The 72,089-nt window shown below is 36.5% G+C and overlaps 6 protein-coding genes and 1 long non-coding RNA gene across 9 annotated transcripts in view; 4 read left to right on the top strand and 3 right to left on the bottom strand.

Annotated features, from left to right (window-relative positions):
* The window catches only part of LOC133289774 (tRNA nucleotidyltransferase cca2-like), a 10,810-nt gene extending 2,048 nt beyond the window's left edge, over nt 1-8,762 (top strand). Inside the window, exons 5-15 of one of the 2 annotated variants that reach the window (XR_009748530.1) lie at nt 213-262; nt 345-443; nt 569-678; nt 847-974; nt 2,921-2,987; nt 3,139-3,222; nt 6,333-6,395; nt 6,481-6,625; nt 7,225-7,301; nt 7,999-8,093; nt 8,184-8,225. Coding sequence is in view for 1 of the 2 variants with exons in the window: in XM_061487771.1 (XP_061343755.1) it covers nt 213-262; nt 345-443; nt 569-678; nt 847-974; nt 2,921-2,987; nt 3,139-3,222; nt 6,333-6,395; nt 6,481-6,625; nt 7,143-7,301; nt 7,999-8,093; nt 8,184-8,288 (1,105 nt within the window). In the remaining variant the exon portion in view is untranslated. Of the gene's footprint in view, nt 1-212; nt 263-344; nt 444-568; nt 679-846; nt 975-2,920; nt 2,988-3,138; nt 3,223-6,332; nt 6,396-6,480; nt 6,626-7,142; nt 7,302-7,998; nt 8,094-8,183 lie in introns of both variants that reach the window. The other variant, XM_061487771.1, reaches the window with a different exon arrangement.
* Nucleotides 8,763-19,230: 10,468 nt separating this feature from the next.
* Nucleotides 19,231-20,154, bottom strand: LOC133289777 (uncharacterized). Its single transcript, XM_061487775.1, has one exon. The coding sequence runs from the start codon at nt 20,152-20,154 to the stop codon at nt 19,231-19,233; it is 924 nt and encodes a 307-aa protein (XP_061343759.1).
* A 781-nt stretch (nt 20,155-20,935) lies between these two features.
* Nucleotides 20,936-21,907, bottom strand: LOC133289776 (uncharacterized). The gene has a single exon (XM_061487774.1). It carries the CDS (start codon nt 21,905-21,907, stop codon nt 20,936-20,938), a length of 972 nt encoding a protein of 323 aa, XP_061343758.1.
* Nucleotides 21,908-29,010: 7,103 nt separating this feature from the next.
* On the top strand, nt 29,011-32,379 carry LOC133289782 (alpha-(1,4)-fucosyltransferase-like). Of its 2 annotated transcripts, none has more exons than XM_061487780.1 (3): nt 29,011-29,251; nt 31,452-31,625; nt 31,710-32,379. In XM_061487780.1, exons 1-3 carry the CDS (start codon nt 29,126-29,128, stop codon nt 32,274-32,276), a joined length of 867 nt encoding a protein of 288 aa, XP_061343764.1. In that variant the 5' UTR covers nt 29,011-29,125; the 3' UTR covers nt 32,277-32,379. The 2 variants fall into 2 exon arrangements, with proteins under 2 accessions (XP_061343764.1, XP_061343765.1); XM_061487781.1 differs by lacking the exon at nt 29,011-29,251 and adding an exon at nt 29,429-29,485.
* A 15,389-nt stretch (nt 32,380-47,768) lies between these two features.
* Nucleotides 47,769-50,328, top strand: LOC133289775 (uncharacterized). Its single transcript, XM_061487773.1, has 5 exons — nt 47,769-47,825; nt 48,184-48,496; nt 49,083-49,258; nt 49,420-49,714; nt 50,066-50,328. Exons 1-5 carry the CDS (start codon nt 47,784-47,786, stop codon nt 50,326-50,328), a joined length of 1,089 nt encoding a protein of 362 aa, XP_061343757.1. The 5' UTR covers nt 47,769-47,783.
* An 8,087-nt stretch (nt 50,329-58,415) lies between these two features.
* Nucleotides 58,416-72,089, bottom strand: part of LOC133289779 (uncharacterized) — a 14,128-nt gene continuing 454 nt past the window's right edge. Inside the window, exons 2-8 of the mRNA XM_061487779.1 lie at nt 64,463-64,606; nt 62,412-62,596; nt 61,449-61,568; nt 60,549-60,620; nt 59,861-59,944; nt 59,421-59,649; nt 58,416-58,533 (exon numbers count right to left, since the gene is read on the bottom strand). Coding sequence (XP_061343763.1) covers nt 59,926-59,944; nt 60,549-60,620; nt 61,449-61,568; nt 62,412-62,596; nt 64,463-64,606 — 540 coding nt within the window. The 3' untranslated portion in view covers nt 58,416-58,533; nt 59,421-59,649; nt 59,861-59,925. The remainder of the gene's footprint in view (nt 58,534-59,420; nt 59,650-59,860; nt 59,945-60,548; nt 60,621-61,448; nt 61,569-62,411; nt 62,597-64,462; nt 64,607-72,089) is intronic.
* Nucleotides 61,028-61,919, top strand: LOC133289780 (uncharacterized). The gene is made up of 3 exons (XR_009748531.1): nt 61,028-61,107; nt 61,495-61,670; nt 61,797-61,919. It is a non-coding gene; the product is annotated as an uncharacterized LOC133289780 (long non-coding RNA).

The raw sequence follows: 72,089 nt of genomic DNA, 5'->3' as shown, positions 1-72,089 counted from the left end.
TAAGACAAATAAAGAAGAAAAAGGCAAGGAGAAATATAAAAAGAAATTTGCTTAACATTTCAAGTGTTTATCTGCATGGAATGATACAATTAAGAAATATGCTGGCCAATTTCCTTTGTATTTATATGTTTGTTTGAGTGTTATCTAATATTCACCTCCTTTTGAACACATTTAGAAGATATTTTCATAAAAAATTTAGTTGTGCATGGCAGCTTATTCTACAACATCAACACTGACTTAGTTGAAGATTTCACTAAGAGAGGTTAGAATGTATATTATTTCCTAAACTAGTATTTTAAGAGCTACTTGTTTTTCCATCTAATAATCCCTTTGGGACTTTGCAGGGATCTCAGACCTTATGTCTGGAAAGATAGTGACTCCTTTACCTCCAAAGGCCACATTTCTTGATGATCCATTACGAGTTCTTCGAGCCATTCGATTTGGTATATTTTATTTTCATGCTTTATTTGTTTTTTATATATCCTGTGAACCTTTTGTCATAGGCTTTTATGTGAAGTTCAAGCTTATTTTCCCGCTTTATTGAAGAGACATATTTTATTATTTTCAGGTGCAAGATTTGGATTTACTCTAGATGAAGATCTGAAAGGAGCTGCTGCATGTGATGATGTGAAAGATGCTCTAGCTGCTAAAATTAGCAGAGAGCGCATTGGAGCAGAGGTATGTTCCAACTCTTCCATTCCTTCAGTAGAGATAGCTTAGAATATATATATATATTCAATTTTGGAATGCTAGTGGAACTTCTTATTATGAGGAAATTGCCAAATTTTTTTGTCTGTACTGAAAATCTAGCCATTTATGCTCTTACTTTTATGTCTCTGTTTGTAGATTGATCTTATGATATCTGGAAATCAACCCGTCAAAGCAATGACTTATATTTGTGAGCTGACAATATTTTGGATCGTGTTCAGTCTTCCTCCTGTGTTTGAACCTGACATTTCAGATGGATGTGAAAGGTATAGTTCATAAATAAATTCATAAAATGTTTATTGATGAGTTGAAAGGTGCAGAATGATTGCAAATCTATTTATGAATGAAAATGACATCACCTCTTCTGTGGAGTAAGAGTTAGCTGGATATTATTGCCTCTTTGCCAGAAAACATAAGTTAGGTAGTTGAGTGATAACAATAATAGATATTTGTGATGAACTAAATTTGAAACAGTATACCTGTTGAGATGTGTATAAGTGTATTTACATACGATGAAGATTTATCATTATTTTCTCTCCTTTTTTTCTTCTCACATTTTCTAGTGACTGAAGCCTTTCATACAATATTGATATTTTATTTAGCCCATGTATAGGAACTTGACTGAAAAAGATGAAAAGCATAAAGTTGATATGAGATGGCTTTAACCGGATTAATACTTCACTTTCAGAAGTCTCGACAACCTGATTTGATAACCAGTGATTGGTCATTAATTTAGTTTGTAACAGTCATGTTTTAACACGAATATACAATAGCAGATGTAGCTAGTTCGGAAAACCACATAAAATTCTTGACTACCATCTAGTCTCTAGAATAAAATCAACTTCGGTAAAGTTATATAGACATGGCTGGACAGATATAAAAATGAAGTGCTGAAGACCCACAAAACCTGTGAAATAAGATTCGGCCTGACTTATATAAGATTGTACAGAGCCTTCAATGATGGCAGAAGTTTAGGAGAAGGAAATAGATACCTAATCTAGATTGTGGAAGTCATCTGGTATGACCCCGGAAGAATAAAGGGAATTGGGTCAGAACTAGTTAGATGGTTGGATATATTTAGTTGGTTGTTAGTATCTATTGAGGGGATAGGTGGTTAGGCACAGGGGTTGAGGCTTAAATAGCAGGACCAAGGTAGGAGGGAAGCATTACGGAATTTAGATTGGAAAATTGGGTGAAGGCTTTGGTATAATTCAATAAACACTACCAAAGTGTTCTTCTCCCTTTTCTTTCTCTGTTTTTCTCGTCTCAACCTCTGAAAACTTAGAACCCATTTCTGGGTTCTTGATGGCAGCAAGGGTGTCTTTAAGTTTAGGATGGTAGCATCGTGGCCTGAAAAGTTAAGGTATATTGATTTGCACAGACCAAAGATTTTTTCCTGTCATTCTTTGCTTGACCACTTCTTATTTAATCTTGACTAGCGAGGGTAGGATGACGGCGATTATGCAGTCTTACCCTTAAATAATTTTTACTTTCTTTTTCTCTTATTTATTTTTATTTTCACTTTATTTTATTCTTTTTAATTGTTTATTGCTATTTTTTTAATTTATTTTGTTATATATATATTTATATATTTACATTTTTTTGTTTTTCCCCCCAAATCTTTTCGTACTTTTCATTTGGGATAAATGTGATGTTAATGTTGATTTTGATTCTCTGCTTGACTGCGTTACTGTTCAATCATGATATATTATGTTCCATTGGCATCTTGCACATGTTTGCATATGAGAGGTGGATTTGAATTCTTTCATTCCCAAATGGTTACCTTTTCTATATTTTCAAAATTTTAATACCTACGATCTTTGTGTATTAAAAGTCTAAATATCCAGTCCCGATCATATGCAAGGACCATAGGTTGAAATCTGTCACCTATTTGGTTAGAATGTTATGATTTTTATAATGCTATCAGTCTTGTTAGGTTACAAGTCTTATTGGTTTAGCTTGTTCTGGCAGTATTACACAAATAGTTGGCCTAATTATTAGCATAAAGTGGGACATTGGCTTTGGGTTAATATTTTATGTTATGTATACCCAGTATCAATCTGGTATTATTGTGAGCTCTCTTTTCTTCCTTCCCAACCCAAACCCTATAATCATGCTTAGTTCTTTATTTTGTTTTTCACTATTCTCTTGCATGGATATATGTGTATTTCGTTGGTAATGCTGAACAGGTGATTCTTTCACTTGTATCCAGGCTTTGCATTTCTTTCTTGGATACTGCATGGAATCTTGCCCATTTACTTGGAGATTCAACCTTTACAGTAAGTAATGAGTTAAGCTTTCACTTTAACTATATATTCTTCTGTTTCATTTATTCCTGTTACAGTAGGAAGTTGCATGGTTATTCCTGTACTGCTTTAGGTTTGTTTGGCTATCTTTTGTGCTGATACACAATTTTGCTGTATACCTTAGGCTGAACAAAGAAGGTTAACGCTTTATGCTGCTTTGTTTCTCCCACTTAGAAATATCACTTACACAGAAAAGAAAGCTAAGAAGGTACGTACCTGTTCCTTTTCTATGTAGTAATATTTGTAATATTAAGCTGTAAGTGCATAACTTTGAGCTTTGTGCTTTGAATTGGCACATCTAGCTTAATGTTGATATTAGATTTTGAGCTTGAGGTAGGTGGTTGTTTTGGAGAAAATATCAAAAGCCTACGAATGATCAAGAAATAAAAAAGTTGTGGCTTTAGAAGAAAAAGAAAAGAAAGGAACATGTGCGTCAAGGAAAAATGTGATGACTATGATATGCATTACAAGACTACACGTGTTAGGATCCTAGAGCAGCCAGAAAACCTATGATGACAACGCTAGAGAAAGTTCTTTTTTGTATCTTATTATGACAACATAAATCTTATGTTAAAATCATGAACATGACAAATTTTGATCCCTTCAACCTAAGATGGATCCTTTGATACTTATATTTATATCAAGGGAATTACTTTTCTTATGTTACATAAATTTTTTTTTATCTCCTACACTCACATTTTTCAAATGGGTCCCACAAGAATTTTTTTCTCTCACCTCTAACTTTTTTCTCTCTCCTAACTTTTGTTTGAGCATGAGATAATACTTCTCTTATGCAACATAAGAGAAGTATTACCCTTATATCATTTCATTTGTACTCAGTATTGTCGGACCTAGTCCAGAAATCGTTTGTCTCCACCCTTTTGTTGTGAACTCATGATCCGGGCACAGATTTTAAATCAAAGGAAAAGATGCCTCAGACTGCCAAGAGCCTGTACTTTAGCAACTGGACAATCTCACCTAGCTGAACCACCTCTTGAAGCTTACACTATGAATAGAGGACCAACGATTTGTAAAGGCATTACTTTTTCTTACTTCATTATCCCCGGGTGTTTGTTTGGAAACCTCAATGGAGTAAAAAGGCTTTACTAGCCGAATGTTGTGTATTCTAGCCAACAAAAGTTCATTCCACTCCTTATCTTTTTCAAGCATTATTTCTAGTTTATTATCATTATTTTCCCTCCTAGTTTTTAGTAACCTGGTTTTCTCACAGTCAGTGGTTTGGAAATATTTCATATTAGATTCGATACATAGAATCCTGAAATTGCATTTTTGTTAGACTATCATGTGACAGGATCAAGGATAGCAATCAAATTGAGCTATTTGACAATTTTTTAAGGGATAGGTTGACTCAATTTAAGGCTCAATTCTATTTAGTTCAAGTTGGATATGATACTCAGTTACATAATCAAGCAAAGCTTGAACACCAGATATTGTGCTCTAGTAAGCCAGCAGGTCAGTTCAATATTATGTCCATTATATTTTATAATATCAGAATCTTAATAAATACAATTAAACTTATTTTATTTATAGGGGCAGGATATACTTACCACCAAAAAAGTTTACCATCTTTACAATCAACCTAATCACCATTGATTTTTGTGAATCTAATGGTTATAATTTATTGGGAATTAATAATTAATTAATAAATACGACCCAATAATTTCCAACAAATTATAACTGTTAGATTGACGGAAATCAACGGTGATTGGTTGGTTGTAAATGTGGTAAACTTTTTTGGTGGTAAGTATATTCTTTCCCTTATTTTTAATACTGCTAAAATGTAGAATATTATATAAAATACTTGGTCTATAATATTTAATATTTTTTTGTGTGTGGAGATATTCCAATCGGCTCATCGCTTCGCGACTAGTTTGATTCGGGGCAGGTCCCGGGATTAAGGCTTTAAACCCCTCCCAAAGATAGTACTAGAGAGGATCGAACACATGCTCTCACCCCATCTGCTCAATTCCCTGGCGACAACTAAGCTACCATCATTTGGTTAATATTTACTTTTTTGAAAGCTACATATTTCGCCTTATTATTTCACACGTTTCCTACTTATAGTGAACATTTCAAGATTGTTGAAATATAATGCAGATTTTTTAGTCAGTTTTCGTTCAGTTTCTATTTTTGAAACCTAAGAAACGATTATGTCATCATCTAATCAAATATATTTTTTTTTGTTACCTTGTTGTAGTTTGTAGACACTTCTTATAGCTTCAAAAAAGAATTTTAAAATTATAATTAGATTTTGATGGCCTTTAACACATGTATACCAGAGGAGGAGGAAAGGGAAAGGAAAATGCGCTGGTGGCTGGTACGTGTGTGTGAGAGGAAGGGGAGAAATACTGTTATGAGTAAAGAGAAAGTTGTGGAGGAAGTGTATACCAGATTATACATGTGGAAGCAGGGAATCATAGAGGGAAGTTCTGCAATGATGAGAGAGAGTAAAGAAGAGGAGGGAGAAGAGAGTGGGGGGAGGGTAACAGAATTTTGGGGAATTGTTTGGGGAGGTAAATGTCTGTAAATACAGCACTGAATCTGATTGTTCTTTTATTTGCTGCTTTGCTTTTCTTTGTTGCTCATTCTGCTCAATTTCTGTTACTGAGCAAAGTTATCAAATGCGGATTGCGGCGTGTCGCGGCCAACTCCAAAAAATGCTATAGTGCTATAGTGGGTTGCGGTTGCAGAAATAGTGAAATAGATACATGACATAAATAATAACAAAAAGAAACATTTTTTAAAGGCAGAGGTAGCAGAAGTGACAAAGAGAGAGACGCAGATAGACTAAAAAACCCTTAAAATTTTCCTGTTACACATTTAAATTTAGGACAAATTAACATTTTGCCTCATGATAGCAATATGGCCGTGATTTGGCTGCAAATGTGATCGCAATTGCCGCTATTGCGTTCTGGTGCGACGCGGTGCGGTTTCTTGCGGCGAGGCATCACAACGTCCATACGACGCGGCTCACGATGCTATTGCGGTGCAATTAACCAGCACAACTTCGTCTCGTTAACGGAGAGTTTTCTCCTTTAGTTTTATTTTCAGTATTATTCCAGTTTCTATCAGAATTGAACTGAGCCAAGCCAAACCTTTGTGCTCAAATGCAGTTATTTATTGTTCAGCTCGAACAATCATCCTGGCTGAGTTCCACCGCTAAAGAGTGGAGACTGCTAGGTGTGCTGTGTGTGTTCAATAGGGTGTATGATGATCATTGTACCGTGTCTGTTCTTGTGGTTATTATTTCAAATGACTTGTTGGTTGAATAGCCTAATACGTGATTCTGAAACACAGATTCCTGTTGTCAATCATATTATCCGCGAGGCTCTCAAGCGAAAAGCTAAGGATGCAGAAATGGTCAGTTTCCTTTTATTTCAGTATTACTTACTCTGTTTCATATTTATGGTGGTTAATGTGTTTGTAATTGTTCCTCAAAATCCAGGTGCTTGATTTACACAGAGCATCATATAAATTCTTGTCATTGATTCCTTGTCTTTCATCTGCTGAGGATGTCCAAATTGTTGATCGTGATTGGATGACCGACTTGATTGATGTTCCCGTCTCTTCTAGAGTCCGGGTATTAACAGGTATAGTTTTCTTGCTTTTCTACCTTGGTTTTGCATTGGTAGCATTCTTTTTCTTGTAGCTTAGCTATTGTTGACCTTAATCTTCAGTTAAAGCCTTTTTCATATTGACATATTGTGCCATAGGCTGTAGTTTATCATGATTCTATGTGTTGTAGTTTCAATTTAATTATTGGCTTTATAGTGGAAAGTAAGCACAGGCCACACTCCCCCTTAATTCATTTTTGCAGTCACATTTTTCCTATGTTATAGTTTTGCTTTGGTCAAGCCACAGGCAACACTTTGCCTGTTAAGTAATCAATGTTTTTTAAGCCACTTGACTAAATTGCATCGATAAAAGAAAGAAAAAGAAAAGATGGGATTTCCTTAAATTATGAGGAGTAAATTAGATGAAGTGTTGCACTGTGATTCTTCCCTGCTCTTCTGTGTCTGTTTCTATTGGAAGTTGTTGCTAAGCTATTGTGCTTGCAGCATTATGAATTGTATCTGATATACCTGAGCTTTTATTTTTTTAATTTAGGGTTTCTCTTAAGAGAGCTTAGAGATTTTTGGTGTGTTGCACTGTTGATATCTACAATATTACATCCCATTGACATTAACAGCACTGAGGATGAGTCTTCTCAGTTGGACAAACGAAGAGATCTATTTAATACTGTGGAGAATTCTATAATCAAATTAGGTGAGCTTAGTGGCTTTTTTTGTCAATTCTTTGATAGTATTTGCTTGTAGTTTAAATACTTGCATTGTCTCGTGCTTTATATCTTTTGAAGAAGTCAAGTGCTTGTAGCATTTTCTGTAAATTTACTGCAGCTTCTACTTGTTTTGTCAACCTTATTCATATTAATACCCTATGTTTGTAGAGCATTTGAACTTGTATTTCTTTTCTCTGTTATATCTTAACTTGTTAATGTGTTTCTTTGATCTGAATAATTGAATGCTCAGCTTGGCTAATGATTTTTTTCTTCCTCTGTTTTCCTTTGGATTGAGATGCTTTGCTCTAATACAGGAAAGCTTTGTTTGCACTTGCAGTGCAGTCATATCAAGAAGTTAACTAAAATAAGAAAGCTTAAATGAGTTGTTTAAGGTGAAGTGTGATTGGGAGTTTACATTCTTTGATGTGAAAATGCTCTCACAGACACTGCAGGCATGCAACTGTTTGAAATAGTGGCAGTTCATTTCAATGTGAATGTCAATGAAGTATTTTTTTTTGGTACATTGAAAAGTAAAATAAAAAACAAAATTGATTGCTTATCATGTCATGTCACGCCAAGATGAGATTGTGTTTGACAAAGATGTGTTTACTGTATGTCGATGTTGTCAATTAGTTTGCTAGGCCCCAAATTACTATTTGATTAACACATCTTGGTGGATAGCAGGCCTTGAGAAAGTATGGGACCTAAAACAATTGGTCAATGGCAAAGATGTTATGAATGCCCTACAGCTTAAAGGTGGACCACTCGTTAAGGAGTGGGTAAGTCATTCTGCTTGCTGCATTTTCACTCACATGCGTGCACTCTGCCTAGAAATTGTTTTTTATAACCTGTTTCATTTTCACTTGCAGCTGGATAAGGCAATGGCTTGGCAACTTGCTCATCCATCCGGAACTACAGAGGAATGCATTGAATGGTTGAGACAAACCAATTCTAAGCGCATAAAGTTGGAGTGAGGTTGATTGCCTTGAATCTTGATCACTTGTCCATTCCTTTTCCATGTTATGGAAATAATTGAGAGCACATGTGCCTTGGATGGAGGAAGCTTAGCCAGTTGGCTGAGTGGTGTAGTTGATAACAGGAGTACTTCAAACACCATCACTTCGCTTGAAGTTGCGCCGCTCCCAACTTTATAAAGCCTGGGGAAGTATTATTTATTTACCTCTTTTCCCATACTTGTGAAAGAAGAAAGGGCGAGAATATATACCGTGGCCTATTTTTGTTTAATGATAGTCTTATACTCTAAAGTACCTCACATTATAAGATTGTAACTAGTGTACTCCACTAAATTTTTTCTGAACGGCTCAAATTGTCCATACCCCTCTTGGAACTTGAAGATTCAGTTTTCCATTCTGGAATTAACTAACCATTTGTATTTAGATAAATGTCAAATGACTTGTCAATTCCCTAACCCCAAATGCCCTGGATTCCTTTTAGTTCATACTGCATTTCATCTTCGCAGGAACATCGTGTTGGGAGACATAATATGTCCGAGCACAATCCCTCATTTAAGTATTCAGTTTATTTAACTTGCTGGTTAAACACGTTGCAACCAGCTAACTCTTTGATTACTTCATTCATTAACTCGTTAAAAACTTGTTATTGTTTTTATGTAAAAAACATTTTAACTATTTTTATTCGTTCTATTTTTCAATAATAAAAAACATTTTTATCAAAAATGACTCCAATGATCTAAGGGTGTGCATGACAAACTCCAATAAAAAACATTTTTTTTTTTAATTTCTGTTTATGGGAATAAAAATGGATGAGAAACTTGTTTGGTAAAATCGGTTTATTTTTTTGTTTCCCAGATGAACCGATTTAATTTTTGTGCCGGGAAACAAAAAAAAGGATAAAAAATTTTCTGCTTTTCTCATTCCTAGCACAAAAATAGAATCAGTCGCCCCCCCCCCCCCCTTCTCCCTCTCTCTCTCTCGTACCCCTCACACACCAACACCAAACCATCACCGGCCTTCAACATATCACCAGACCACCACCCTCCTTAGAATTATTTGATTGTGTTTATTATTTCGTTAAAAATTCCCTCATCCCCCACCATATTCAAGTGCTGTGCCCATTTGAAACTGACCCGTCAAGGAAAACAGATTCACGGGTTTATGAATAAGATGGGTTTTTGGTTCGGATCTGTATATCCAGAATGCGATGAATCATTTGTACTTACTACTCAGTTTGGGAATTTGGGGATTGCATGTTAGCTATTTGAGAAAATGCCTGATAGAGATGTTGTTTCTTAGACATCCATGATTGATGGGCTTGTTAATGATGATCGCCCTATTGAGGCAATAAGAATGTTGAAAAATAACAATTAAAACTATATATTAGCATTTGTCGTAAAAAAAACTATATAATAAAATATTATAAACTTTTATATAATTTTTTAAAATTTAAAATTTGGCATTTCAGTTAAAATCTATTGTCATTTGCTATTTTATACAGTTGATGAAATCTATAAACAAAAGTAAAGAAATAGATTTTTATTGTGTTATCAAATGTATTTCTGATTCTCGGAATAAAAAAAAATGTGTTAGCAAACGTAATTCTGATTCTCGGAATAAAAATACAATATGTAATTCTGATTCTCAGAATTGTTCTAAGGCACAGAAATAGAAAAGAATCATTTCTTTTCATAAACAGTGCCAGGAATCAGAATGATTGTTATGCACAGCCTAAATGTTCATGTATAGTCTAAAACTTTAAATAATTTTTTTTTAAGAAAAAGGAGAAAAACAATAAACGAATTGGCAGGTTAACCCGCAAACCTATGGGTTAATTCAGATTGAGCCAATGTTGACTTTTTCTTTGACGCGTTCAAAACACAAGCCAACACGGTCCGAGTCGTTTATTCATTAGGGAGTGGAATGATGCAGATTGGGTTGGTCCGTTACTCCCTCTATTATATATAGTTATGTCATTTGGCATATCGTGTAAGTTTTTCAAGTGGAAGTCATAACACTCACTTGAAAGAAAAAAAAAAAAAAAAAAAAACTAAAGTTCCACAGAGGAGGGGTGGGACTCAAACCCGCTGAACCCCCACTGAACTTGAAGACCCTAAACAATAATATATCACAATCAAACTAATACATTTAAAGGTCAAACACCCATATATGGTCAAAGACCCTGTCTACAAGCACCTACACTCCAACGACCCCACTACTAATCTTGGGCGCATTGTCAAATTCAAATGACTTAAAAAGGAATCAATGCCATAACACTTTGAAGGCCTCCGTTTGTCTGTGTTTCCTCCACCTATTACTTTCTCTTCATTTTTGTTTCTGTTTTCCTATTATGCGTCTCTAACACTAAGAACTTAAACCTTCGGCCATAGCATTAGATGAAAAGTTCCAACAACATGGTTTTGTTTTCTAGTGCTCTGTAGAGTCCATGCTATGTTGCTACGCCTCTGTACCACCCAATTCCACTTTACCTTATTCTTCTAAGCATATGTGACTATAGTTGCAAAACGCAAGTAACAAGGTACATACATGCCTTGTGTATCCATTCATCAATCACTTGTCCATCTTGGGGTGTTTTCTCTTATTGATTCTTTTCTAAGTTCTAATCACAAACGGGTGAATCAAATAGCCAAACCCGGTATACCTGAGTCACAAAGCACAATCAGTCATTTTTATCTTATATATGCTAATGCTATCAATGCAGGCGCTGAGGAGGAATTTGTTTATGCTCATTTCCCATTATCCCTAAACGGCTAAACCAAACAATGTGATAGAAGATTAGAAGCAATGTGCAATATACATAATAATGCAATCCAACAAATTTTTTTTCTTGACCATAGAATTTGATAATAGGCACTTTATGAAACAATTCATGACCTTTACCCATCCATCTCTTTGACATAAAAATGGCATCAACATCGTCACCAGTTTGGACTTTGGAGAGACTTATATCTCAATTATTGTTTTAAATGAAAAATATCTTTTGTTTAACATAGACAGGAATTTCTTTTTAAAAAATAATATATTTGTGTATAAAATTAGGTGGCAAATTAAATCACTGATCTTGTATTCCTCCCCTTCTTCCCCAGCACTCAGTCAGTCACTTCAAAAATGTAGTAAATTTCAATCCATGATTAATTGAAATTGCTTGCTCCATTCCAGGCTTGTCAAAAGATTCCTACTTAATTGGCGCTTGATATGTGAAAGAATACTGAATCATGAAAAAGAAACAAAACTAAAGTAATTAAGGGTTGGTGTGAATTTAAACAATGTTGTTGCCATAGCTTTTGGGGTGATTGGTGGTAGTGGTCGCCTATAGAATATGCATGCTTTCCCTTCCATGAACCATGATTTATCTTTAAAACATCAGCAAGAGGGCAAGAAAGCTACTCAGTATTAGGAAACAAGAGGTTTTGTACCAAAAGAAGAGAAAGCTACACCCCAAAGTGGGGAATTTTTTTTTCCCCCAGTGGCTGCAAAGTACCATTTTTCACTGTTTAATTAGACAGAGAAAAGTAGTGTGTGTGTGAAAAATAATGAAAGTGGACAATGATGGCATGGGGGAAAGCTAGTTGACTAGAAGTACAAGACGACAATATGTATGTGGATAGGAACAGACTCAAATGGGTTGGATCCACCATTACCTTTACTAGCCTTTTTGTCTACCTTAATATAATGGATCAAAGCCAAAACCATGCCTCAGAGTTTGTAAAAGCTTTCGTCTTTGGCCCCACATATCTTCTCCTCGGCTCCACCGTATAGCTCCTGATCTTTTTAGTGAAGCTGGCTGCTATCTACTCTTGGCTTTATGTTAAATATAAGGACTCAATAGGTGTACATTGAAATCATCTGTGTTATATTATACAACCGATTTCAATATATGCCTCTCTATTTAACGTAGTATGTGATGAAATGATTATTGCTCCTGATCAATTAATAAATAAATATTATAAATTTTCTTAACACAGATAGGTGAATGTGTATTATCCACCTTTCATTACCAATGAACTTTTATGTATATTGCAATCTTACATCATGTATTACAATTACGAACACCAAAGAAGGCCTTTCTTTGCTTCTTTTCCTTTTGGAGATTTTGGGATGCTGAACTTTTGCAGCATTTCAGTTTATCTCTTTTTATTTATTCCATTACCTGTAAAATTTCTAGTTTTTTTTTTTTTGGTAAATAAAATTTCTAGTTTTAAGTTGTGAAAGAAACGACATTAGCATTGATTTTTTTTTTTTTTTGATAAACTCATTAGCATTGACTTAGTGGTGAGAGATTTAATAATTTATTTACTCATAAATTCAAAATTCCGTGTCCTCTCAGAAGTATGTGATATAAATCAATTATTTTATATGGCTCTCTAATTTATTTTTTTTGGGTATTTATGGCTCTCTAATTTTGAACCTTTTATGGATTAAAACTTTTTTGTTCTCTGTTTTATGGGTAAACAACCTTTTTTTTTTGTTAGGAAAAAAAAAACGAAAAAAAAAGTTCATTTCAGATTAATTTTTACTACTTAACTTATTTGAGATCAAAATCTACCTCAATTCAATTCCTTATTAATCGGGATTAATGTCGATTTAGTACTCCCTAAACCAATAATTATTGAAAGAAGATAAAATATTTATCTATATCTCCATTAGAATCACGTGAAACTAAAGTTTGCATTCAACTTTATATATATGTCATCAAATTTAGCACTTCTATCACAAAATCAAAGGACCACTCACGCTACCGACTGATTAGGGTATATTTATTTCTGTTTTAAAAAGAAGCTTTTTACTTTTTATATCAATAAATAAGAAATATAAATGTTCATCTCATCCCATAATTAAGAAAAGAACCCTAATTATAATATGTGTAAAATATTTAATAACATGAGAATTTAAATTTTCCTACACACCCTTCGATTTCCGTGCCAACGTGGGTCCTACACATAATTTTTTCTTACATACGGGTCCTACATGCTTTTTCTCTCTACAACATGAGAATTCAATTCTCATGTTGAATGAGAAATATAAAACCCTATATAAATATAAGATAACATGTTTTCATTTTATTTTTTCACCACATTGCTACGGTGTAGGACCAGTTTCAGGACGTGTAGTACCTCGTTAGCTGTACAGCAACAACCCACTTGGAACTTTGGTAGAGAGAATTATAGTACCCCTTGAATTCAATGACAATTTTGAGTACCTATTTCTTTTTTTTTCTTTTTTTTGGTACAGTAGAAGGGCAAAGCCCAAGGAAAAGCGAAAGGAAAAAAAAAACACTAAAGAAAGAAAACTCTTTAATCAGGGGCTCTGGTGCAACTACTAGCAGCACCCAAAATATCAGAGCTGATGAGCAGTAATAAATCAGCAGCAGGATTTGGGCATAAGTGAGACCCCCAAGGGAGAGTGATAGCATTCTTGGCTAACCAATCAGCACACCTGTTTCCATCACGCTTCACATGGAGAAATTTGATATTCCAATCCTTAGTCATCCAAGCTCGAATCCTAACTACAATGGGTAGTTCTCGAGCGTCTTTACCAATACTGGTAAGCAAGTTAATAGCAAGAGCAGAGTCACTCTCAATAATAACTTTTTTGTTATTAAGATTCCAAGCAAACTCACAACCTTTGAGGATGGCCCAAAGCTCAGCTTGGAGGGGAGAACAGGAACCCAAAAAGGATTGGAAACCACTGATCCAAGCACCAACAGAATCTCTACAGATCCCCCCACAAGCAGCCTTATCCACAGAGACAGCACCATCCACATTCATCTTGAGCCAATCTGTAGGAGGCCGAACCCAAAAGGAGAGAGAAGAGCTGCCTATTCTGCTGGTCATAGGAGTTGAAGTGGAGATCTTCTCCTTCACCTGATTTAATTCCATGAGAAAATTCCCAATTAATTGGCTGCTATTGTCTGGTCTTTGGAAATTATCATCATGAATTTCTTTGTTTCTCCACAGCCACAAGAACCAACAGGTAACAAAGAAAAGGTCCCTCCAATCAGTACCCCTTTCATCAAAATAATCAATATTTTTTTTAACCAGGAAGTCAGATCCATATCAGAGAAGAAAAAAGAAGGCAAAGGATGAAAAAATTGAGATTTCCACACCCTTGCTTCCCAAGGGCAATCTCTTAAGGCATGGAGAATTGTTTCCATCTTATCCAAACAGGAATGGCATTTATCAGTGCCATTGCCCCACACTGCAGATCTGGTTTTAGTTAGCAGACGACCATGAGATATTTTCCAAATCTGAAACTTAATTTTTTCTGGACCCTTCCACTTCCAGATTCTGCTCCAAGGGAAGTCAGATGATGTATCATTAAACTCCATAATTCTAGAATAAGCATGCTTGACCAAAGAAGTTGAAGGATTAACATTTGGCCAGGTAAGACAGTCCCTACCAGCAACAGCCGAAGGAGGAGGGATAGCAATGATTCTGTTCACAACTGATTTGGTCAAAGAAACTAGCTAGAAGGTTAAAGTTCCAGTTCCCTGAGTCTTTTCTGATGCAGTCCACCACCAAATCATTCAGCAAGAGGGGATGAGGAGGATGATTAGCAACACTCAGGAGATTAGGAATGCCACTGATCCAATTGTCCAACCAGAAATTAACTTTCTGCCCATCACCAATTTCCCAGGATAGCCCCTTAAGAAAATTAGGCCGGATTTTGCAAAGTCTCTTCCAAAGGCTAGAATCATAAGGTTTGCTAATAGAATTACTTTGCAAATCCTTATTTCTGCCATATTTAGCAACTAAAACTTGGACCCACAAATGGGAAGGGGAGCTAATAACAGACCAAGCTAGTTTATGGAGGAAGGCTTCATTTTGATACTTGAGCACAGGAAGACCGAGACCCCCAACCTGCTTGGGAGAACAAATTTTCTCCCAAGAGATAAGATGGGTTTTTCTCTTCACAGCAGTATCTCCCCAAATGAAGCTTCTCTGTAATTTCTCAATCTCATCACAGATGCCCAAAGGAATTTGGCCATTTTGCATATGGAACATGGGGATGGAAGAGATGACAGCCTTGGCAAGAATCACTCTCCCTGCCATAGAGAGATTTTGCTTAGACCAGCCATTTAATCTATTATGGACTCTCACCATAATGTCACTAAACATACTTTTGTTGACTCTACCATGTTTCACCATAGTCCCTAAATATTTGCCAACATTTTTTGTAGGAGCAAAGCCACACAAGTCAACAATCTTCCCAACCAAGGTATCATAACATTTTTTTTGAGAAAAAAATGTTAGATTTCTCTTTGTTGATCTTTTGGCCAGAAATAGTTCCAAAGAGATCCAAGCACTCCATTACTTTAGCAATCTGACTTTCAGAGGCTTCAGCAAACAGCAAAAGGTCATCACCAAAAAGGAGATGAGAAATCTTAGGACCTCCCTTGCCCGCTGTCATAGGGATCCAGGTTTTATTATCCACCTCGTCAGCTATGATGTGAGATAGCTTCTCCATACAAAGCACAAAGATATAGGGGGAAATTGGATCACTTTGTCTAAGACCTCTACTAGGCCTAATAGAACCAACTTTACCACCATTCCAAAGAATGTCAAGTTCGGTTGAGGAAATGCAATTTGTAACACCCCGTATATATCCGGTAATGTTATCATACTATCGTATTAAGCTGCGCTTAATTAAAAATGCGGAATATCCTTTTCTTTTCAATTATGAAGTCATTATCATTACCAACTTGCTTATTAGACAATTAATAAAACATCGCCTGTATGTAATTGCAATAAAACACCTAAATGAAATACCTCATAACATAAATAATATAAGTGTGTCTCTAGTCACGGAACTACAACACGTAGATCAGACAACTAGCAGTTTATACAACTCTGAAAGTACAAACATCACGTGACATGGACAAACCCCATGCTCACTCAAATAAGGCGACAAAGCCCAACATCAGTCTCAACACAAACAACATAATCTCAATGCGGAAAACATAAACAACATCTAATCCAGTCATGCTAGCAAATAAGCAGTAAAAGCATAAATCAGCTAAGCTCCGGCCTCCTGCCGCCAGAGGCATCAGTCCCCATACTACTTGAACCTGAAATAAGCATTCCCCAGACGTGGGGTGAGATCTCTAAACCAGAAATCTCAGTAAGACAAGGGGTCCTCAAGGATCTTCCACCCCAAGCTCACTTACATGTGCAATATAAGTTCAAAAGCAGTTCATCAATATCATTTCTAAAACAATGCAATGCAGCAGATAATCATGTCATGTGTGTCAATTCTATTCTACTGGCCAGAGAAATGCATGAATAAGTATACGTCTATTACCCACAATTAGTGCAAGATGCTACTTGCATCCACCCCGGATCACCGTATTGTATGACGCCACAATACTCAGGCTTACCTCCAAGATGGAACAACACATGCATATTAAAAGCCATTACATGTAAAGTTCAACAACATTTCAAATATCCAAAGCATGTAACACAACATGCATATATCCACACCCCCATGGGACATGGTGGAACCACAACATGGCTAAACCGAGGACACGAAAGCTTACCTTGCAAGCTAACACCCAAAGCCAAGAGTCCACAAGCTCAAGTCCAAACACAGCAGATCACAATCTATTATGGATCAATAACATGTTAATATACAAACTCTACAAGCATACAACTTAAAGACAACGCATTTCCTTTACGTTTTACGTCTTAAGGCTTCCAACAAAGCCACAAGCCCTTAATCACTTGATTCTGACTTGGTTCATTAATTACAGAAGTTCAACTTCATCAAACTAGGTCCACAAACCCCCCAATAGCCTACTGTATGAACAGTACAACTACTGTTCCTCGCAAACTCAGAATATTCGGATATATGTCGGGGACATATCCGGATATGCATATCCGGATACCATATCCGGATATCCATATGCGGATATCAAAACCCCATATCCGGATATTTCGCGACAGAATGCAGTTTCTGCATTTCGCGAAGATATCCTTCCAAGGTTCCATTTTTGACACTTAAACACGTTAAAAGCATGCATTTTTATACCCTCTTAGGTTTACATATCAGTTGGTTACTTGCTTAACCTATTAACATGCAAAGATACCCCCTTTAACCCATCAAAACACATGATCAAGGTTAGACAAATCACCAAAGGTTCAAAACAGAGGAAGAGATGCTCTTGGAGCTCACTAATAGCTCCTCACAGTTCTGACTTTCAATGAATACGAAAAGGCCTTCACAAGGTTGGTTCTTCCTCACCAAAGGTCATCACTTGGACCTCAAAATGCCATGACTATGGCTCCACCAACACAAACCAACCAACACAGCCCTCAAACTTTCCCCAAACAGCACCTCCAACCCAACACCAGCTGACACTCACCCTCTCCAAGCACTCACCCAAGTGTTTGCAAGAAAAGAGGAAGAAAACTCAAAGGGAGAAGCTTCAAGGCTTGAAGCCAAGGGAAGGAATGCAAGAGAACCAAGTTTCTGGTCAGCCTCCCTAAGCACTTCACGTAGGAATTCTGGTTTCTAGGGTTTTGTGCCCTTAATAAGCCTATATATAGTCACTTAACCAATTAACACACAGTATTAACTTTAATTTCTACGCTTAGTATTTTAATCCCAAACTCAGGATTCTGAAACTACTCATTTTTCTAAGAATTAACATATTTTTATTATATTTTTCTGAGCACCTTTCCGGTACGCGCTTTTGCCAAGCCGGTATCAGTTCAGACACCAATTCTCATTATTTTAACTTGAAACTCGTTTTCAAAGTCTTATATATTATTCCCATAATATATAATCACTTTTCATAATTTTCCGGAATACTTTTCCGGTACACATTTATACTGACTAGTAGAACCGGTATCTGCACTTTTCTTCCGAAAAGCGACTTTCAACATACTTACTCACTAATTATAATTATTAAATCCTCATAATAATTATTAGGTTCAATTATGGAATCATTTCCTAATTTCACATAAATAATTAATTAAATTCCTTAATTAACGGTGCAGGTTCTTACACAATTCATGATAGTATTAACCAAATCCAAGGGAATATTGATTTCTTCCAGAACTTTTTTAATAAAGCCCCACGAGATGCGGTCATAAGCCTTTTCCAAATCAATTTTTATAGCAAAGAAACCACGCTTACCTCTCATTCTCCTCATAGAGTGAATCATTTCTTGGGCAATGATGATGTTGTCCTGAATGTGTCTCTTTGGGACAAAACTGACCTGATGAGGGGAAATAATTTTATGCAGAAAAGGTTTCAGTTTGTTTACCAAAAGCTTGCTGATACCCTTGTATAGGACAGAACACAAGGCAATATGCCTAAATTGGGCCACTTTCTCAGGTTTTGCAACCTTGGGGATGAGGACCAACAAGGTTTTATTGATGGTATCCAAGCTGGCTGGGTTCTTCCAAAACTGATGAATAGAAGCCATGGTTTGACCACCAATAAGATCCCAGTTCCTTTGGTAAAAATAAGTAGGAAACCCTTCCGGACCAGGGGCTTTTAAGGCACCCATACTAAAGAAGGCCTTATAGATCTCAGCATTGGTAATATGGGCAGCCATAAACTGTAAATCCCATCTCTCCAGATTTGGCCATGTTTTCTTAGTTACGTGCCAAGGTCTGTCCAGGTTATCTTCAGTGAATAGGGATTTATAGAAGGAGAGCACAATGTTAATAATAGATATTTCATCCCTCAGCAAACTGCCAGCATCATCTCTCAACTCCAAAATCTTGTTTCTAGCCCTTTTCATGATGGTGGTGGTATGATAGAACTTCGTATTTCTATCCCCATCAGCTATCCACTTACACTTAGCCTTATGGAACCACAAGCTCTCTTCCTCTTCTAGAACAGCACTGATTTCATTTTGGAGGGCTTGGTCTAAAGCTAAGGCAACCTCACCATTAACCCTTTAGGACTCAGATTAAGCCTTCTGAAGCTTGTTGATGAGGTCCTCTTTTTTTGTTTGGATGTGGCCAAAAACATTTATATTCCAATCCTTGAGAGGAGCAACCAGATTGGTCAGGGCTGCAAAAATATTGGAGTTTATATTCCAGGTAGATTTGAGGAAAGGAATGAAATTAACATGGTCCTGCCAAGCAGCCAAAAATCTGAACGGCCTTTCCCTCCAATTAGACTCAGTAGGGTAGAGAGATAGAAGAATTGGGTTATGGTCAGAGTTCAATCTAGGAAGAGTACGAGCCTTGGCTTCTCCAAAGATGGTTCTCCACGAAGCATTAGCACACACTCTATCTAGCCTTTTAAAAACTCTCTCCAGGTGGAGGCATTTAGCACCTCTCCAAGTAAATTTAGAGCCTGCACAACCAATATCCATCAGATTGTAACCATCAAGAACTCCAACAAAGTTGAGACATCTGGACAGATTCACAGGAATACCCCCTTTTTTCTCCCTAGCATACATGATCTCATTGAAATCACCCATTACCATCCAGGGCTTAGATAAATTACTGCTTATTCTACGGAGGTCCTTCCAAAGGTCTTGTCTCACCTCTTCTCTGGGGCTGGCATAGACCACAGTTAGAACAAAATTCATACCATTGCTGTCAAAATAGTTAACATGGATAAGTTGATTAGACTTTTCAATGAGCTCAATTGAGAATTGATCTTTATTCCAAAGCAACCAAATACCCCCCATGTAACCAATAGCATCTTCAATCAAATAGGATTTGAATCCTAGCTGATTAATTCTACGCAAAGATATTGCACCACTGATTATGGGCTCAAGGATAGCAGCCAAACCTACTTTGTATTTTTTTGTGAAGTTCCTCAAGGTAGATTTAAAAGGCTTCTTAGCTGCTCCCCTGCAATTCCAGACTAAGCCATTCATTGATAAGGGTTAAGGTTTCCAGGGTTTAAGAGTACCTGGGAACTTAAAGCACTATCATTCTCTTTTTGTTCAATGATCATTCCATCCGTCTCCATGCATGTAGTTTTACATATACTAGACAGTTCAACTTTAGCATTCGGATCGAGTGGCTCATCCTCAGACTTTCCAGCTTCTGCAGCCTGCACCTGGCTAGAGATACCCTCTTCCATTGAAGAATAGGAACATTTAGGATTAGGAAAGAGCTCCTCCAGCACTTCATCAGTTTGCTTCAGCTCCATAGAGACATGGATTTTAGCAGGCAAGCAGGAAACCAGTTTATCCTTTCTAATACCAGCTACTGTCTTTGTCTCTGTGTTATCCCCTTTAGAGACAGGAGGGATGATAGGCTTCCAAGCATTCTTTCTATTGGATGAAAGATTGACAGCAGGGTCACCAGTAGAACCCACTTGATGAGGAATAGAAGAATGAGGGGGATGGTTGTTGGGTACCACCACCTTTGTTTTCAATCTTTGGTAATTGCTTTTTCCTGGCTTGTTTTCATTGGCCTTTGCTGAGAAAAACATTACTGGGTCTTTGGTAGTGGGTTGGTTAATCCCTTTTGAGGGACCAGGAGAGGTAGAATTAGGTGGGGTGGTTTGATGGAATTTACCAAAGGTTTTATTCTTCACTATTTTGGGAGGGGTAGAAGTGGCCTTGTTTGTCAAGTCAACACCAAAGCTCCTGTTGTCAGAATGGGTCTTTTGTTCCTTGGAAGCTTGGGTTTTTTTCTTCCTTTGAACAATCATCCAAGGGCCCACTCCGTGATTAGAAGACTGGTCATTAGATTGTTCTGAAGGTTTATCCACTGCAACATTATATCAACTGGGTTCTGGTTTTTAACTAGCTCAGTACATCCCTCAATGTTATGGCCATACCGACCACAATGGAGACAGATAAGGTACAGGCCCTCATATTCAATTTTTTTCATTTTTCCTTCTAGCTTGTACTCACCAATCAAAGGTTTGGATAGATCTAGGTCTAGACATACCCTAGCAAAGCGACCTTTATCTCCGGTAGAAGTTGTTCTATCGACTTTCAGCACCGTTCCCAACAGATTACCAAAAAAATTCAAATATTGAAATTCAAAAAATTCTAGTGGTATAAGGCGGATCCAAGCAGCCACTTTGTGTATATTGGCATGATCAGGGTCAAAACAGGGTTCCCACTTCCGAACAGCTAAATAATGACCAAATATTATCCACGGCCCACCAGTTATAGCAAGCGTAAGGTCTTCCACATTCGCAAATTTCACTGAGTAGAACTCATTTCCCAGGTCAGCAACAGTAATTGATCCCGACTTTGCCCAAAAAGATTCCAATTTTTTCTTCATAAAGCTTACCCCCACTTTTTTGCCGAGGAGTTTTACAATGAGGGCATTTTGCCAAGGTTTTCTCATCCTAGCCTTAGCTTCTTTGGTACATTTGATGTTGTAGCAGCCATCTTCCTCAACAACCATTTGGAACCCCCAATCCGTGACTTCACCTTCTATGGGATCTAAGGGAACACATATCTCCTCCCCTGACACCCCGTTTTCAGCTCCTATAATTTGGACCCAAGATTTTGCTTTCCCATTTGGCAGATCCTCTTTTGGGAAGCCTAGGGTCGCTCCACGGTTGGCACCCACTGAGGAGTACTCCTCACCATCTTTAGATCGCTTCACGCTTTTCCTAGAACCAGCAGATTCCTCATCAATATTACCTTTCATAGCTTCCATGAGAAAGACGAAACAAATGAAGAACAAACGAAGACAAAATGCAGCAGCCTGTGCCCTATCAGAGAGGAAGAAAAGTTCGCGTGGTTCCCCCTAACCCATCTTTTTACAGAAACTTTGAGTACCTATTTCCATTAGTTATTAGTATTGTTCTTTATATTTTGGCTTATCAAACCAGTTAAGTAGTTACAGCCCCACGGGTCCTATTTAAATAACAAGATTTGGGGGCAGGTGGGTTTTATCATGTTTGGTGAGGCATTAACAAAACCTAACCAATACGAAAGAACTAATTGATAGGCTTCAGGTAAAATGTACTACTAAATTTTTTATCTACACAACAAATTTTCATTTTCATAATTCATCATTGATTTAAGGGTGTAAATAGCTTAGGCTTTGACTTAAATAGGTCAGATCTGTATAAAAAATATTGAGTTTGGCCTGTTAGCCTGTGTAGTATGTAGGCCCCAAATTACAAGTCTGATCTGACCTATATTTAAAAAATAAAAGTCTTGACCTAGGTCTGTTAGCCTGTTTAAGCCTGTTAAACATTTAACAATTAAAAGAATAACTAAAATAATATTACTTTATTATTCAAAATTATTAAAATAATAATTTTATTTATTTTATTTAAAATAGATAATAAGATATATGCCGGTCTATAGGCTTATAGGCCCGACATGTATAAAAAAGCATATGCCCTGTTTTCTAAATAGGTTTCTTTAAAAGCCTATGCTTATTCTATTTTACTATTTGTAATAGGCCAAATCTGGCCTAATATAGACTAGGCCGGCCTAACCCATTTACACCCTTAATCGTTGTCAAGTAAAATTAAATGCATCTTAAATTCATTTGAATATATTACTAAAATGAATTACATTTTTGCGAACAAATGCCCTTTTAACAAGGAGGTGTTTGGAAGAGGAAAATTTTTTTAACTAAAAATCATAATTTATAGGAATATGATGAAAAATTGAGTTTTTTGAGAATGTTACCAAAAAGTTATTTGGTATGTCAAAATATTTTCAAAAATATTGGATTAATTTTCTTGATGTTATGTTCGATTATATTAAATTTTTTCTTCCAATGGGAATCATAGAATATCACCCAGTAGGTGGTATTTTTAGATGGTATTTTCAGAAAATTTTACATACAGAATAAAATTACGAGAAAATCAGATTTCCTAGAAATTTTCATAAGTCTCTTACCAAACGTGGATAAATAAGATTACCACCTTCAATTTCTTAGGAATCCTAAAAAAACCCTTCAACCAAACACCTCCTAATTAAGGAAACAAAAATATGTTATTTTAAAAATATTGACTATGTTGAGATCACATAAAAAATTTAATACTTTTTTTAATTATTAAAGTACTCTGAGGACACTTGTTAGGGAAATTTACAATTGTATTAAAGCTAAATTTTTGGTTAGGCATCACTTTCCGTAAATACTCAAATTAACACGTATTGTATGTACATAAATACATTTTTTTAAAAGATATATTCTTGAGTAAAAAAATTTTAATGTACTGTTGATGTAAAAACAATTATACTGTCATTTATTGAATACTATCATTAAATGATGCTATTATTAAATAATAGTATGGAATTTTTTTCGCGCACAATGCATATATATTGAATAAGATATGTACAAATTTACACATATTAATTGTTATTTTGAGTGTTTATATTAATTTCTTTTTGCATACATATAGAACTATAAGAGTCTGTTTAGAGCACCTGCTAAAGAATATAAGATAAGATAACTTATCATATCCTACTTTTATCTCTTATTTGGTGGGTCAATAGGATATGATTAGTTTATCATATTGTCTCATTTTATCCTATCTAATACATGATTTCTTATCCTACGGGGGAGCTGGGTTAGGATTCAACAGGATATGATACTAATATTGGATACTCAATATATCTCCACGCTACCCAATATATCCCCACACTATTCAATATATTTGTATTTATTGCATTATATTTTATTTTTTCTTTCTCCTTTCTCCTTCTACATAATCTTATCTGATTGTTTTTTTTTTTTTGAACATCATCTTATCTGATTGTTAATCAGGTGCTCATCAAACACAAGACATGATATAAACTTATCAGCCTCATATCATATCCTATCCTTATCAGTCCCATATCATATCTTACCCTTATTCTATCATGTCCACCAAATGAGCCTTAATATGCATCGTAATTGGTGTGATATATAAACCTAGTACATCTTAATCAAACAATTAATTGTTAATTTATAATCATGAATGATATGATTAACTTGATACACCATACATGACTTAAGCGTGTTTGATGTATTAAATTTGACCGTTCAGTACTCTAAGGAGAGGGTCAAATATGTACCCGAATGGTGTAATGGTTGTTGTAGTGGTACCCACAGCAATGCCTAGAACCAAGACTGTAAGAGGTGTTCCCAAGACTGCTGTGTGGATAAAAGGGGGTGGTGTTTTAATTAGTTATTAGATGCAATTATTATTTTTTCTTGTGCAATTAATTATATTTAGTTATTTGACATAATAACTATTCATTGATGAGTAGTGTTTAGTATTTTAATATGTAATTTAAAATAATTGATTTGTAATTAATATTTACGGCTTCTTTTAATTAGTGAATAGTTTTTATAATTTTTTAAATTAATTTTTTTGTATTATCCAAATATAGGCATGTGTAATTAATAATATATAGAGATTTTACATAATAATTAGGCGTAATATGTATGCTCGCGTGAAGCGGAGAAGATCCTCTTCACCCTGCATCAAATCCTCGACATTTGCAAAATGTTGATCCAACTATGATGTCTTAAGAGAACTCCCCCTCAAATCAGATGCATCAGGGTCCTCCTAAGAAGTTATGGAACCAAACGTGTCAAATCTCGTGTTTTGGACATGCCAGTCACAGGTACATCGTCTGTAGGAAGACCGATGATTATTACAATATCCTCGAGTGTCACAGTAACCTCTCCCAAAATCATATGAAATGTATGAGTATCTGATCTCCATCACTTAACTAGAGCTATGACTAATAAACTATCAATCTGCAAACAATAAAATATTAATCTATTAATTCATTTAAATAATTTGATAGTTTTTTTATATTAATTTTATATATATAGCATAAAAAATAACTCCATACGGCTCATATGAGCAACACCAAAAAAATAGGCACGGCGTAAATAAGGTACAATGGGCTTTGTAATAACATCCAACCCTGCCAACCATGCACATCTAACTGTGAGATACCTATAATTTGGTTCCTCCACCCAGGCAACCTCATAACAGTGTCTAGATTGCATTAATAATACAGAGTTGTCGTGAGGACCAAGATGAAGACGTCAATCAGATGAATCATCGCATGCCATCCCTAAATAATAATAATAATAATAATAATATAAATAATGTTATTAACACACTATAAAGTGATAACACACCAGAATTAATTTAAGAAATTATAATAACAATTCACTAATTAAAAGAAACCCCAAATATTAATCACAGATCAATTATTCTAAATCATATTATTAAAAATTAAGCACTACTAATCAATGACTAATTATTATGTCAAATATCTAAATATAATTAATTAAACATGCTTGTGTTAGAATGTATCTAAATATTATCCTAATATCTAATTATCTAAATATTATGTAATTATCTATTTACACATGTCATATATTTATTTATTATCTAATTATCTAAATATCCAACTATCTAATTAGATAATTATCTAATTAGATAATTTTCTAAATATTATTTAAATTATCTACTTACACATGTCAAATATCTAATTATTATTTAAATCTCTAAACACTACACATGCTTGGTTGTAATAAATGTAAATATTATCTAATTATCTAATTATCTAATTGTTATGTAATTATCTAAATATTATCTAATTATGTAATTACACATGTCAAATATCTAATTGTTATCTAAATATCTAGATATTACACATGCTTGTGTTAGAATATATCTAAATATTATATAAATATCTAATTATTCTCTAATTCTCTAATTATTATGTAATTATCTAATTATTATGTAGTTATCTAAATATTCTTTAATTATCTATTTAAAAAATTATTTTCTCTCTCTAAAATTGTGTATTTCACATTCTAACTAAATTAAAATATTTAAAAAAATTATTTCATGACTCAATTATTTAACATGTAGAGCTCTATAATTGTATTATCTTTAAACATGTCTGAAGCGCAATCTAAGGTGTTCAACTTTTTTTTAGTACATAAATAAAAGTTTAAACAAGAATAATGCTATTATTCATTTTTTTAGTAAATTATAGCTATTATTCTATTAATACACAAATAAACTAAAAAAATAGGTTTAAACAGTCTTGGTACCTACTTAGTACTTACCGGTCAAGGTTTTCAATAAAGCTACCTACTCAAGGTTTTTTTAAAAATGTACCTACTGACAAAGTTTTATTTCAAATGATAATTGATTACCTACTTATCTCTCAGTATCAAATTTGTTGTTGTGAATTTTTTTTTTCGAAGATGCTACTGCTACCAAAAATGTATTGAAGAAACACAAACGTTCCCGAATGTACTGAAGAAACACAACCTGCATAATAAGACATATCATTATTATGGAAGCTTTAACGTTGATTAACAAAGCAAAGAAATTTCGAAGACTCTTACTGCTAACCTCAGTGTTTTGTTTGGGGTAACGATTTGCAGTGAAGAGATAAGATGGGAAACGTTGCGGTGAAAAAGAACGAGGAAATGACCAAAAAACAAAAAACAAAAAAGAAAAAAGGTGTGTTCCGCCATGGTGGGGGCGGCACTCAAATTTGCTGGCCCCACATGAATTCAAACTAGGATAATATTACATAACACAAGTAATTTTTCTACACAAACATAAAAATAAGCCCATTAATAAAAACTGGGAATCGAATATCAAATAAGAAAATTAAAGGGTCAATAATACTCATTTTGTCAAAGAGCTAACACTTTATAAAATGTTGGAAGCAAGATGCCCGTTTAATGATTAAAGAGGAGGTATATATATATATATATATATATATATATATATATATATATATATATATATATATACACGGAAAACAGTTTCTCCTTTATCAGGAGAGTTATTTTCTCATGTCACTGAGAGTTCGTTTTGCGTGTAATATTATATATATATATATATATATATATACGGAAAACAGTTTCTCCTTTAACAGGAGAGTTATTTTCTCATGTCACTGAGAGTTCGTTTTGCGTGTAATATTATATATATATATATACGGAAAACAGTTTCTCCTTTAACAGGAGAGTTATTTTCTCATGTCACTGAGAGTTCGTTTTGCATGCAATATTTTTTTATTTTTTGTTTATGGTGGGACCCATTAAAATTATGTGTGTGTAGGAGATTTTTTAACCTCATGTTAAATGAGATATGTAAAGCCCATATAGGGAATTAATTTTCTCATTTTACATGAGAAAATTTTCTCATGCTACACTCACAATACATGAGTGGGGTCCACAAAAAGGTGAGAAGACAAAAAAGTCAAGATGAGACCCACTCATATATTATGAGTATAGCATGAGAAAATTTTCTCATGTAAAATGAAAAAACTATTTCTGATACTCTAATCATGAAAGAGCCATAACTTTTTTACCCAATGAACCCCGCTGCAATGCATGAGGCAAAGGCATCTCCCAGACGTGAAATGAGAGGTGGGCTGCGAAGGGTATAAGACATCTTTTGTTGTGATGGTCTAAATGTCTAATTCTGAAAAGGCAGGGAGTGACCTTTTAAATGGGCCTATAAAAGCAAACAAATAGAAACAACGAAAACAAGCCGAAGAATTGAGAATTTTTTCGCGTATTTCACTGTTCTAGCTATATTATAGGATCGATTGATAACTTTAAATTTGCCATTCATGAAAATAACTTTTTCTGTGTTTTTATTATTTTGAGAATATAAAATTAAAATCAGACCAAAAATATCTTAGCAATGTTCTCTAATTGCTGTTCTAAAACCTAGAAATCAAATGCTATTCTCAGAGTTATTTTTACAAAACACTCATTATCAAACATTTTTTTTTTTTTTTGTAAATTAACAAGTTATTTTATGAAACAGAAAACAGGCCCAAAATTTTCACCGCATGGAGCGCTAAAGCATAAATAACCCAACAACTTGTTTTATAGCAAGATTTTTTTTGTTTAAAGACTATCAGGGCACCCTTCCCATGGTTATGAATTTGGGCTGGCCTGGTGTGGGTTAAGCTAAATAAAAGTTGATCCATATTCAGATCCGTTCATTTGTATTTAAATATTCAAACATTTTAAATAAACTTAAAAATAAAAAAAAAATTAGTAATTATAATAATTTAAACTTACTAGTTGGGATGGATTAAATGAGGTCAACATCATTTTTTTTTTTACTTTTGTTAAATTTAACTTAGAGAAAAAGAAGAATAATGTTGTAAGAAAATGTTAGGTTATATTATAGAGATAGAAATGTGGAGGACCCACACTTATTTTCAAAAATAAAAAAATAAAAGTCTGACAGTCTCTATTTCTATAACATAACCTAAACACTTTCTTACAACATTATACTTTTATTTCCCTCTAACTTATATACTTACATACTTTATCCAAATAACCTCTCAATAATCTCAACCCCAGTTAAGTTTAAGGGAGCGTTTGGTTGATGGAATTTGTTGAAATAGATGGGTAAATTAGAAGTGAGATTGTTGGACAACCATGTTTGGTTGAACAGGTTTCATACTTGGCTACATAAATCATTTCCCTAGATCTTCATATTTGCAAGTCTATCTGTAACCAAAAACCCACCCAAATAATCTCACTTCTTATGTGGGTTTGCGACTTATCTAGATATCTTCATCATTGTCCAAGTTGCAGATGACCAGCGTACCCCTTAACATTTCGTTTCTTGAAGATATGCTGTTATATTCTTCGTTTCTTGAAGATACTGGCAACTTACACTTTTTTAGTGGGACATGACAACCTGTTTACGGATAAAGCATAGAATGCCTGATTCAAAATATTTTGAAAACAAGGTTATTTTTGTAATATAAACTTTCTTTCCTATCTATATTTTACTTACATCCAAACATAGATTTTATAATTGTTACCTAATTTACCTAGTAAAATATTTTTCAACCAAACAACTTTTTTTAACATTTTCCTACCAAACTCACTTTCCACCATTTCACGATGAACCATAATTTGGATAACTTGTACACTTGTCGATGTGGGTTGAGTTGTTTGTGGACCAAATCGCCGGTTCTTGCCGACAAGCCTGATGCTTTGTTGTTTGAAACATCTACGCCTCCGAATCAGGTAGGTTTCTGGTTGAAAAGTTTCACTAGTTTCATTAGATTAGGTGGAAATCTAAATTTGAATGCTAGTTTTCTTCACAAACTACATTTTGAAATGCTTGATTTGGCAATGATGCTGGGCTTTTTGGAGTTGAAAGGTTTGTCTAGAAATTTGAAATTTACTGTGTTTGGAAAGGACATGAATGATTGAATGGTGTCTCTGCTGTGGCAGGGTTGTCAAGGACCTTGACTCAAGGTGATCTACCCTACCATTACCTAGAGTTCAATTAATGGTCCTTGTTTTGTAATTATCTCTTTTGAGTTTGAAAAAATTTTATTTGTTGTTTCAGTTTTCATGGCTGAATCAACAGATGGTGAGAATTTCCCAAGTTTTATCTTTTTGTAATTTGTTTGAGCATCAGTCATCTTAAATTGATGTAAGACTTGAAATTGGAGTAGATCTGGGTCATTGGCAAGTCGCATTGCTAGCTAAGAAGTATATGTTCATAACTGAACTAGCTGGTATTGTGTGTCACTCTTTTGTAAAAACTAAATTTGTCTTCTGATTTATAAATATTTATAAGAGGACGTGATGAACAAAGGTTCATTCTTATGAATAGGAGGAAATTTATTATTGTACAACTACAGCTAGTTACGATGTGAAATATAATGCATTGGTGGTACTTTTGGTGTACAAGGAGTGGTAGTAGTGGGAAGCTGCTGGTGGTAATGATAAGGAGAATTATCCTTTTCAGCAGATACTGAGAACCCAAGTCTATAATTTTTTTCTTCTGCTGTTGTAACCTGTGGTCAATATATAGAAGGAGATAACATTGTTGTTTGGAACTGTTGAAGTTTTAGGTTTTTAAGTAGAGGAGGAGAAAAAAAGAGAATAAAAGGGACTATGAATAAAATTTGGTTATTTATATTGATGATTTGATGTGATGTGATACAAAAGACAAAACACTAATCTCTATGCATACTAATAGTAGAGTCTTAATTTCAATTAAGGAAACAAATCATGAAATATAGAAACACTACTAAGAGATCATCTAAGATGTTTTAAAAGTATTCTAAAATTCAATAATGATATTATGAGATATTTTTAGATATTCTAACATGAACGTTCTTCCCTTTCTCATGCTTTGATAGCTTGAGGGACAGATAAGTTACTATGCATTCTGTTATCAGCTCATCGAGGTGGTGTTATCTGGAATTATGAGATCTTTTTTGTGGGAAGATTAGGTTAATGGATCTTGCATATGAAATTTTTAATAAAGCATCCAAAACTGTGCTTAAGTGCTCTTTATTGGACTTCCAATAAGCTAGCATTAGCATGTATGGATATCTGCTACAATGGTTTCATGGCAAGGATTATTTGCTAGAATAGGATGGGTAGGTAGCACTTCTTCATCATGATTTATCGTAGTAATTCTAAAAAGTTTTGCTGGCTATTTTGTGGAGTGCATTTTATTTAGGAATGCTGGGTAGATGTAAAAACAGAAAAGAATAGCAAAAGAGTCCTTTTTTATTTCAGAGATTCTTAAACAAAAGGGCTGCATTTTTCATTTTTGTTCCTTCATGTTTATACCTCTACCATTGTACCATTCAGTTGTGATTGGGTCTGTTTTTCTTCCATTTAGTTAAACTATGTGCCTGTGGCTGTAATTCTATTTTTCTGTTGTCAGGGATCAGATTTAAAAAAGTCAACAACTAAGATGCCTTTTCGGTTCAGTTGTCTTCAATTCTTCTAATTCACAGAATAAATATAAGTAATCATAATAAATATGAAACAAGACAAAGTTTATGTGGTAGTATAAATGTGGTATATATCTGCACTTCCTTATATGGCTCAAGACATTTATTAGTTTGAGCCTTCAGGGTGTTTAAACGTGGTTAGTAACATGCTTACAATATCCACCACTGATACTGAGTTAATTAGCTTGATACAATTATTTCTCTCATCTTCATTTTTCTTCTTTATTAATGATAAGGGCATTTTTGTAGAAGAGATTTACAAGCACTTCCTATTTTAAGTTGTTCAAAATCCCACTGTCTCCTTAAATTTGTACTCAAGATGCTTTTATTGTCTATTCTTCATGCATGGTTGTCTTGCAGAATGCATGTTAGACTTTCAAAAATATTTGGTTGATAATATATGCAGCGGTATTGTATTTGGCCTACTTTGTTATGGCTTTTTATTTATTTTTTTATTTTTTCAGAGACACAAGGGAGAACCGCTTCGTGTATACATGGATCTCGAAGCTGGCCGAAAGAGATCAGGACGAAAGGATATATATATTAGTTATCATGCTGAAGATGATGTACAGTCAACATATGCTGGTACTCTATTTCACAACAGTCGTAACTATTACATCTCCAACAAGAAAAACAACGTAAGTAGTTTACTGAGAAGATAATTAAATGACAGATTAAGAAAGAGGGACTCATTGTAACCTAACCCAATTTATCATTTGTAGGAGAAACTTGTTTATTGGTTTTCATCACGATGTCTTTCTCAAATGGTCATACTTGCAAAGAAGTTCCTTGGCTTGGTGCCGCATCATTCATTTGGCAAGTGCCTAAATAATGTTGGTGGATCAAACGTGGCTCTTTCTTTCTATCCAGAATGTGCATATGATGCCAACGTTGAACCGAAATGGTGGGATCATATCCATTTTGCCATGTCTCACTACAAGTTTGTTCTTGCAATTGAGAACACTTTTACTGAAAGTTACGTGACAGAGAAGTTATTTTATGCCTTGGACTCCGGTGCAGTTCCCATCTATTTTGGTGCACCAAACGTCATGGATTTTGTTCCTCCATATTCAATCATAGATGGTAGAAAATTCAGGTCGTTGAAAGAATTGGCTACATACGTGAAGGCCGTAGCTAATGATCCAGTAGCCTATGCAGAATACCATGCATGGAGAAGGTGCGGTGTATTGGGTAACTATGGAAAAACCCGAGCAATGAGCCTTGACACATTGCCATGTCGGTTATGTGAGGCTGTTAGCAGAAAAGGTGGTAGAAATGCAAGAAGCTAGGTTGCAACTTGTATAGGTGCACACTTGCTTCACTTATCTAAGGCATTTATTTTATTTATTTTAGGCATTTATTTTATTTATTCTGCGTTTAGATTTCAGTTATGATCACAACTTTTTTTATTATGTTTTATTATTGTTTTAAATGCTTACGTAATAAAAAGAAAAAAGTTTACTCGCATTTTTAAATGAATTACTGTGATTGTAACTGTGCTTAAAATCATAATCAATGTTAACAACACCAGTACGTAACGGGCTGTTACAGCCGTCACCACCATCGCCATCGCTACGCACTGCCACCACCACCATCGTCACTACTATCACCACCACGACGCCACCACTACTATCACCACCAATGTCACCAACCACTACTTCCACTGCCGCAGCCACTGCCGCCGCCGCCACCACCATCGTCACAGCCACCACCGTCACCACCACCACCATCGCCACCATTACACCACCCCCGCCACTACCATCACCACGCCACCACCACCACCATTGTCATATACCACCACCTCACCGTCGCAGCCACTGCCACCACCACCACCATGATGCCATCACAACCACCACCACCATGCCACCGCTACCATTGTCTCCGCCACCAACCATTATCGCAGCCACTTCCGTTGTAACACCCCGTATATATACGGTAATATTATAATACTATCGTATTAAGCTGCGCTTAATTAAAAATGCGGAATATCTTTTTCTTTTCAATTATGATGTCATTAATCATTACCAACTTGATTACTTAACCATTTTCAAAACATCGCCTGTATGTACATTGCAATAAACAGCTAACTGAAATACCTCATTAGTTAAATAACATAAGTATGAGTCTCTAGTCACGGAACTACAATACGTACACCGGACCATCTAAAAGTTTACACAACTTAACTAAAAGTACTAACCCCAAAATGGCATGGGCAAACCCCATGCTCACCCAAACAAGGCAACAAAGCCCAACATCAGTCCCAACAACAGCAACATGAGCATATAAGTGCAGAAAACATAAACAGCATCCAAATCCAGCATTCATACAGGTCAGCATAACTAACAACAATATCATCAACTAAGCTCTGGCCTCCTGCCGCCAGAGGCATTAGTCCCCATACTACCTGAACCTGAAATAAGCATTCCCCAAACGTGGGGTGAGATCTCTAAACAAGAAATCTCAGTAAGGCAAGGGGTCCTCAAGGATCTTCCACCCCAAGCTCACTTACATGTGCAATATAAGTTCAAAAGCAGTTTATCATCATCAGTTCTAAAATAGTGCAATGTAGCAGATAATCATGTCATGTGTGTCAATTCTATTCTACTGGCCAGAGAAATGCAGGATTTATATACGCCAAATACCCACACATAGTGCAAGACGCCACTTGCATCCACCCCGGATCACCGTCTTGTATGACGCCACATACTCAGGCTTACCGTCAAGATCGAACAACACATGCATATTAAAAGCCATTACACATAAAGCTCAACAGCATTTCAAATATTCAAAGCATGTAACACAGCATGCATATAACCATACTCCAATGGGACATGGTGGAACCACAACATGGCTAAACCGAGGACACGAAAGCTTACCTCTTAAGCAATCAATCCAAGTCAAGTCCACCCAAGCTCAATGTCCAAACACAGCAGATCACAATCTAATATGGACCAATAAAATAAACATGCACTACAAGCATACATCATAAAGACAACGCCTCTCTTTACGTTTTACGTCTTAAGGCTTCACACAAAGCCATAAGCAATTAATCACTTGATTCAGACTAGTCCAATAATACAGAAGTTCAACTTCCTCGATCTAGGGTCCACAGACCCCAAAACATCAGTTCTGGTTGAACAGTAAGCTAATGTTCCTCGCAAACCCAGAATATCCGGATATATGTCGGGGGCATATCCAGATATTAATATCCGGATATCTCACTCGCAATATCCGGATATCCAGATATCCATATTCGGATATTTATCGACCAAATATCCGGATATTTCGCGACAGAATGCAGTTTCTGCATTTCGCGAAGATATCCAACAAAGGTCCAACTTTTACCAATTAAATGCGTTCAAGACTCCATTTTTAGGTCTATACAGGTTCATACACATGTTAGTTACTTGCTTAACCCATTAACATGCAAAGACATCACCTTTAAACCATTAAAACTCATGATCAAGGTTAGGTAACTCACCCCAAAGCTTAAAACAGAGAAAGGAGTGCTCTTGGAGCTCACCAACAGCTCCCCAAGACTGACTATACACAGAGCACGAAAAGACACCTCCAAGGTTGGTTCTTTCTCACCAAAGGTCACCACTTGGACCTCAAAATGCCTTGACCAAGGCTCACAACACTCAAACTTCAAACTCAGTCATTGACCCAAACACACAGATGCCAAAGACAGCAAAAGGAACACCCTTCCACCCTCACAAGGATCACACAAACAATGCACAACTGTTTAGATGAAGGAACTAGCATCAAAGGTGATTACTTTGGCTCCAAAGAGGTGAAGGAAGGCACAAGCACCAAGCACCAGCTGACCAACCCCTCAAGAGTCACGTAGGATAATGTATGGCCTAGGGTTTAGTGTCCAACTATTGTATTTATAGTCACTTAACCACTAAACACACAGTATTATCTTTAATTGCTACGCTTATCATTTTAATCCCAAACTTTGGATTCTTAACCTACTCAATTTTACAAGAATTATCATATTTTTATTTTATTTTTTGGAGCACCTTTCTGGTATGCGCTTTTCATAGCCAGTATCAGTTTCTGGCACCAGTTCTCATTATTTTAACTTGAAACTCATTTTACAAGTCCTACATATTATTCTAGTAATTATCATGTACTTTTTATAATTTTCCGGGATACTTTTTCGGTACGCATTTATACCGACTAGCAGAACCGTTATCTGCACTTTTCGTCAGAAAAGCGACTTTCAGCATTATTACTCACTTACTATAATTATTAGAGCCTCAAAATAATTATTAGGGTCAATTATGGAATTATCTCATTAAACTTATAATTAACTGATTAATTTCCTTAATTAACGGTGCAGGTTCTTACATTCACCCCACCTTTTTAGGATTTTGTCCTCAAAATCAGAAACATACATGTCTCGAAGCGCTAGGTACTATCGGAGAAGCTCTCCTTCTCGCTCCCAGAATTACCCTTGGGGATTCTTCCCGTTCATTGTATTATGACCATCAAAATGGTCTTGCTCCTCAGCTTCATCTCGCCACGATCGAGAAATCTTGAGTGGTCCGACGGGAGTTTTCAAGTCCTCCCGAACCTCCACAACATCCGGGTGCCCCAAGTGCAAAGGATCCGCTACAAACTTGCGAAGTTGAGACACATAAAACACGTCGTGGGTGTTGGTCAAGTTCAGAGACAACACAAACCGGTAGGCAACAGGTCCTACTTTACCACGTAACTGGTATGGCCTAACGAATCGCGGGCTCAGTTTCCTCACTCTGAGTGCCCGAACAACACCGGTGACAATGAAAGTCTCACAAACACGTGCTCACCCTTACTGAACTCCAGTGGACGATGCTTAACATCAAAGCAACTCTTCTGGCGATTCTGCGCCTACTTTAGCTTTTCTCTGATCATCTGGATCTGCTGGGTGGTAAATTGGACAAGGTTCAAGCCAAACAACTCTTCATCTCCAACCTCAGACCAACGGGTAGGAGTTCTACACCTCCTACCAAACAGCGTCTCGCAGGGTTCTATGCCCAGGCTAGCAAGGAAAAACACAATTTCACAAAACTCAACCGATGCCAGGTACCTATCCCATGCTGAGCCCTACCCCAAAATGCAAACTCTCAGCATGTCCTCCAAGATCTGGATGGTCCGCTCAGTCTGTCCGACAGTCTGAGGGTGATAGGTTGTACTCAGTCTCTACTGAGTTCCAAAAGCTCTCTGCAGTGCCTCCCAGAACCGAGATGTGAACTTCGGGTCCCTATCGTAGAAGATACTCTCGGGCACCCCGTAAAGCCTCACGATCTCGCGAACACACAGTTAGGCCAACTGCTCTGAAGAAAAGCTCACATTTACCAGAAGAAAGTGGGCAGACTTAGACAATATGTCAACGATGACCCAAAAGAGTCACAGCCAGCCCGAGTCTTAGGAAAACCCACAACGAAGTCCATGGCAATGCTCTCCCATTTTCATTCCGAAATCTCAAGAAGTTGAAGTTTACCAGACGACTTCTGGTGTTCAATCTTCACCTTCTGGCAGATCAAACACTTGGACACATACATAGCTATGTCCTTCTTCATTCCTGGCCACCAGAAATTCCTCTTCAGGTCTTGGTACATCTTTGTAGCACTAGGGTGAACAGTAAATTGTCCCTTATGGGCCTCCGCCAAAACCTCTTTGGTCAAAGGACCTCGAGGAATCACAACACGCTTCTGAAACAACAGAAGTTCATCCTCATTCCAAGGTACGCCGTCTTGGTTCTTCACGTAGTCCAGGCACTTTCTCTGCACTTGTGCCTCTTGGATCTTCTCCATGAGCTCATTCATGACTCTCACAGTCTCCATCTCGAGAAGTGCACCCCCAACAAGGAGGTCATCGACAAAACTCGAAGTTTCACAATGACATCAAAAACGTCATTCAATTCTCTGGGATCACCAGTCACTCTCTCAAAAGAGGTGACCTAACCCCAAAGCTCAAAAATCCACACAAAACTCGAGTGAGTTTGGTCCTATTCCATGACTCTAACATCGACTAGTCTTACAATTTGATAAATCATTATTTTCAAAGTAACTTCATATTCATGTTCATTGTACGAAATCATAATCATGTTCATTTCAACCAACATATGTCATTTAGCATATTCATTCGCATAATAACATACCTTAGTTAACGTACACCTGCAAAATTTTCAATCTTAGTAACATAATAGTTCGAATACTATAAACACAATATACCTCAATCTCCATGGCATCTGCAAGATCGAAACTCAATGAAAGGTGAAATGACTTTGATACATTACAACAATCTATCATACTCATTTCATGCTTAACACTACCCATGGTGTTAACATGCCAACTACTTATGAAGCATATCAATAATCAACATAAGAACCTAGAGTCATGGCGACCACTCAACCTTCAAGCTAATTGTACATGCACTGCCTAGCATATACAAGAACGCGCGTGGCCTTGCCACAAATTCCAAGTGTTAATCACTCAGTTTCCTGAAGAGAATTTCACATCCTCCAACAGAGCACCATCACGCTTAAGTAATGGCGTAAGGCATCTTACCTCAAAACATGACCGGTGCTTCCCATGGAGACACGCTCAGTCAAAAGAAGTCTTTTGCCGAAAGACCCTCAGAACGCTACTTCAACTCAGCCAACTCTGGTGGCAACATCCGACATGGATCTAATGAAATCGGCCCCACACCAGGCAACAAATCAATGGAGAACTCTATCTCCCGCTGTGGCGGAAACTCAGGAATCTCCTCAGGAAACTCCTCGAGGAACTCCCCCACCACAGGGATGCCAGTGATATCCTCCTGTGTCCCACTCACCAAACCTCCCAACATGACATAACCAAATGCCCCTGCTCTCAAGGCCTTCCTAGCCTGCAGCAATGAAATATATGGCGAGAAACTAGCTGTGGAATCACACAGAGACATCACCACGCGCTTTGCTCAGCAATCAATCAGTGCACAGTTTCTAGACAACCAATCCATGCCCAGAATAATCTCCAAGTTGGCCATCGGCAATCCTATCAGATCCACCGAGAACTCACAGCCGTCCCACTGAAACGCTACATCGCGATGTATAGTGGTAGAATCACAAATTTCTCCGGTGGCGGTAGTCACCCGCAACGGTGGAGAAAGCACAGACATGAGCAACTCAAGCCCCAAAGCAATCGGGGTAGCAACAAACAAATGCGTAGCCCCGGAATCAAACAATGCATCAATAGCAAAACCACTAATAGACACAGTACCTCTAAGAAGGTTCGGAGCGCGGTCTGATTGCTGCCTATCCAAGGTGTACACACACCCAACATAAGGTGGCACCGCAGATGCCGAAGTAGAAGCCATCAGGACCATTTGCAAAGGAACTTCCTGAACAGCTGCAGCTCTCGCCGTCGACGACGGACAGTCTCTAGAAAAGTGTCCCTCCTGGCCACAGCGAAAGCAGATCAACTGACCGGTAGCACAACGTCCCACATGCTCCTTTCCGCACCTTGCACATCTCGGAGTGGAAGGAGGCCTAGCAAAGCTCCCCTGCTGTGAAGCAGTCCTCTTGAATTGACCAAGCGCCTGCCTAGTCGCCAGTTGTTTACCTTTGCCCTTCCTAACAAACTTCTTGTCCTTCCAGGAAGTGGAACCACCTGTTCCCTAGTTCTCATCAGCCTTGGCCCTCTTGGCCTTGCTCGAAAAGCAGACATCCTCAATGTCCTTACACTGCTGAACTAGTGTACCAAAATCCCTCGAAGCAGCTCCAACAATATGCTCTGCAATCATCTCACTAAGTCCTCTGCGGAACTTAGCAGCCAAAAACATCGGAGTAGGCACCACCATCCGAAAGTGTGCGAACTTCACAAGTTCATTGAACTTGGCCAAGTACTCGTCAACAGACATTGAGCCCCGAACCAATCTATCAAATTCCCCTTGCTTCCTCTCCTGCGCGTCATAAGGGAAATACTTTCCCAAACAGCAGTCCTCAAAGAATGGCCAAGTCTTAATTAAAAATGCGGAATATCTTTTTCTTTTCAATTATGATGTCATTAATCATTACCAACTTGATTACTTAACCATTTTCAAAACATCGCCTGTATGTACATTGCAATAAACAGCTAACTGAAATACCTCATTAATTAAATAACATAAGTATGAGTCTCTAGTCACCGAACTACAATACGTAGACCGGACCATCTAACAGTTTATACAACTCAACTAAAAGTACTAAACACAAAGTGGCATGGACAAACCTCATGCTCACCCAAACAAGGCAACAAAGCCCAACATCAGTCTCAACAACAGCAACATGAGCATATAAGTGCAGAAAACATAAACAACATCCCAATCCAGCATTCATACAGGTCAGCATAACTAACAGCAATATCATCAACTAAGCTCTGGCCTCCTGCCGCCAGAGGCATCAGTCACCATACTACCTGAACCTGAAATAAGCATTCCCCAAACGTGGGGTGAGATCTCTAAACAAGAGATATCAGTAAGGCAAGGGTTCCTCAAGGATCTTCCACCCCAAGCTCACTTACATGTGCAATATAAGTTCAAAAGCAGTTTATCATCATCAGTTCTAAAATAGTGCAATGCAGCAGATAATCATGTCATGTGTGTCAATTCTATTCTACTGGCCAGAGAAATACAGGATTTATATACGCCAAATACCCACACATAGTGCAAGACGCCACTTGCATCCACCTCGGATCACCGTCTTGTATGACGCCACATACTCAGGCTTACCGTCAAGATCGAACAACACATGCATATTAAAAGCCATTACACATAAAGCTCAACAGCATTTCAAATATTCAAAGCATGTAACACAGCATGCATATAACCACCCCTATGGGACATGGAGGAACCACAACATGGCTAAACCGAGGACACGAAAGCTTACCTCTTAAGTAATCAATTCAAGTCAAGTCCACCCAAGCTCAATGTCCAACACAGCAGATCACAATCTGATATGGACCAATAATAAATCAATAGACATGCACTACAAGCATACATCATAAAGACAACGCCTCTCTTTATGTTTTACGTCTTAAGGCTTCACACAAAGCCATAAGCCCTTAATCACTTGATTCAGACTAGTCCAATTAATACAGAAGTTCAACTTCCTCGATCTAGGGTCCACAGACCCCCAAACATCAGTTCTGGTTGAACATTAAGCTACTGTTCCTCGCAAACCCATAATATCCGGATATATGTCGGGGGCATATCCGGATATCAATTTCCGGATATCAATATCCAGATATCTCACTGGCAATATCCAGATATCCAGATATCCATATCCGGATATTTATCGACCAAATATCTAGATATTTCGTGACAGAATGCAGTTTCTGCATTTCGCGAAGATATCCAACAAAGGTCCAACTTTTACCAATTTAATGCATTCAAGACTCCATTTTTAGGTCTATACAGGTTCATACACATGTTAGTTACTTGCTTAACCCATTAACATGCAAAAACATCACTTTTAAACCATTAAAACTCATGATCAAGGTTAGGTAACTCACCCAAAGCTTAAAACAGAGAAAGGAGTGCTCTTGGAGCTCACCAACAACTCCCCAAGACTGACTATACACAGAGCACGAAAAGACACCTCCAAGGTTGGTTCTTTCTCACCAAAGGTCACCACTTGGACCTTAAAATGCCTTGACCAAGGCTCACAACACTCAAACTTCAAACTCAGCCCTTGACCCAAACACACTGTAACGCCTGACAACTTGCAAGAATCAATGACTGTCCCCACACACTAACACGAGACTTTTCAGTGTTCTTTGTCTTCACTCGCACACTTCCCGGAAAAACTTCCCAGGAGGTCACTCATCCCAGAATTGCTCCAAGTCAAACACGCTTAACTGTGGAGTTCTTCTGATCTGGGCTGCCGAAAAGTAGATGCATCTTGTTAGTATAGGTAGTACCAATTAATTCTTATAAGCCATTCCTAACTGTATCGTCCCATACCAGCACAGTCTCTGGAATCCCTCTCTTTCGGGTGTTGATTCGATTCATTCATGAACCCCCAAGCTGCAAGATTTGGCATGAGCCACTCATTGTCCGTGCCCTTTCGCACCGACGATCACTCCCTGCCCTTGCCAGCTCTTGGGATGTTACATGCCCACCAGCTTCCGCCTGGTTCGTCCTCGAACCACACCGTACTAGAAGAGAGGCCCTGCTCTGATACCACTTGTAACGCCTGACCACTTGCAAGAATCAATGACTGTCCCCACAAACTAACACGAGACTTTTCAGTGTGCTTTGTCCTCACTCGCACACTTCTCGGGAAAACTTCTCAGGAGATCACCCATCCCAGAATTGCTCCAAGTCAAGCACGCTTAACTGTGAAGTTCTTCTGATCTGGGCTGCCGAAAAGTAGATGCATCTTGTTAGTATAGGTAGTACCAATTAATTCTTATAAGTCATTCCTAACTGTACCGTCCCATACCAGCACAGTCTCTGGAATCCCTCTCTTTCGGGTGTTGATTCGATTCATTCATGAACCCCCAAGCTGCAAGATTTGGCATGAGTCACTCATTGTCCGTGCTCTTTCGCACCGGCGATCATTCCCTGCCCTTGTCAGCTCCTGGGATGTTACACACACAGAGGCCAAAGACAGCAAAAGGAACACCCTTCCACCCTCACAAGGATCACACAAACAATGCACAAGTGTTTAGATGAAGGAACTAGCATCAAAAGTGATTACTTTGGCTCCAAAGAGGTGAAGGAAGGCACAATCACCAAGCACAAGCTGACCAGCCCCTCAAGAGTCACGTAGGATAGTGTATGGCCTAGGGTTTAGTGTCCAACTATTGTATTTATAGTCACTTAACCACTAAACACACAATATTAACTTTAATTACTACGCTTAGCAATTTAATCCCAAACTTTGGATTCTTAACCTACTCAATTTTACAAGAATTATCATATTTTTATTTTATTTTTCGGAGCACCTTTTCGGTAGGCGCTTTTCATAGCCAGTATCAGTTTCTGGCACCAGTTCTCATTATTTTAACTTGAAACTTATTTTACAAGTCCTACATATTATTATAGTAATTATCATGTACTTTTTATAATTTTCCGGGATACTTTTTCGGTACGCATTTATACCGACTAGCAGAACCGCTATCTGCACTTTTCGTCAGAAAAGCGACTTTCAGCATTATTACTCACTTACTATAATTATTAGAGCCTCAAAATAATTATTAGAGTCATTTATGGAATTATCTCATTAAACTTATAATTAACTGATTAATTTCCTTAATTAACGGTGCGGGTTCTTACTGCCGTCACCTCCACCACCACCACCATCCCCATCATTACCATCGCCGCTGCCCCTATTACCACCGCCATCGCTGCAGCCACTGCCGTCATAACCACCACCATTATCATCACCACGTCACTACCACCACCGCAACCACACCGTATGGAAAGGAAAGTGATGATCCGAAATTTTTTATATTTAATAGGAATTATTTTTTATCATATTATTTGTTGTGTTATCAAAACACAATTCTCATTCTCGGATTAAAAAATAGAACATGTTATCAAACACATTTTTTTTCTCAGAAACTGTTCCAAGGCACAGAAATAAAAAAGAATTGTTTCTTTTCAGAAACAATGCTAGGGAATAGATGTTTGTCATATACACCCACTGATTCAGACAATTTTCCACCAATTATTTACTCAATTTTATATTTTGATTCGACCAAACAACTGGTTTATTAGTTTTTCGAATTAGCTTATGTGGTACAATTCTTTTTCATGAAAGGTGATGAATGATATATGTTTAACAGGAAGGGGAAATGTATGCTATGTAGTATAAGACAAGGGTAAAGGATTTTTCTGGTCGATGTAGATAAGTTATCTCCGGTGAGCCCAAAACGACGTTGTTTTGGGGCAAAAATCAAAGTATTTTTGTAATTCTAATATATTGCAGGGTTATTTTAGTCTTTATCATTATAATTTGTTAATCTGATAACCCCAAAATGATGTCGTTTTGAGCTTACTAAAGATAACTTTATCTTCAGTGACTGAAAAAGTAATTTTCCCATAAGACAAAATCATCTCATGCACATATAAAAAATGAGTGAGACTCATTTCTTTTCTTTTTCTTTCTTTTCTTTAGTGGATTCTACTTATTTTATTTTTTTGTGTTACATAAGATAATTTTATCTCATACAATATGAGAAACATATTTCCTTTAGGGTGTGTTTGGTACAAGGTCATTTTTTAAATTACTGGGAAAGCTACATTGGTAATCATAAAATGTCATGTTTGGTACAAGGTAATCAAAAAATATTCCCGAACATCTTTGTTTACCACTATTCTGATTTACAAACAAAAGTCTCATTTCGAATTATCAAAAATAATATGGTATTTCACAAATCTCACTTCAAGGGAAAATGGAAAACAAATTGTGAGACAAAAATACCCTGCAGCACATATTGAAACCCAGTTAATTGTGCAAAAGAAATAGTGCACGGATGGTTACTTTTGTAAAATAACTCACATTCTCATGAATATTTCACAATAACCAAACATGGAGTCAGTAATCTTTATCTAATATTCCCTCGGTAATATTTTGACCAACTAAATAGCTTTTTGGTAACATTTCCAAAAAATTCATTTCCCAACCATATTTCGAGTAAGCGTGATTTCAGGATAAATATTTTTTTTTCTCTTGTACCAAACACTGCTTAACAGAAAATAAGACTAAACGGGTGGATATGTATAAGGATCAACATCATGATAGACAGCGTTTCATTTGGGTTAGCACCGCCAAAGAGGAATATAAAGGGCCAGAATGCCATTAAAGATCGAAATTGATGAGAATGACGAAAGAGATGAGGTTGAGGAAAACGTAGGAGATTGTAATTCTACAACTCTTTTAAGATTCTTTTGGGTCCACATTCCATTAAAAATCACACGAATGAATTAAGACTGCCAAATTGGTCATGAAAATCGGAACACCCTACTAATTAACTCTCTTTAATCATGTAAGCAGACACTATCCTTTTGATGTTGTATTACAATTTTTTTATTGACTTGAAAAAGGCACATTTTTTTTTATTTCTTTTAATATTTGTATAATTATATTTTACGTTTATTGTATAGGTACAAATGTCAATATCAAAAAATTATTAAATCTTTTATTGTTTTCTTTATTGTATAGGTGCAAATTATTTTTTATGAAAAAATGCATAGATATCTCTAAAGTTCACTTCAAAAAGTAGTCACTATAGACTTTTAAATCTATTTGACGGTTTTTTTTTCCCCCAACAAATTTACACGAAATATTTTTATTTATCGGAAAACATAATCAGAAATTTTTTATGAGAATTAATTAACATTTTATTGAACTTGAAATTGATGAATGATTTATTTTCTTTCTTTCTTACAAGTTTTAATTAGCATAACTCTGATTTTATAGGATTTACATAAAAATCATACACATATTTTTGGGGGGAATAGATCCTTTCATTTAACATGACTAAATCACGTTCAAAAATTAATTATTAATTGACAGATTAAAAATCACAATTTAAATAATAAAGTTCATAAAACAAAAGATGACAAAATTTATTTTAATTAATAATTATTAATCTATAAATAATTGACTGAGATTTTTCACATAAATCGATTATATCAAAATAATACAGGGAAGAATCCATTTTCACTGTGAGACGCAACTCAGTTATACTTTGTTGACCCTTTGTAGTGCAATAATCATTTAGAAAAGGAAAAGCCTAACCCACTTTTAATAACATTCCAATACTGATGAAGTATGGGCGGCGACGAAGGACCCTAATAATTCATGTTTGGTCGGTCTGAAAAAGATTGTTTCTTTGTAATGTTATGCTACTTTCTTATTTAAGGCATTGCCTTGCGAATTATCACTAAATGACAATAAATTCCACCTAAGAATGAGCTCATTGGTTCATCTATATCCCCAAGGAAACCCCTACCAAATGGTGATAGCTCAGTTGGCGCATGGGAGCTGAACAGGTGGGGGTGAGGGCATGTGTTCGAACCTCCCCAGTACCACCTTTGGGAGGGGTTTAAAGCCTTAATCCTGGACTCGCCCCGAATCGGACTATTCGCGAAGCGTTGAACCGATGGAATATTTCCAAAAAAAAGATGTTAACAAAAAAAAAATACGATTTTCACTTTAATCTCTTAAAAAAAAATTAGTCTCGTGGTTCCTATGAGATTTAAAGTGGACCCATTTTAATCCTTTTGAGGGACTAATTCAAAGTGGGTCCACTTTGAATTTTTTAAAGACCTCGGGACTAATATTTTTTTGTAAGGGATAAAGATGAAAACCGTACTTTTTATTAGAGATTTAAAAGGGGCTTTACTTTTTTTTCTACTTGTGGTGTACTTAATTCTCAGTTAGGGGTACAAATAGGCTAGGCTAGACTTTGATTTAAATAGGCCAAGCCTATGTAAAACACATTGGGTCTAGGATGACCTTTAGCCTGTATAGGCCCCAAATTACAAGTTTGGTCTGACCTATATTTAAAAAATAAAAGCTTTGGCCTAGACCTATTTGCTTGTTTAAACCTATTAAACTTCAACAATTAAAAGAATAACTAAAATAATATTACTTTATTATTCAAAATTATTAAAATAATAATTTTATTTATTTTATTTAAAATAAATAATATGATATAGACCAGCCTGTAGGCTTATAGGCCCGACATGTACAAAAAAGTCTATGACTTGTTTTCTAAATAGATTTTTTTAAAAGCTCAAACCTGTTCATTTTTACTATTACAAACCTGACCTAATATAAAACCGAGATAATACATTTACATCTCTATTCTCAATAAACCAATTTCCTTCTGTTAGGCAAGTAGACGAGCCAATTTTTTGAAGTTATATGTTTCAAAAAAAGACAAACTTATCCAGCTTGGATTACACCTCATCCTTGGGACTGCGTAGTTTGGCTCACCAACGTCCACCATCCACATCACCATTTTCAAAAGCATCAAATGTAAAGCTAAAGACTAAAGTTTGTAGGTTGTGGAAATTGTTTATTTTAAGTAATAAAAATAAAACTCCAATTAAGTCCTCCAACAATTTCAACGTACTAATTATTCAAATAATTTTATCACAGGTTGTTCCTTAAATATACAAAATAATTGTCAAATTTATTATTATGAAGGACAAAATAATAAATAAATAAATAAAGAAAATTTGGCAACTATCTCACTTTTGAAGGATTAATTAGTAATAAAAATATTTGAAAAACTAACACAATGACACACTTAATAGTATTCAATAATATAAATTCCTATACGAGGTTACCAAAAAACTTGCTCATTAGAATTTTATTTTGTGGTTTGGAAAAATGGTAAAAAATAATGTAACCGTAAGTTCATTTACTTATTTTATGATTACAGCATGATTCAAGTTGAGATTCGGGTTAACAGTTTCATATCTAAGACACCTTGTCAACTCTTCTAATATGTTAAAACTCTGGCCTAATTATGCATATCCATGTGCTACAGAACTTTCTTCATGTTCTGCTGGGATGCTTACTATATAGATTATCTAAAGCTAAAGTAAATAATTAGAGGATATAAACTTTGGACTTATTCCAAACTAACCAATCATAGACAATACGCTGTACTGAATATTCTCCCACGTATGATTGCTTTTGACAACTAATATTCCGCTAGGTGCATGAAACTACTTACATAGTTAAGAATATAAGAGTTGGGTACGATAACAAGCTAGTTGCACTATGAAGAATTCACTTCTGGATTATCCCTTGTGAAAGACCAGTAAGATTATTATAAATATTTTACACTGCACGCAATTAAAATAAAAATAAAATGCTGAGGTTCACTAAGATAATCCTAGTTCACTTACTAACTTTCATTAAAACTAAGGACATATAATTCCTAATGTTTACTATTAAGTATGGTTGTGAAGATGTACTCATTATTCTTATTAGTCACAGTTAAGAAATATAAAACTATTAATGAATTTTAGTCACTATTCTTTTAATAAAAAAGAAGAGTAAAATTCTAACACGAGATACATGGATGTATGCATTGTTCGTCTTTAATTTTAAATTTTTTTACGTAAAAAAATCCTAACACGAGATAGATGGATGTATGCATTGTGCTCCCTTTAATTCTAAATTTTTTTACATAAAGAGACGTGTTAGAAATACAATGTAAAACTATTCATGTGTGTATAACAAACAACTCAAGTTTTTCTGAGAGTTGATTCTTGATGTTTGCTAAGCAAGCCACTAGCCGATTGAAAAGTTTGGCAAACCAACAAATAACATTCAGAGTAGGATCCTTAACCCGACAAAAGCCAACCCTGAAAAGGAGAGAGAAATAATTATCCCTGCTTTCCCTACGTGACTAAAAGTATCCTATACTACAGCCCCGAGGATAACAAATAGAAATAGATTTATTGTTCACATAAAGTTAAATAGTATAACATGGCATGTCGCTGATCTATCAGTAGGACCATTGCACTTGTGGCCTGCTCTTGATATGTATTGGCATATCACTAGTGGTACTGTCACTTCTAAGGCACTTTAGTGACATTACCATCAAGTTTACTAATACACACACATATATTACTAAAACCGTCTTGATTACAAGTAACAAGAAGATCTGGCAGCGCATACAGAATTGAGCTAGCAATCTAAGCTTTAGGATATAAAAGAGTGAAGCAACACTACAAAAGATAGTCCGAGTTTGATTCACAATAATTCTTTATGCAATTTCACCTTCTACCAAATTGTTCGGGCATGCAATATGGAAACTGAAACTAATATTCAAGAAGATGCATCTGCTATGGTATGTATTTCCATCAAAGTTACTGTTTTGATGACCTGATTCTTGCAGACATGTATTTAGCTGAAGTAAATGTTTTGATTAATTATCTCTACGTCCCAAGTCTTATGTCTGTTACTGCTTGATGCTCCTTCAAAACTTGGTTAAGCAGTAATATTTCTTTTCGCCTTAGTTATGTAATATTTAGAAACATAAATAAACAGGTAATCTATAGTTGCTTTGGGATGTCTTTATCATAAGAATTATTTCCATGTATGTATGAGTATGCGTAAGATTTATTTATCATTAGAATTATTTCCAATCATTTATTTTCTTCATTAGTAATACAAATTTGATTCTGAAGATGCATCTATTAAAACAGGGAATTGTTCTACCCGAAGGCATGGACAAAGTCTGTGCAGAAAAAGAACAAGTTGATCACCATTCTGAAACACAAAGCATGGAGGAAGCGATTATAAAGCATACCAATTCAGAGGAAAAGATGACAACAGAAAGCAGCATAAAATCGACTTATGATATGGGAGAACTAGAAAAGATTCCAGAGTCACACTCTATTGAGAATTTATCGATCAAGTATGGTGGAAATATCATGCCAGAGGAAGCAAAAGATATCAAAGAAGCCACAGATGAGGAGTTACAAAAATCTGAAACAGAAAGTGATTATCTTCTGAAAGGTGAGAGACCCTTTCACTTTGTCTTTACACCCCCCCCCCCCCCCCCCCCAAAAAAAAAAAAAAAAAAAAAAAAAAGGAAAAGGAAAAGAAAACAAACTACACAATTTATTTAAATCCCTTGGAATATACTAGCATTAAAAACTTGTGTTCTGAACAAACTTTAGCCAACCCTGTATATATCCTCATTAAGCAGCTTGCTGCAGTAAAAAGTGTGTTTCGAAAATTCAGCAAATTACTTTTTATTTTAGTCTTTAGTGAACTTCATTTTCACCAAGAAGGAATTATAGGCATTCCAAAAATTAGATCTTCATCATATATTTAAATCCCTTCAGTCAATAAATTTTAGCTGTCATATGGAAATGGGAGTTTTCAATTTCTAAAAAAAAAAAGAAACAAGTTGTACTATACGAAAGTAATGTATGCGGATAATAGCAATATAAATTACTATAGTAATTCATTGCGCTGATCAGTAGCTTTATGTGGCAATAGAATTTTCCAGTTTTTGGGACAGACTATTTACAATAAAGAACAACTTCAGCCACCTCTGTGGCGATGATACCAACAAACATCTCATGTATAATGACAGGTGTACCTGAGGATGAATCCACGTCAACATTACCCAAATTGGCAATTGACCAAGCTGAGACGGCTGAAATAGGCTTTGAGAAAGAAACACTTGAGGAAGAAGAATCAACAGAGATCGATAATAACCAGTGCTGTAGGCCACAAAATGAACTTGAGCAAAGAATTAAAGCTTTTGAGGTTAGAGATTAATGCAGTTATTAAGAAAATCTTCTCATTGACAACTGCATACTCTTATACGCACATAAAATACTCATGCTTATGCATCCGTACAAACAATCAAACATATATTTTCTTCATTGTAATACAAATTTGATTCTGAACGCTGCACATTAAAATAGGCAATTGATCTACCCCAAACCATGGGCAAAGATGCTGCAGAAAATGAACATACTGACCAACAATCTAAAGCAACCAGCACAGAGAATGTAATTACAAAGCATTCGTATTCAGAAGGAACGTTGACAATGGAAAGCAGTACAAAACTAACTTATGATGAGGAAGAACCAGAAAAGATTCCAGAGTCACACTGTGTCGACAATCCAGAGATCAAAGATTGTGGAAAACTCATGCCAGAGAAAGCAATAGACATCAAAGAAGCCACTGAACTGGAGTTACAAAAATCTGAAACAGAAAGTAATTATGTTTTGAAAATTTACAAATTGCTCTTTTTCTTTTATCAAATTTGATTTGACATCCTAGAAACAAATACAAGCAGTTTATCCTTCCCGCAGAAAGAAAAACGAAGACCAACATGGATTTTGAAATCTCTTGAAAAACAAATTCTTTCGCATTATTAAAATTAAAAACTACTATATTAGGATGAAAGACTCAACTTTATCCAACTTTGTTAATGATAACATGTTAACAATAATTCTATGGCCTCATTAAGCACCTTGTTGTGGCAGTAGAATTTTCAAAAACAAAAATTACCTAGTCAATCTTGTGTCAATGATTGCATTCAACATCTCATTTGTATAATGACAGGTGTGCCTGAGGATAAAGCCCTGTCAACTTTACCAATTACAGCATCTGTCCCAGTTGAAGCAATTGTGAAAAGCATTGAAGAAGAAATACATAAGAAAGAGGAATCAGCAGTGACAGATGCCGAAGAGGGACAAAGACCAGAATATGATTTTGAGAAAACTAAAGTTCCTGAGGTTCGATACCACCGTGCATTTTCACGGTTGCCCATCATAATTATCTATCTGGGCATGCAAACAACCAAGTATTTATTTTCCCAAATATAATTCAATTAAGTTCTGACACAATATCTAATAAAACAGGCACTTGATTTACATGAAGCAACAGACAACACCAGCAAGGAAAATGAAAAGAAAGATAAAAACCAATCTGAATTGCAGAGTGTGGAGACATTTGTGGTAATGCATCCAAATTTTGAAGGACCAGAAACCACAGATATAAGCCCAAGGAATAATACTGAAGAACTTGAAAAGGATCCAGCATCACACACTAGAAATAAATTAGAGATGAAGGATGGTGGGAATATAATACAAGAAGAAAAAGAGATGGAACTCAGGGAAGAAGCAAAAGATATGCAGTTGCCGAAATCTACAATAGAAAGTATGTTCTGAAAATTCAACAACTTTCTTTTTATTCTTTGGTGAACTTCATTTTGATCTTAAAAGCAATTACAGAACTTCAGTTTCCAAACATACAAATTTCAATATGCTTTTTCAAATCCTTTGAAACAAAACTTTTTGCTATGATATGGCATTGAAAGCTTTCTATTTCAAAAGAAAAGATATAATTTGTACTAAACAGAAGTACCCAATGTGATTGATAGCAATACCCCTTGCTACAATAACTCGTTCACCTTATAAGAAGCTTGGTGAGACAATATAAATCCGTGTTTTTGAGACAGTATATCTATCAGATGAACAAACAAGAACTAGTTTAGTGAACTTTGTACAGATGATAGCCGTTAGAATATTAGATATGATACGATTAGATTTGATTAGATATGATTGGATTCTGTCTTATCCGTAAATAGTCTGACTGTATTCTGACTGTATTAGGATTAGGTTTGGATTAGGTTTGGGCCTTACACTTAAGCCCATTAGGGTCTCTATATATTGTAACTCCCTGACACAGATCAATACACAACGTATTCTTTTACATTTAACTTGGTACCAGAGCTATTTCGTTCTGGGAACCCTCGCTTCCGCTTAGAAATCTTGTTCTTCGCTTTAAAACCTAAGCCCACTGCTTAGGAGTCATCTTTTCTTTGTCGTGCGTCCTTCCGGTAAGACATCAAAGGCTGTAAGTCCTCTCCAGGCATCTTCTGCACGTGTCCACATCCCCAAACAGTCACCGGAGCACCATCAGCCACCGTCAGCCACTGTTCAGGCTGCCGGAGTACTTTTCCGGCGAGTTTTCAGTCTGGAACGAACGCGAACAGAACCCTCTCCTCCCGGCGACCTGCTCTGTGGAAGTCCGGCCACCATCGGAGTTGTCACGCGCTCTCACGCGCCTCTAGTCTTCTCTGCGCGTGGGCTTCACGCGCCACCTTCTGCCGGCGCGTGAGCACTATTCCGGCGGCTTTTTCCGGCCGGTCTTGGACAGAGAAGCTCGTCTTCTCCTCCTCTTTCTGGATCTGTGGTTGGTTCTTTGTGGGTCTGACTTTTTGTGCGCACCTCTTCTTGATTGGTGATCAGGTTCGTTTCTTTTTATTCGGTTTGTATCTTTGTGATTTGATACTATGGCAGCAAATCCTCCAATTCATTCGGAGGTCAAGTCTCCATCTCCTCCTTTGAGAAATTCTCCCAATATCATCTCTACCAATATTGGGTCCATTACCTCTTCAAAATTGAAGGGATCTGTTAATTACAAGAACTGGGCCACCTCTGTTCGAGTTTGGTTCTTTGGACAAGGATATGGGAACCATCTCACAACTAAGTCTACTGATGTCCCTAAGGAGGACAAGTCTGATTGGGAAAAGATTGACAACCAGCTTCTGAGTATCCTCTGGCAATCCATTGATCCGATTGTCTTGGATATCTTTTATTCATTTCAAACTTGCACTGAAGTGTGGGAGGAAGCAAAAAACCTCTACACTAATGATGTTCAGCAGCTCTATTTCATCATCTCTCAGTTTATGGAATTGAGCAAATCATCCGACATTCAGATGGAGACATATATTGGCAAGAGTCGCTCTTTGATGCAGGCATATTTGGATATGCTGTCTTACCCTACTGATGCTACTGCATATCGGAAACAGGTGGAACGTCTCTTTATGGTTGCCACACTTTCTGGCCTTCCCGAAGAATATGATAATGTTCGTGATACTATCTTGACTAGTGGGGAGCCTGATCTATCCATGACGTATCAGCGTCTTCTGAATCTGAATAAGAAATCTGCTCCTGCATCGTCTTCTGCTGTTGATTCTACTGCTCTAGTTTCCCGTACTGATTTTCGCGGGCATATTGGAGGTGGACGTGGTCGTGGTAGAGGCCCAGGAGGACGTAGCCCAGGAGGTCGTGGCCCAGGAGGTCCAGTCGGACGTGGTCAGCGACCTCGTTGTCATTACTGTCAGCAACTTGGTCATTATGAGGAACGCTGCTACACCAAGTATCCTCACATGCGACCTTCTTTTGCTGCTAATGTAGCTCAATCGGATACTGCTTCAAATGGTTCAGTCTCTCTCTCCTCTGAAGAATATGCAGCATTCCAGGCCCTTCTCAGGAAGTCCTCTCCTCAATCTCAGGCCTCTGCTTCAGAAACTGGTAATCCTGTTGCTTGTGTTTCTCATTCTGCATCACTTAGTCCTTGGATATTTGACTCAGGTGCTACTGATCACCTCTGTGGTAATAAGGAACTCTTTTCTTCCCTTACATATTCTAATAATTTACCCTCTTTTACTCTTGCTGATGGAACTAAGGCCCCCGTTCATGGGATTGGACAAATCTGTCCAACCTCCTCATTGACCTTGACATCTGTCTATTACATTCCTCACATCCCTTATAATTTAATATCGGTTAGTAAATTGATCAATTCTCTTAATTGTATTGTCACATTCTCAAACCATTCTGTTTCTGTGCAGGACCCGGGTACGGGGAAGATGATTGGAGTGGGCCGTGAGTCACGGGGTCTGTTCTACCTTGATGTGCCGAGTCCTTCAGTTGCTTGTTCTCTCACAGAATCTCCACAGCTCATCCACAGTCGTCTCGGGCATCCTAGTCTTGCGAAATTGCAAAAGATGGTTCCTCTTTTATCCGTTCTTCAAACTTTAGATTGTCAGTCATGTCAGCAAGGAAAGCACATACGCTCCTCCTTTGCTAATCGAGTCAATAAACGAGCTGATGCTCCTTTTTCAATTATTCATTCAGATGTTTGGGGTCCTAGTCGTAGTGTGTCTATTTTAGGTTTTCGGTATTTTGTCACCTTTATTGATTATTTCTCCCGTTGTACTTGGATTTATTTAATGAAAAACCGTTCTGAGTTGTTTTCTATTTATCAAAAGTTTTCTGCTGAAATTCATACTCAATTTGGTGCTTCTATTCGTATTTTACGTAGTGATAATGCTAAGGAGTATGTTTCTGTTGACTTTTCTCACTTCTTAGCCACACAGGGTACTTTACACCAAACCACTTGTCCTCACACTCCACAACAAAATGGAGTAGCTGAACGTAAGAATAGACATCTCATTGAGATTGCCAGGACTCTTCTTATTCACATGCATGTTCCTCTTCACTTCTGGGCTGATGCAGTCCTTGCTTCTTGCTTTCTCATCAACCGCATGCCTTCATCTGTGCTTAATAATGATATTCCTCATAACTTATTGTTTCCAGATGTTCCTCTTTTTCCTCTATCCCCACATGTTTTTGGTTGTACCTGTTTTGTTCATGATCTCACTCCTGGTAAGGATAAGTTAACATCCAAAGCCTTTAAATGCATTTTTCTTGGTTATTCTCGTCTTCAAAAGGGTTATCGCTGTTACTCTCCTGACCTCAAGCGTTACTTAGTTTCCGCGGATGTCACCTTTTTTGATCAACAACCCTTTAATTCTATCCCATCTCCATTGTCACAGGTTGATCATGTTCTTCCTGTTCCTTTTTTTGACTTGTCTTTGCCAGATGCAGGTGCTTCTACTCCAGATAAGCAATCACCTATTGCTCCAGTACCTAAGGACCGTCCACTTCTCACTTATCAGCGTCGTAAGACAGTACCTCCAGTCGACTCGACCCCTGCTGACTCATTGCCCTCTGCAGTTGATTCTTCCCCTCCGGATCCTTCACCAGAGGCTCTTCCCATTGCTCAAAGAAAAGGTACACGTACTACTCGTAACCCTTATCCTCTTTATACCTTCTTGAGCTATGATCGCCTTTCTCCTCCTCATTTCACCTTTGTTTCTAGTCTTTCTTCTGTTTCTATTCCTAAGACCACAGGTGAAGCACTTTCTCATCCAGGATGGCGCCAAGCGATGCTTGATGAGATGACCGCACATTATACCAAAGGCACTTGGGACCTTGTTTCTGCTCCTCCAGAGAAGTCTATAGTTGGTTGTCGCTGGGTGTTTACTGTGAAAGTTGGACCTGATGGCCATGTTGATCGTCTCAAGGCACGCCTAGTTGCCAAGGGTTTTACTCAAATCTTTGGCCTTGATTATAGCGATACATTCTCTCCAATCGCTAAGATGGCGTCCGTCCGCCTATTTCTTGCCCTTGCTGCTGTTCGTCACTGGCCACTCCTTCAACTTGACATCAAAAATGCCTTTCTTCATGGTGATTTACAAGAAGAAGTTTACATGGAGCAACCACCTGGTTTTGTTGCTCAGGGGGAGTCTGGGAAGGTATGTCGTCTTCGAAAATCCTTATATGGTCTCAAGCAGTCTCCTCGAGCATGGTTCAGTCGCTTCAGTTCTGCTGTACAAGCGTTTGGCCTAATTCGCAGTAAAGTTGACCATTCTGTATTCTATAGGATTACATCTCCTAACAAGTGCATCTATTTGTTAGTCTATGTTGATGACATCATCCTCACCGGAAGTGATCAAGACGGAATCCATCAGTTAAAACAACATTTATTCAGTGCATTTCAAACAAAGGACCTTGGGAAGCTGCGTTACTTCTTGGGAATTGAGGTGGCGCAATCTAGACAGGGCATTTCTATCTGTCAAAGGAAGTATGCCTTGGATATCCTAGAGGAGACTGGTATGTTGGGGTGTAAACCAGTTGATACACCCATGGATCCTAATGTTAAGTTATTTCCCAGACAGGGGGAGCCGTTATCTGATCCTGGACGTTATCAAAGGCTGATTGGGAAGCTCAATTATCTTACTGTGACTAGGCCAGATATTTCTTTCGCTGTCAGTACGGCCAGTCAGTTCCTTGATTCCCCTTGTGATTCACATTGGGATGCTGCTGTGAGGATCCTCCGATACATCAAAGGAGCACCAGGAAAAGGTTTGTTGTATTCGGATCAGGGAAATACAGAAATTTGTGCTTACTCAGATGCCGATTGGGCAGGATCACCCTCGGACAGACGCTCTGCTTCTGGTTATTGTGTCTTCTTCGGAGGAAACTTAATCTCATGGAAAAGCAAGAAACAACTGTTGTTTCCCGATCTAGTGCAGAAGCTGAGTATCGTGCAATGGCAAATACTACCTGTGAGTTGATCTGGTTAAAGCAGTTGATTCAGGAGCTTCATCTTTGTGAACAGAAACAACCCATGACACTCATCTGTGATAATCAAGCTGCGCTACATATATCCTCTAATCCTGTTTTTCATGAGAGGACCAAACATATAGAGATTGATTGTCACTTCATTCGGGAAAAGATTCAGTCAGGAGAAATCAAGACAGCTTTTGTCAACTCGTCTAATCAACTAGCAGATGTTTTCACTAAAGCTCTTAGAGGTCCTCGGGTTGAATACATTTGTAACAAGCTTGGTGCTCATAATATATACGCACCAGCTTGAGGGGGAGTGTTAGAATATTAGATATGATATGATTAGATTTGATTAGATATGATTGGATTCTGTCTTATCCGTAAATAGTCTGACTGTATTCTGACTGTATTAGGATTAGGTTTGGATTAGGTTTGGGCCTTACACTTAAGCCCATTAGAGTCTCTATATATTGTAACTCCCTGACACAGATCAATACACAACGTATTCTTTTACATTTAACTATAGCATTCAAATACCGTGACAGGTGTACCTGAGGATGAGTCCTTGCCAACATTACACACATCAGAATTTTTCAAAAGGGAGATATTTGAGAAAAGCTTTCATGAACAAACACGTAAGGAAGAAGAACCAACAGCGATCGAGAATGACATGAGGAGGGAACCGGGAAAAGAACTTGAGCAGACTAAAATTCTTGAGGTAAGGCAGTGATGAAGGAAACAAGAAAATATGCACATAGATAACTGCACACTGTTTCACACTTGTAAACTGCTTATGCATTCATGCAAACAAATTTGATACTGATACTGCAATATTAAAACGGGAAATTGAGAATCTCAAACTTATGGCCAAGGTTGATGAAGAAACTGAAGAAAATGCTGACTACCAATCTGAAGTATCAAGCATGGAGAAGGTGATTACAAATCATATCAATACAGAAGGCAAGAAGACAATGGAAGTCAGTACAAAATCAAGTTATGATACCGACAAACTGGAGATGAATCCAGAGTCCCACTCTGTCAACAATTCAGAGAACAAGGAAGTTGGTAAAATCACCCAGGAGGAAGCAATAGATATCAAAGAAACCACTAACATGGAGTTACAAAAATCTGAAACAGAAAGTAATTATGTTTTAAAAATTCAGCACCTTTCCTTTTGTCTTCACCAAATTTGATTTAATATGCAACAAGAAATACAAGCTTAAGTTTCCTTGAAAAAAACAAAGTCCTACAAGGATTTTGAAATCCCTATATCCAAAATTTCTTCAGCATAAAATAACATTTAAAACTATTGTATTTGGACGAAAGGAAAAACTTTATCCAACTTATATATGGATGATAACAAGTAAACTGTAATTCTTTAGCCACCTAAAGCATCTAGTTGTGGCAGAGAGATTTTCTAAATTTTGAAGAAAAACATATAAAGGAGCAAAAACATAGCACCATAGCCAACCTTTGTGTCGATGATAGCATTCAACTTCTCATTTGTATAATGACAGGTGTGCCTGCGGATAAAGCCCTGACAACTTTGCACACCAAAGCATTTGTCCCAGTTGAAACAGTTGAGGAAAGCATTCAAGAAGAAATACATAAGGAAGCACAATCAGCAGCGACAGATACAAAAGAGGGGCAGAGCCCAGAAAATTATTTTGAGGACAAAATGAAAGTTCCTGAGGTTTGAGCACAGCGCAGCAAAATAACCTTGAAAATAATAGATACTAGCATGCATTTTCACACGTGTACATCTTAATTATGTGTCCATGCAAATAAAAAATATCTGTTTTCCTTATGTACAAATCTTTAAGTTTTGACACTGTATATGTTAAAACAGGCATTTAATCTACACAAAGCAATGGCCAATACCTGTTTGGAAATTGAAAAGAAAGCTGAACCTCGACCTGAAGCACAGAGCTTGGTGACCATAGTAATAAAGCATCTAAATTTAGAAGGAGAAACTACAGAAGTAAAACCAAGTAATGATGCCATAGAACATGAAATGATTACAGCATCACACACAGGAGAGAAATTGGATATCAAGGATGGTGGGAAATGCATACAAGAGGAAGCAAAAGTGTTGGAAGAAACAACTGATATGCAGTTACAGAAAACTGGAACAGAGAGTATGTATCGAAAATTCACCAACATTTTTTACTCTAGTGAATTTCAGTTTCATCCTAGAAGCAGTTACTGAAACTTGGGCCTTTTCGAAATCTGTTTTGAAAAACAGTATTTTGATTTTCAGAACAAAAAAACTCGTTTGATAAAGTCTGTTTTATAAAAAAGTTTTAAAAATTGTAACTGTTTTTTTGTTTTTAGAATCAAATTTAGAGAACATATCTGAGTTATTTTTATTGTGTTTTGACTTTTAACTTTCAAAACAAAAAAATGATAAAACACACATATTTCATTAATTATTCTACAAAACAGTTTTAAGAAAACAAAAAAACCAGAACACAATCATACACACCAGTTTCGAATAACTAAAAGTTCTGTACTTTTTCAAATCCCCTCAAACACATTGTTGCACTGAATGGCATCGATAGTTTTCAATTTCTAAAAAGAAAAATAAATAACTTATACTAAATGGAAGTACTACAAATTTTCAGTTTATGAGACAGGATATTTATCAGATGCACTAAAAAAGAACTATTTTAGCCAAATTTGATCAGATGAAACCATAGAAATATCTCTTACGTATAATGACAGGTATACCTGAGGATGAAGCTCAGTCAATGTTGCCAGCATCAGCAATTGTCAAAGGAGAAACTGTCGAGGAAACCTTAGTGGAACAAACACTTAAGGAAGAGGAATCTGCAGCGACAGAAAAAGACAATAGGTGCCCACCAGAAAACGAAATTGAGCAAACGGCTAATATTGCTGAGGTTAGGCAATATTGAAGTTAACAAGAAAATAGTTATTATACATAACTGCAAGCCGTTTCATACACATAAATTGTTAATGCTTACAAATCCATGCAAACAAACAATCAAAAACTTATTTTCTTCATTTGTAATATGAATTTTATTCTGATACTGCAAATGTTGAAACAGTCAATTTCTCAACCCAAAACCATGGTCAAGGCCAGAGCAGAATATGAAGAAAATGATGACCATCGATATGAAACATCAAGCATGGAGAATGTGATAACAAAGCATATCAGTGCCGAAGGAAAGGTTTCAATTGAAAACAGTACAAAATCAAGTCATAATGTCGACAAATTGGAGAAGATTCCAGAGTCACACTCAGTCGACAATTCAGAGATCAAGGATGGAGATAAAATCACGCCAGAGGATGCAACAGATATCAAAGGAGCCAGTGATGTGGAGTTACAAAAATCTGAATCAGAAAGTAATCATGTTTTGAAAATTGAGCAACCAGCCCTTTTCTTTTTATTGAATTTGATTTCACATCCAAGAAACAAACACAACAAGCTTAATCATCCCAGGAAAAACAAATAAAAGACAAAAAAAGAGCTAAATGGTTTTTCAAATCTTATGAATCAAAAGTTCTTTTGGCGTAGCAGATTAAAATAAAAAAATTTAGTTTGGAAGAAAGGAACATCTTTATCCAGCTCTGTATGTAGAAGATAACATGTACACAGTTATTACTTGTCCTCATAAAGCAACTTCTTGTGGCATTGGGATTTTTCTAATTTTCAAGAAAACATATAGTTGTACAAAAACAGTACCATAACCAACCTTGTGTTGATGATTGCGTTGAACATCTCATTTGTATAATGACAGGTGAGCCTAAGGATAAAGACCTGTCAACTTTGGCCACTACAGCATCAGTTGGAGTTCGAACAGTTGAAAAAAGCATTAAAGAAATAGATACCGAAGCAGAATCAGCAGTGAAAGATACAAATGAGGGGCAGCAACCAGAAAATGATTTTGCAGAGATAAAGAAACTTCCCGAGGTTTGAGCAGACTGTAACAAAATAAACAAAAAACCTATTGCTACTACCTTGAATTTTTAAAAAAGCACATCTTAATTATGTGTCCACAAAAACAAACAAATATTTATTTTCCTACTCAACATCTTTATGTTCTGACACAGTATATGCTAAAACAGGCAATTGATTTATACAAAGTGACACACCACACCTTCATGGAAAATGAAGAGAAAGTAGAATCCCAACCTGAAGAGCTGAACCTGGAGAACACAGTTATAGAGCATCCGAATTTGGAAGAAGAGACCACAGAATTAAACCCAGCTACATATACTGAACAACATGAAAAGGTTCCAGCATCACACACAGGAGAGAAACTAGATATCAAGGATTATGGGAAATTCATACATGAAGAAGCAAAAGAGATGGATGATGCAATTGATATGCAGTTACTGAAAACTTCAACAGAAAGTATTTTTTCCAAATTCACCAACATATTATTGTTGTTTAGGGAATTCCATTTTCATCCAACAAGCAATTACAAGAACTTTATTCTTCCAAAAATTAAAGTTCGTTACTTTTTTGAATCCCCAGAAACAACAAAATTTTTCTTTGAAATGGCATTTAAAGTTTGCAATTTCTAAAGAAAATAAAAAACTTGTACTAAACAGAAGTACTATATATGGATGAAAGCATTTATAATTTACTACCATTACATTGTCCTTGTCAGTAGCATGATGTGCAAGTGTAAATTTTCAATTTTCAAGGAAGGATATCTATCAGATGTAATAAGAAAAATCTATTATAACCAACTTCCACAGATGATAGCATACACACATCTCATATGTATAATGAATGACAGGTGTGCCTGACGAAGCCCGGACAACATTGCCCACATCAGCACTAGTCAAAGGGGAGATGGTTCAGGAAATCTTACAGCAACAACCAATTCAGGAAGAGGAACCAGCAGCAACAGATAACGACAACAGCTGCAATCCAGAAAATGAACCTGATAACACGGCCAATGTTGTTGAGGTAAGGCAGTAATGACGTTAACAAGAAAATAACCATACATATCTACATGATGTTTCACACAAGTAAATTGCCCATGCTTAGACATCCATGCAAAAAACAATCAATCATTTAATTTTTTCATTTGTAATACAAATTTGACTCTGATATGCTGAAGTTAAAACAGGCAATTGATCAACCCAAAATCATGGCCAACATCGGAGCAGAAAATGAAGAACAAGCTAACCACCAATCTGAACCACCAAGGATGGGAAGTGTGGTTACAAAGCATATCAACGCAGAAGCAAATGTGACATGGGAAAGCAGTACAAATTTAGATAATGATGAGGACAAAAAAGAGAAGAATACAGAGTCACACCCTATCGAGGACTTAGGGATGAAGGATGGTAGTAAAATCACCCCCGAGGAAGAAACAGATGTCAAAAAATCCACTGATGCAGAGTTACAAAAATCTGAAGCAGAAAGTAATTTTTTTTGAAAAATTCTGCAACCTGGTTTTTTGTTTTAAACGAATTTGATTTGACAACCAAGAAACAAAAACAATAACCTCATTCTTCGAAGGAAAATAAAAACAAAAAATAAGAAAAAGACATACATGGTTTTTTAAATTTTATGAATCAAAATTTCTTTGGCATAGACAAAAATTAGTGTGCTTGGACGAAAAGAACAACTTTATCCTGCACTCTATTTGTATCATTACATGTAGAAAGTAATTCGTTGACCTCATAAAGCAGCTTGTTGTGGCAGGACATTTTTCATTTTGAAGAAAACATATAGATATACAGCAAACTGTACCATAGACAACCTTGTGTCAATGATTCCATTTACATCCGATTTGTATACTGTGATAGGTGTGCCAGAAGATAAATCCTTATCAACTTTACCCAGCACAGCATCTGCCGGAGATGAAACAGTTGAGAAAGGCCTTCAAGAAGAAACACATACGGAAGTGGAATCAGCAGTGACAGATACAAAAGAGGGGCAAATACCAGAAAATAAAGTTGAGGAGAAGAAAAAAGTTCCCGAGGTTTGTGCAGACCTCAACAGCATAAACTAGAAAATAGTAGTTATTATATGTCCATGCCGCCAGAAAATTATTTATTTTACTGACATACAACATCCATATGTTCTGATGCCATATATGTTAAAACAGGCATTTGATCTACCAAAAACGACAAGCCACACTAGCACAGAAAATGAACCAAAAACAGAACTCCAATCTGAAGTGCAAAACCCGGAGACCACAGTTATCAAGCACCCAAATTTGGAAGCAGAGACCAAGGAAATATACCCAACTAAGGATAGTGAAGAATATCAAAAGGTTCCAGCATCACACAGCAGGGAAAAAATAGAGAATGAGGAAGATGTAAAATTCATACAGGAGGAAGCAAAAGATATGGAAGAAGCAACTGATATGCTGTCACTAGAAACTGCAACAGAAAGTATGTTTTCAAAATTCATAAAGTTTTCTTACTCTAGTGAATTTCATTTTCATCCTACAAGCAATTACAAAAACATTATGCATCCAAAAATAAAACTTCATTACATTTCAAATCCCATCAAACAATTAATCTTTGCTGTGAAAAGCATTCAGAGATTTCAATTTCTAAAGAAAAGAAATAAAACTTGCACTAAACAGAAGTATTGTATGCAGATAACAGCATTACAAGTTACTACAATAATTTTGTCCTTACATTAGCAATTTATTTCAGTAAAATTTTCAGTTTTCGAGACAGTATATCTAACAGATGTACTAGAAAATAACTACCTTAGCCAACTTGTGCGGATGATATCATAGAAACATCTCATATGTAAAATGACAGGTGTGCATGACGATAAAACCCGGACAACATTGCCAACATCAGCAAAAGTCGAAGGAGAGCTGGCTGAGGAAATCTTACAACAACAAACACTCAAGGAAGAGGAATCGGCAGAGATAGATAATGACAGCAGCTGCAGCCCAGAAAATGAACTTGATAACTCGGTTAATATTGTTAAGGCAAGCCAGTAATGAAGCTAACAAGAAAATAATCATATGCTTATATGCATGATGTTACACACAAGAAATTTGTTCATGCTTAGACATCCACGGAAAACAATAATCAATCATTTATTTTCTTCATTTGTAATACAAATTTGATTCTGTTACTTCTTGAATTAAAACAGGCAATTGATCAACCCAAAACCATGGCCAACGTCGGTGCAGAAAATGAAGAACATGCTGACCACCAATCTGAAACATCAAGCATGGAGGACGTAGTTACAAAGCACATCAATGCAGAAGGAAAGGTCACATCAGAGAGCGGTACAAATTCATGTTACGATGTGGACAAACGAGAGCAGATTCCACAGTCACGCTCGATTGAGAACTCAGGGGTGAAGGATGCAAGTAAAATCATCCCAGAGGAAGCAACTGATGTCGAAAAATCCAGTGATGCAGAGTTACAAAAATATAAAGCAGAAAGTAATTCTTTTTTAAGAATTTACTGTCCTGTTCTTTTTTTTTAACAAATTTGACTTGACAACCTAGAAACAAACAAACAAAACCAAAATTAGAAAAACATATGTGGACTCTTAAATCTTATGAATCAATAGTTCTTTGGCATAGACAAAAGTTAAAAATTAGTGTTTGGATGAAATGAACAACTTTATCCAGCACTGTATGCAGATGATAAAAACTAGAGAGTAATTCTTTGGCCACATAAAGCAGCTAGTTGTGGCAGTAGGACATTTTACATTTTGAAGAAAATATATAGATGTACAAAAAAATAGTACCATAGGAAACCTAGTGTCATTGATTGCATTTAACATCTGATTTGTAAAATGTGATAGGTGTGCCTGAAGATAAATCCCTATCAACTTTACCCAGCACAGTTTCTGCCAGAGATAGAACAGTTGGGGAAAGCATTCAAGAAGAAACACATCCAGAAGTGGAATCAGCAGAGAAAGATACAAAAGAGGGGAAAATACCAGAAAATGAAGTTGATGAGAAAAAGAAAGTTCCCGAGGTTTGTGCAGACCTCAACAATCTAAACTAGAAAATAATAGTTACTACCTTTACATTTTCCCACTTGCACATGTTAATTATATGTCCATGCTGACAGAAAATTATTTATTTTACTGGCATACAACATCTGTATGTTCTGATGCCGTACATGTTAAAACAGGAATTTGATCTACACAAAATAACAAGCCACAGCAGCGCTGAAAATGAACCAAAAGCTGAACTGCAATCTGAAGTGCACAGCCTGGAGATGACAGGTATCAAGCATCCAATTTTGGAAGCAGAGACCACAGAAATAAACCCAACTGAGGATTCTGAAGAATATTTAAAGGTTCGTGCATCACACACTGGAGAGAAATTAGAGAACGAGGATGACGGAAAATTCATACAAGAGCAAGCAAAAGAGACGGAAGAAGCAACTGATATGCAGTTACTAGAAACAGCAAGAGGAAGTATGTTTCCAAATTCACCAACATTTTATTTCTCTTGGTTAATTTCATTTTCAACCTACAAGCAATGACAGAAACTTCATGCTTCCAAAAGTAAAAGTTCATAACATTTCAAATCCCCTCAAACAATTAATTTTGGCTGAGAAATGCCATTAACAAATTTCATTTTTCGAGAAATCAAATAATTTGCATTAAACGGAAGCATCATATGCAGATGACATCATTAGAAGTTACTACAATAACTGTCCTAATCAGTAGCATGGTATGGCAGCAGAAGTTTTCAGTTTTCAAGGCAATATATCTAATAGATGTACTAAAAAAGAGCTACTTTAGCCAACTTGTGCGGATGATACAATAGAAACATACCATATGTATAATGACAGGTGTGCCTAACGATGAAGTCCAGTCAACATTGCCCACATCAGGAATTGTCAAAGGTGAGATGGTTGAGGAAATATTACAACAACAAACACTTAGTGAAGAAGAATCAGAAGTAGACAATGACAAGATCTGCACACCAGAAAATGAACTTGAGAAAGCGGCCAATGTTGTTGAGGTAAAGCAGTAAAAAAATGAACAAAAAAATAATCGTATACATATCAGCATTATGTTTCACACAATAAAATTGCTCATGCTTGGACATCCACATAAAAAAACAATCAATCATGTATGTCATGAACCAACTTTCCCAAAAGTTTAAGCTTTTAGGTGAAGACACATGAATGGTTTTATATAACATCTGTAACATGCCCCATCACACAAAAGCTCTTTGGGCTTGAGGAGTGAATAGTGAACAAGCTCATCTACCTTGTGATGAAATTCAACTCTCTATTATAAGAATGGGGGCAGGGATCGAACATTGGATTACTAGGCTATAGATGTAGTTGAAAATATAAGGGATTATAATATTTGATAATTGTGTTTTACATCTGTACAATTGCTCTCTATTTAAAGAGACTAAATAACCTAATGCGCTAAGCCCAAAAGAAGATTATAGAATGGAAATAAATAAACAAATACAATTATTTACAACACTTCCCCTCAAGTTGAGGAATAAAAATTTATCATTCTCAGCTTGCTAGTAAGCTCTTGAAACATTTCTGAGGGAAGTCCCTTTGTCAGAATATCAGCTAATTGAAGTTCAGAAGAGATGTATGGAGTGGTGGTCAACCCGCTATCAAGCTTTTCTTTGATGAAATGACAGTCGATCTCAATGTGCTTAGTCTGATCATGTTGAACTGGATTATAAGTTGTACAAATAGCGGACATAATATCATAAAACAGCTTCATAGGTCCTTCACATCTTATTTTTAGATCATCAAGTATAATTTCAACCACAATAATTCACAAATGCCTTAAGCCATAGCTCGAAATTCAACATCTGCACTCGATCTGGCAACCACGTCCTGCTTCTTACTCCTCTATGTCACTAAGTTACCACAAAGAAACATACACTAACCAGTAGTAGTTCGACGATCAGTCACGGATCCAACATAATCAGCATCAGTATAAACTTCTAAAGAGAGATTGCCATCATGCCGGAACAACAGTCCTTTACCAGGAGTGGCTTTGTGATCCTGAAGAATTCTCTCCACTGCGTGCATGTGTTTTTCTTTTGGATTATGCATGAACTGACTCACAATACTAACAGCATAAGCTAGGTCTGGTCTAGTATGAGTCAAATATATTTGTCACCCAACTAACTGCTGATATTGTGTTTTATCAACTAAAGGACTTTCCTCTTCATAATCCATCTTGTGATTCAGCTCAATAGGAGGATTATCCAAGTTTTCCCGCTTCTTTAAGAAGATCAAGGACACATTTTCTCTGGCTGATAAAAATTCCTTCCTTTGAATGAGCTACTTCTATCCCTAAGAAATATCTCAATCTCCCAAGATCTTTAATTTCAAACTCAAAGGCTAGCCATGTTTGTAGAAAATGTCTCTATGCAATATCATCACCTATTATAATAATATCATCAACATACACAAGGAGCACAGTTAGCTTCCCATCTTGGGAGTGCTTAAAGAACAGCGTGTGATCTCCTTGACTCTGTTTATATCCTAAGGCCATCATAACCTTAGTAAATCTCCCAAACCAGGCACGAGGAGATTGTTTCAATCCATACAAGGCCTTTTTTAACCTGCTAACTTTATTTCCTCCATCCATAGAGTCAAAGGCAGATGGGATTTCTATGTAGACTTCTTCTTCTAACTCACCATTAAGGAAAACATTCTTCACATCAAATTGATTCATATCCTAATTGTAATGGGTAGCAAGGGACAACAAAACTCTCACAGTATTCATCTTTGCAACTGGGGCAAAAGTTTCTTCATAATCAATGCCATAAGTCTGAAACCCTTGGCAACTCATCGACCCTTATATCTCTCAAGAATACCATCAGAATTATATTTCAAGACAAAAATCCATCTATAACCTACTGCTTTCTTTCCATCAGCTCTATCAACAACCTCCCATGTTTTATTTTTCTCCAAGGCATTCATCTCATCTTGCATGCTTGAGCCCAATTCTTATCTTTTAATGCTTCATGTACTGATTTTGGGATTGAGATAAAATCTAGTGCGGAAATAAAACTTTTATGTTGTACAGAAAGATTAGTAAAAGAGACAAACTGAGAGATAGGGTGTAGGATACAAGATCGTTTCCCTTTCCTTAAGGCAATAGGTAAGTCATCAGAGGTACTGGGTAAGCTATCAGAAGCAACAGGCAAGTCATTAGAGGCAATAAAATTAGGTTCAGAAACAGGAAAAGTAAAAATATTTAGGTTAGAAACAAGAGATTCAGGATTTACCAGTAGTTCAGACGCTTGAGGTTGCTGGTGAAGCAGTGTGGGCTGCTTTCTCTTGTGATATACCAACTCAGGAGTCACAATCCTCCATATTTTTGGTGTATTGGATGGGTCAGACACAGAAGGATCAGAAACAAGAGGAAGATGTGTAGGAGAAGACATGGAAGGTCCAGACTCAAAGAAAGAAGGTGATGAATCTACTGAAGAACTGCTCTCTCCCTGAAGATGAGGACTTGGAAAAAAGGACTCAGATTCATGAAATATGACATCCATGGAGACAGAATTTCCGACTAACAGGATGATAATACTTGTAGCCTTTCTTATCAGGAACATAACCAAGGAAGATACATTTGAGAGCCCTAGGATCCAACTTACTGCGATGGTGTTTATGAACATGGACAAAGACAATACACCCAAACACTCGTGGCTGAAGACTCTGCATAGAGGGAACAGAGGAAAAGGATGAAGTCATTGAGTGAATAGAACTTACATTGTCAAGGACCCGAGAGGGCAAGCGGTTGATTAAGAAAGTTGCAGCAAGAATAACATCTCCCAGGTAGCAATTGGGTACATGATTCTGAAAAAATAAGGCACAAGCAACTTCAAGAAGATCACGATTCTTCCTCTCAGCAACCCTATTTTGTTGAGGGGTGTCCACACAAGTAAGTTCATGAATCATGCCCTGATCTTGGATGAATTGGGAAAGACGTTGATTGACATATTCGGTACCATTGTCAGACCTTAGTTTTTTAATTCTTTTATCAAATTGGGTCTCAATCATTTTATAAAATCGAAAAAATGTGGTACCTCAGATTTTTCATGCATTAAATAAACCCAGGTTATACGAGTGCAATCATCAATGAAAGAAACAAACCATTTATTACTAGAAGCATGAGAAACTTTAGAAGGATCTCAAACATCAGAATGAACAAGATCAAACTCAATACTTTTAATGGTACTGGAAGGAAAAGAGACACGATGGTGTTTAGCAAACTTACAAACATCACAATGAAAAGACACAACAAACTTAGGCAAAAATAATGGTGGAAATAAAGACTTAAGCAAATAAAATGGAGGATGCCTCAAGCGTTTATGATGAAGCCAAATCAAAGAGTCAGCAGTAGACTGAGAATGAGTCAATAAGGTGTGATCCTTAGCATACTTTGCAGAAGATTCTGGCACCAGATAGTACAACCCACCTTTCTCCTTAGCACCCCCAATCGTCTTCCCCGTGGCAAGATCCTGAAAAACACAGTGAGTAGGGAGAAAAGTTACAGTGCAATTCATATTTTTGGTAATTTTATGGATAGAAAGAAGATTAGTGGAGAGTTTGGGAACATAAAGAGCATTTTGGAGATGTAAGGAAGGCTGTAAATATATGTTACTAGAATGCGCAACTGATGTGTATGAGCCATCAGCTACGGCTATTGTATGGGTGCCAATAGTAGGGTTATAAGAAAGAAATGAGTCAGCACAACAAATCATATGATCAGTAGCACCAGAATCAATAATCCAAGAATCTTTAAAATCAGTGCAAGAAGTAAGAAAAGAATGAGTAGTGGAGCTCATACCAGTCATAGTCAAAGCACTAGTACTAGATGGTTTGCTCAGAGAATCAAGCATGGTCCGAATCTACTCTAACTCATCTCGTCGGATAGAAATAAATTCCGAAGATGCACCATGGGAACCTGCCATAATGCTAAAATAACCTCAAAAGAAACAAATCAGTCTCAAATTGATGAAAAATTACCACAAAGGTATGCAGAGAGTCCAAACAGAGGCAGAATTAACAGATCTGCCAAAAAAAGGGGCCAAAAAGACTGCAACTTGAGGTGAAAATCACACAAACGCAAACCCAAACGACTTTTTGATTTTGGCGTGAACAGTGCCGATGAACAGTAACTCGTGAACAGTGTCGATGAACAGTGACACGTGAACAGTAGTCTTTTTTTTTTTTGGAAAACGTCCGTGAATTTATAGATCTAGAAAAATGGAGTCAAACAGTAGTCTTCTTGGTCCAAAAGTTCCCGGAAAAAAAAATTCCGGTAGCGGCTAGTTGCGGCGAGAGGCAAACAAATAGGATACCGCTCTAAAGGCGGCAGTTGTGGAAGCAGAACCCTCAGGATCGAGAGCTCTGATACCAAGTTGAAAATAGAAGGGATTATATTATTTAATAATTGTGTTTTACATCAGTACAATTGCTCTTTATTTAAAGAGACTAAATAACCGAATGGGCTAAGTACAAAAGAAGATTATAGAATGGAAATAAATAAACAAATACAATTATTTACGACAAATGTTTTGATACTGATGGGTATCAGAGAGGAAAAATAAAAGGAACAAGAAAAGATGGAATAGAAGCCGAGAATGATATGTATCAAGGATATCTAGAATAGAAAACTCAGCTAACGGAAGTCAAGCACTGATAGGTAAGACACTCCTTAACTCAGTTAACTGCTACCCACACTCTCACACCTTCTACCCTTCTTTGTCCCCTAGAACCCCAAATTATAGTACCCAAACCAACCCCTTTTCGAACAGTCTCACCTTTTCATAAATATCTCCTTTCAAACAGACACAACCTTTAATCATGCACATAGCCACTGACTCCTGTTTCTCGTTCCTTCTTTCACGTTATCCACTATTGCTATTTCTTTGCTCTTCTTAGTATACACTTTTCTGATTATGGTTCCAACAGATACCAACTTAAAATCTGAAATACTGAATGTAATTTCTTGAATATATATATCCAGATGTCTACAATATATATACACTAATGTCATACCTAAAAAAGCTGATTCTAGGGAAACACATCCAAAGCAAATCATACCCATAATCTGTCACATATCTTCCTTATAATATATCGTATCACAATCTGTCTAATAAAAGGGAAAAACCAATCTATTTACACAATTTGATTCTGATACTGCATAAGTTGAAACAGGCAATTGATCAACCCGAAACCACGGTCAAGGTTGGTGCAGAAAATGAACATGCTGACCACCAATCTGAATCATCAAACATGGAGAGCGTGATTGCAAAGCATATTAATACAGATGGAAAGGTGACATCAGAAAGCAATACATGTTCAAGACATGATGTGGACGAACTGGAAAAGATTCCAGAGTCACAGTTGGTTGAGAATTCAGGGATCAGGAATGGCAATAAAATCATGCCAGAGGAAGCAATAGATGTCAAAGAATCCATTGCTGTGGATCTACAAAAATCTGCTGCAGAGAGTAATTATATTTTGAAAATTAAGCAAGCTGCTCTTTAGTTTTTACCGGATTTGATTTGACATCCTAGAAACAAACACAACAACCATAATCTTCCAAGAAAAAGAAAAAAAAAGACCTAAAAGTTTTTTCAAAACTTTTGAAACAAAATTTGGCATAGAGAAAATTAAAAGCTAGTATGTTTAGACAAAACAAAATTATCCAGCTACTTATGTGGATGACAACATTTAAAGAGTAATTCTTTGGCCTCATAAATCAGCTTGTTGTGATTTTTCATTTTCAAGAAAACATACAGAAAAACGAGAAAAAATAAAGTATCATTGACGGTCTTGCATCTATGATGGCATTCAAACATCTCATTTGTATAATGATAGGGGTGCTTGAAGACAAAGCCCTGTCAACTTTACCCAGCACAGCATCAGTGGGAGTTGAATCAGTTGAAGAAAGCCTTCAAGAGGATATACATGCACAAGCGGAATCAACAGTGACAAATATCAAAGAGGGGCAAATACCAGAAAATGATTTTATGGAGAAAAATAAAGTTCCTGAGGTTTGGGCGCACTATAATGAAATAAACTCGAAAATAATAGACACTACCTTGCATTTTCACACTTGCACGTGTTAATTTTGTGTCCGTGCCAAAAGAAATTTATTTATTTTCCCAGCATACAACATCCGTAAGTTCTGACAAGTATGTGTTAAAACAGGCATTTGATGAATATGACATGACACACCACACCAGCATAGAGAATGAACAGAAAACTGAACCCTTAGCTGAAGCGCAGAACATGGAGACCACAATTATAAAGCATCCGAATTTGGATAGAGAGACAACAGAAATAGACCAAACTATTTGTATTGAAGAACATGAACAGGATTTACCATCACATACTAGAGAGAAATTAGAGATCAAGGATGATGAGAAATTCATACAAGAGGAAGCAAAAGAGATGGAAGATGTGTCTGATACGCAATTACTAAAAACTCCAACAGAAAGTATGTTTTCAAAACTCCCCGACAATTTATTACTCTCTAATGAATTTCATTTTGATCCAAGAAGCAATTACAGAAACTTTATCTTTCCAATAAAAATGAAATTCATTCCTTTTTCAAATCCCCTTAATCAATAAATTTTTGCCGTGAAATGGCATTCAGTTTTCTATCTCTAAAGAGAAAAGAAATAACTTAACAGATGTACTCTATGTGGATGACAGCATTAGAAGTTAATTCAATAACTTTGTCCTTGTCAGTAGCATGGCATGTCAGCAGCAATTTTCAGTTTTCGATACAGAATATCTATCGGATGCACTAAAAAACTACATTAGTCAACTTTATGCAGAAGAAACCACAGAAACATCTCATGTGTAAAATGACAGGTGTTCCTGAGGATGAAGGATGGTCAACATTGCCCACATCAGTGATTGTCAAAGGTGAGATGGTTGAGGAAATCTTACAGCAAAAAGCATTCAAGGAAGAGGAATCAACAGCGATAGATAATAAAAAGAGCTACACACCAGAACATGAACTTGAGATAACCGCCAATCTTGTTCAGGTTAGGCAGTAATGAAGTTAACAAGACAATAATCACATAATTAAATTGCTCATGCTTAGACATCCATGCAAAAAAACAACCAGTCTTTTATTTTCTTCATTTGTGCTACAAAATCGATTGACACTGCACATGTTACTACAGGCAATTGATCAACCTGAAACCATCGCCAGCTTCGGCGCAGAAAATGAAGTGCATGCTGACCACCAATCTGATGCATCAAGCACAGAGAGCATGAGTACAAAGCATATCAATGCAGAAGGAAAGGTGACATCAGAAAGCAATACAAATTCAAGTTATGATGTGGATGAACTGCAGAAGATTCCAGAATCACACTCGGTTGAGAACTCAGAGATCAATGCAGGTAGTAAAATCATGGCAAAGGAAGCAATAGATTTC

This window comes from Gastrolobium bilobum, unplaced genomic scaffold, assembly GCF_033153095.1.
Source record: "Gastrolobium bilobum isolate Gb01-03AN ecotype WA unplaced genomic scaffold, APGP_CSIRO_Gbil_v1 utg72793, whole genome shotgun sequence".
NCBI classification, from domain to species: domain Eukaryota; kingdom Viridiplantae; phylum Streptophyta; class Magnoliopsida; order Fabales; family Fabaceae; genus Gastrolobium; species Gastrolobium bilobum.
This window is presented reverse-complemented; position numbering and strand designations above follow the sequence as displayed.

Coding starts and splice junctions, on each gene's coding strand:
- LOC133289775 (XM_061487773.1), top strand. CDS start 47,784: ATGGAAACTGAAACTAATATTCAAGAAGATGCATCTGCTATG. Junction 48,497..49,082: donor AAGTGATTATCTTCTGAAAG/GTGAGAGACCCT, acceptor GTATAATGACAG/GTGTACCTGAGGATGAATCC. Junction 49,259..49,419: donor AAAGAATTAAAGCTTTTGAG/GTTAGAGATTAA, acceptor ACATTAAAATAG/GCAATTGATCTACCCCAAAC.
- LOC133289782 (XM_061487780.1), top strand. CDS start 29,126: ATGAACCATAATTTGGATAACTTGTACACTTGTCGATGTGGGTTGAGT. Junction 29,252..31,451: donor CATCTACGCCTCCGAATCAG/GTAGGTTTCTGG, acceptor TTATTTTTTCAG/AGACACAAGGGAGAACCGCT. Junction 31,626..31,709: donor TCTCCAACAAGAAAAACAAC/GTAAGTAGTTTA, acceptor TATCATTTGTAG/GAGAAACTTGTTTATTGGTT.
- LOC133289776 (XM_061487774.1), bottom strand. CDS start 21,907: ATGGAAGCTATGAAAGGTAATATTGATGAGGAATCTGCTGGTTCTAGG.
- LOC133289777 (XM_061487775.1), bottom strand. CDS start 20,154: ATGAATGGCTTAGTCTGGAATTGCAGGGGAGCAGCTAAGAAGCCTTTT.